This window comes from Platichthys flesus, chromosome 16 (assembly GCF_949316205.1).
Source record: "Platichthys flesus chromosome 16, fPlaFle2.1, whole genome shotgun sequence".
NCBI lineage: Eukaryota > Metazoa > Chordata > Actinopteri > Pleuronectiformes > Pleuronectidae > Platichthys > Platichthys flesus.
In genome coordinates, this window is record NC_084960.1 from 19,158,633 (window position 1) to 19,219,580 (window position 60,948).

The 60,948-nt window shown below is 41.3% G+C and overlaps 1 protein-coding gene across 1 annotated transcript; it reads right to left on the minus strand.

Moving 5' to 3' along the window:
- Positions 1–13,273: 13,273 nt before the first annotated feature.
- igf2bp1 (insulin-like growth factor 2 mRNA binding protein 1) lies at positions 13,274–60,662 on the minus strand. The gene is made up of 15 exons (XM_062407130.1): positions 60,321–60,662; positions 59,085–59,145; positions 26,194–26,242; positions 23,159–23,210; positions 21,253–21,316; positions 19,907–20,200; positions 19,107–19,241; positions 18,402–18,524; positions 17,821–17,956; positions 17,310–17,432; positions 16,952–17,068; positions 16,762–16,836; positions 16,058–16,189; positions 15,789–15,902; positions 13,274–15,227 (listed from the first exon to the last, which is right to left on the minus strand). The coding sequence occupies exons 1-15, from the start codon at positions 60,493–60,495 to the stop codon at positions 15,078–15,080; spliced, it is 1,800 nt and encodes a 599-aa protein (XP_062263114.1). The 5' UTR covers positions 60,496–60,662; the 3' UTR covers positions 13,274–15,077.
- Positions 60,663–60,948: the final 286 nt, after the last annotated feature.

A 60,948-nucleotide genomic window follows, 5' to 3' on the forward strand; every position in this document is an offset into this window, starting at 1 on the left:
GACAACGGCTCCACATCCATTTCAACAGGTGAGACGAGCAGTGCAGGTACATTTACTCAAGCACTGAGGTGTTTGTACTTTACATTGTATGTAACTCTGGAACTGTATTCAACCTTACTAAATATCTTTTTGTTGTATTTCGTCAAACATTGATCTCTTATTAAGATGTTTCGCTATTTGTTAATATTTTCTCTTTTGCAAATTTTAAGTTAATGCTTTGTTTCTACTTAAATATATTGTTGTGTTATGTCCTATGCACCAACCACATCAAATCAATTTCCTATATGTGAAAATACATCTAATACAATCTAATCAATGCAAAGCTTTGTGGAACATTGAGCCAGTGCTTTCCAACTTTTTGGGTCGAGACCCCTTGAGGAGAACCAGTGTCGAGTTGGGGTCTCTTCTTGTGTTGCAGATGTCTTTGGGGTCAATATAGTAGCTGTGTCACATCTCGTCTACCGTGTGGATTAAACTGTTAAAGGCTCAAAATAAAATCATCCAATAATTCACCAAAGAAAAGAAACCAGAGAAAAATCAAAGACAGGAAATCAGAACTTTTTACACTTTTCTACCATCTCACATTCCCTTCCCTAATATTTGGACCCACTGGACTTAACCACTGACGTGTATATAAACCAGTTCAAACTAGCTCCACCTCAGCCAGTTACAATAGTAAAATGCTGCTCAAGCATTGATCCAATTTCATATAGCAAACAGGTTTTACTGCAGAACTACTGACAGACTATTGTTTGCTAAAATACATCTTGTGACACTTCTGTATTTTTTGGTTGTGTTTGACTCTGAATGCTAAACTAAAGGTTCGGAGATGCTGAAACTACATATTAACCAAGTTCTAGGTAACGAAGCAAATACAATGTGGCTAATTTTTGACCAAAGCAATGTGATTTTCAGGAGTAGTTTGTGTTCAGACATGGACCCAATAGCATTAATCTCCTAACATTCACCGGAGGGGCTGTATGTGAGACCGGAAATGTCAGAGTGACAGGTTCTGGACTTTCTCTGGAGCATCTCCTGCAAGTTCCCTCGTAACAACTCCAGGGAACGTCTGAATGAGCCGATGTGAATCCATGTGCTAACACATTCAATTTATCTGCATGGTTTCAGATTCCTTGGGCCCTGATTCCTGAACCTTGAATCTAATAATGACAATAATAATTCTAAATTGTATTTATAGAGCGCTTATCCTGATACTTACAACATTAAAAGTTCAGCATTAATAGTAGCACAATATAAACATAGAGCACATATCAAACATTCACATTAAAAGCAATTCTATTAAGGAGAGTTTTGATCAGAGTTTTGAACATGGTAAGGTCAGTGCAGTCCCAGATGTGTGTGGGAGGAGGTGTTCCAGAGGGAGGGGGCGGCTACGGAGAAAGACTCTGTCGCCCCAGGTCCGGTGCTTAGTCCTGAGTGGATGGGAGAGAAGATTGGTGTCGGAGGAGCAGTGCAGACGGGATGGAGTGTGGTGAGGCGGGGGGGGGGCAGGATTATAGAGGGCTTTGTGGGTGAGGAGAAGGACTTTGTATTCGATGCGTTATGGGACAGGAAGCCAGTGGAGGTTCTAGTCTTGTAACTTATTAGCTATGTTGCACCATTAACTTTTATCTAACTTGTTCTGTCAAGATAATAAACTTCTCTATAATGGAAACATTCCGTTGTGGCGATTGCGTGTTTTTGTTTACGGCACATCGACAACAGCGTCGGTTCTTATCACCACAAACTCTCCCTCACATCTTCATTAGTGTCTCCTACAATGTGTGACAGTGCTCTTTCTTCCTGGGGTATTTGCTTTGTTTTGTGTTTTTTTTTTTTGCCTCTGTCATGTGTTTGTGGAGGTTGATCGAGAAAGACACATGGAAGAGACTGAACCGAGAGGAGCTGCCGATATTTTCAGTTTCTAGTTCTGAATTTCTATTGCTGGATTTGTCCGATAATAAACATGTCTAAACCTGGGTGGTGTGAGTCTGGCTGTTGTTGGGAGACCCCAAATGCAACATCGTCTGCCACAGTGGCGCCCAACCCGGGACTCAACACGTTGGGCCAGAGCAGCTCACCTGCAGTTGGAGATGGCGCTGGTTGGTACGTGGCTATTTCCCAGGAGCTGGCAGTGGAGAGCAGACAGCAGCTGGAGGCTCCTCAGAGGCAGGAGGGGAGGTGCTGGAGCGTCTCTTGGCCTGTTCAGGGCCCGTTCCTGCTCCTGCCTCTCGGACGGCGGTGAAGCCGGCAGCACCCGCTCCTGGTTCCACATCAGCCAGCAAACATTGGCTTGACAAGGACTTTACAAACACACTTGTGCATACACACACTCGCCGATCCATTAGTCTGATCTGCTATACATGTCTCTTTCTCAGCACACGTGCGTATAAACTGTGGTGAGACGGACACAAATTGAGCGTGCTTGCATCTATGGACTACTGAATCACACTGACACAATAAAAGTGTCATGGGTGGATAGGATGGTGCTAAGGAATCCACACACACACAAAAACAACGCTACTAAGAAAAGAAAATTAATTAAATCCTCTTCAAGCCAGTTTCACTCACCCTACCTAGATGTTTTTTATATTTTATTAATTCTAACTCTTTTAATGCTTTTTCCCTGCTCTCCTCAGCCCTCTGTGGATCCACATTCATCCATCATGACGGACTCCTCTTCGAGCTGGTGGAACTTTCTGAGGAGACAAAAGCCCAAGGGTCAATACGAAATCCCTGCAGAGGTTCTTTCCAATGCCACCACTGGCCAGCAGGGGGCAGCAACTGCAGCCGCTACCCAGGCAGAGGTCACTGTGAACGACTCTCAGCTGGACAACCGACTGGAACGAATCATAGATAAAACGACAGGCAGCAGGGGGCGCCACGTTAAGGTGTCGCACTCTGGAAGGTTCAAGGAGAAGAAGAAAGTGCGAGCCACGCTGGCAGAGAAGCCAGAGATGTTTACACAAGGTGAACCTGCCAGGAATGAGAATAAGATGGCAAGGAAGTGACATGACACACAAGTGACACAACGACTTTAAAGAGGAGCTATTGTTATGCTCACCTCAGGTTCCTCATTTTAATTTGGGTTATTACTTGAGAAGGTTTACTGCTCTACATTACTCTAATGTTCAGGAGATGCACAGCTTTCCTCATGTTGTCCTTTGCGGTTATTGCTCTTTTTAGCCTCTGTCTGAAACACTTTGATTTTAGCTGCTGTTTCTTTAATGCCCCCCCCCATAAAGCCAAGTCTGCTCTGATTGGCCAGTTGGCCCACTCTATTGTGATGTAGGCCTCTCCATACTGCAGACTAACATATTGTTGGACATATAGTAAATATATGTCCAACCATAGAACAGAGCTTTTCTCACAATCGAAAATTGTGTTTTCAATATTAAGGTTTCGCTGCCTTGACATAATACAATTGCCATGAACATCAGAGTGAAGAGGCGAGCCCCATTTTTCTGTGTGAATAATGAATTGTTGTTAAACTTCTCAGAAACCATAGAATAAAAAATGTACGCCTTCTTCTGTAGTGGAGTTGACAAATGCTTAAAGAGGCTAGTCTTGGTCAGGTATTGCTGATGATACCATAACCGCAGTTTACTCACCAGATTTCTTAGCAGAAACATTGTGGTTTCAGCATTAACGTCTTCTCTTCACTTCTATCACTATTTTGCTTCTACTTTCCGATAGCGTCCAGTCTTCCCAGAGAGCATATTACAACCGCTCGTCTTGTAAACACAACAATGTCTGAAGGTCTTGATAAACGATCATCACCGTCACTCACTCAAAAAGTTCAGCAGCACAGAAATCGAACATACACCACTCAATGCACTTTACAGTACAGTTCAGATTCTGATTCTGTCATTCACATTATGCATCTATGAGCAGCACTTTCTCAAATACAGTACATACACAGCTAATTTGGGGCTCAGTATCTTGCCCTAGGACACTTCGGCCTGCAGAATGTGTGGGACTAGGGTTGAACCGCCAGACTTCTGGTTATTGCAACGCCCGCTCTATCCCCTGAGCCACAACTCAGCGGACAACAGTAGTTGCAGAGTTTGATCCCACAACCTTCCCTGTAAAATCATAAACTCCTAGTGGCTGTATTGTTTAATTGATGGTTTGTTTAACTAATGGACCAGTATCCCAGCAAGAAGCACTGGATCATTCTGACTGCTCCATGCAGCTGTTAAGAATGGACACTGGGACTGGACCTCTGAAGCTCCTGGAAGACTGCAACTGTAGAGTCCTGTTAAACTCAGTCAGGAACCTAAAAAAGAGGAATGAAATGTGGATGTAACATTTGTAAAGCAAATTACATAAGCAGGAGGTAGGAGATGACTTCTGACTCTTGATTTGATTTTAATAATGAGGTATATGTGTTTATTTTGTTATAACATAGACACCAATTGTATTGGTTGATGGCTAATGTCTGGGTAAATGTGCAATAATGTTTATTGTAAGTGCATAAATTTGTGAAAAAATATCAAAGAAAAGTCATGTTGTTGTGTGTCATTACTGGACCAGCCTCTACTAACACTAGCAGTTCTAGACTTATTCCTAGAACCACAAACCATTCCTCATTCACTCTTTCACAGGTTTGCTTCATTTTTGACCAGCTACATATGTCAACAACCAGCCCTGTCTCCATGTCACCATATCATTAAGCTTCTAGAGCTGTATATGTTTTCTGTATAAAAAACAGACTTTGATTGAACAGTAGCTCTCCTGCTAGTGAAACTGGATTAAAGTGGGGAAATCATTAAGCACAACATCAAGAGCCCTAATGTGGAATAAGGAGTGAATGTACTATATTTATTCTTAAATAGTTATTACTTTTATTAGTTTTATGTTTATGTCATGTAGGAAATCCTGTATCCAGTCATCTCCGTCATATTACCACAGCAAACGGGAAGCAATAACAAAGTGTATATATAGAAGGTCTTTGCTGCCATGACTCACAGTTTGTATCTACAGGTCTGAAGTTTCTTTTTTGAAGAAGTTTCTCTTATGAAATTAGTTTGGATAATAAATCATTGATAACCTCTTTGAAACTGAGCGATGTCTGCCGGCCCTATCATGATGTAACAAGTGTCAGTTCACTGCTCCGGCTGACGACTTGAGTGGTTTGCAACACATTCATACAACTATTCAAGAATCTTGCCCCGGGGAACACTTGGGCATGTGGAATGTGGGAGTCAGGGATCAAACCGCCAACCTCCTGGTTAGTGTACAACCCGTTCTGCCTCCCTATCTACAGTATCACCATGCCCCCAACACTTTGCAGCAAGTGACCCACACACTGCAACCCTGGACTGTAACTACGTCACAGCAGTCAACGTGCATCACACAGTGTTGCCCAGCAGAGGGCGACCTTGGTCCATCACTACACCTCATCCCCAACAAGTCAAATAATAATATCTTTAACAATATAGTACATATCAAAGCAAAGTTAAAAAGTGCATCCTTTATATAAAGACAAGAATTGATACTTAAAAATAAATAAATTGTCATAAAGAATAAAAACACCAACATTTATACAAGACCACCAAATTCAACAACAATACTAGGATTAGGTAAAATCAGGGAATACAATACGATAAAAGTGTGCACCACTTTCTGTTTGGTCTCCGGGTTCAATGAATACAAAAATGTAGATGCTCATTTTGTTTCATTTTATGTTATGTTGAAAACCATATAAATATGTTAATGTTTATATACCATATAAACCATATATATACACACCTGGGCACTTTATTAGGTACACCTTGCTAGGACCGGGTGGACCCCCTTTTGCCCTCAGAACTGCCTTAATTCTTTGTAGCAGGAGATGGTCCAGTACGAATTGGTACTAAGGGGCCCAAAGTTTGCCAAGAAAAAATCCCCCACAACATTTCACGACCAGCAGCCTGCACCGTTGATACAAGGCTGGATGGATCCATGCTTTCATGTTGTTTACGCCAAATTCTGACCCTACCATCTGAATGTCACAGCTGAAATCGAGAATCATCAGACCAGGCAACATTTCTCCAATCTTCTATTGTCCTATTTGGGTGAGCCTGTGTGAATTATGGCCTCAGTTTCCTGTTCTTAGCTGACAGGAGTGGCACCCGGTCTTCTGCTGCTGAGGCCATCTGCTTCAAGGTGTGACGTGTTGTGCGTTCAGAGATTGGTATGTTACATACCTTGGTTGTAACGAGTGGTTATTTGAGTTACTGTTGCCTTTCTATCATCTCAAAACCACTCTGCCCATTCTCCTCTGACCTCTGACATCAACCAGGCATTTTCGTCCGCACAACTGACGTTGCATACAACTGATATTTTCTCTTTTTCAGACCAATCTCTGTAAACCCAGATGGTTGCGTGTGAAAATCCCAATAGTTTTTGGCAACCATGCCACGTTCAAAGTCACTTTAATCCCCTTTCTTCCCCATTCTGATGCTCGGTTTAAACTTCAGCAAGTCGTCTTCACCACGTCTGGATGCCTAAATACATTGCGTTTCTGCCATGTGATTGGCTGATTAGCTATTTGTGTTAACAAGAAATTGAACAGGCGTGCCTAATAAAGTGGCCGGTGAGTATATATATATATATATATATAGTGTTAATGTTTTTGTAAATCAATTGCTGTGTGAGAAAATACATGTATGATTTTATTATCCAAAAGTGCAGTAATAATAAAACACTGCAACACAATGTTGGTGAACATCTATCACTGTAATGATCAATCACCTCATCTATGCAGAGGTGCTGTGGTCACTTAAAACCACTGGGGGGGGCTTCCTCACCACATACAGTCTATGACAGAAACCTCTCCACATTTCCAGCATACCTCAGCATAACAATGATACTGATAAATAAATGGTGACATCTAGTGGTCAGAGACAAATACACACATCATTTCTACTACTCCTGCTACCACTACTAAAAAAATGTATAATCATAGTAATGCCATCTCAAATCAGTCTTTTCTGATGTCACAGTTCATTCACCAGTCATTGTTTTTCATCAATCATTGTAAGGTCTCGACCTCACTATGTAAAGTGCCTGGAGATCATGTCTGTCATGATATGGCACTTTACAAAAACAATTGAATTGAATTTAAATTCGATAATTTCAGATTCTGCCCTGCAAACTATGACTGTGGCCGTGTTACGTTGATGGCAGGTATATGCTACATTACACTTTTCAACATTATTATTGCATACACAAACTTATAAACACATTTCAGTGCCACAATAACACCAAAGAATCCTCAAAACAGAATAATGATTGCTTTTTTCCCCAAACAGAGATCTTCTTAAAGACCAAGTAGTCCCTGTAAGTGGAGAAAAGTGATACTTCAAGCAGTTTATTGTCTTCAACTCGTTTCACCGATGTCTTTAATCTTGCAATCACTCATGAATTCATCCATCCAGGAGAGGCGGTGGACTAGTGGCAGAAAGTTGGACTATGGGCAGAAAATCCGACGGTGGTCTCTGGTTCGCCTCCACGAAGTGACAACAACAAAAAAAACATACCTTGATGGACAATACCTGGATCTGTTCCCCACTGTCTAAGTGCCTACCCCACCCCACTGTCTAAGTGCCCCTGAGCAAGGCACCTTGCTCCCCGGGCGCTGTGCATGGATGCCCACTGCTCTGTTTGTCCTCCTGTGTTCACCAGATGGGTCAAAGGCAGAGGACAAATTTCCCCCCATTTACATGTCGTGTGTTCGGGACCAATAAATGTATCTTCTTCTTCTATCCTAAATGCACTTTATCACTTGAGGGTCGTGGAGCCAATCCCAGCTAAGATTGGTCATGAGGCCGGATACACGGCTGGACTGGTCTCCAGTGTATCTCAGAGCCAACATAGACGTGTGGAGAACATGCGATCCACACAGACAGACCTTTGTCAGGAGAGAGAGTTGTCTGGGCAGAAAGGACGTGAATAATTACCAAGCCCTAGTCCATGTTGAAGAGTAAAGTCACTGGATCAAACTTGAAAATTCCCCCATTCAACCGGGAGAACTGGAGGAGTGTGTTGAAGAAAGTGAGTCAAACTATCAGCTAAGAAGACGTCTCATTGACAGCCACAGAAAGTGTGACAGTTTGAAAAGGATCCCAATATATTGATCAGCGTTAAAAGAAGCAACTGTAGAGTCACAGTTATCATTTGGCACTTTCCGTGCACCTTCATTGTCTGTATGTCTCCATAAACTGATGCATCTGCAGCAGGTTTGAATTCATTAGTACCGGACATTAAGGATTTAAAGAGAACAGAAATAAATAAGAGAAATAATAGTCATATTTATTGTAGAGTAAAACCTTTTTCTTCAAACCGCAGATTATTTTTTAATTAGAAACATTCAAGTTTGATGTTTGATAAACATGTTTCTCTATAGCTTGTTTTAAACTGTTTAAAATATATCTTGTATGGTTTTTTTATTGATTTAATGCTTTGACAATCTATCAATTTGGACAGAACCACACAAAGAAAGGACATGAGGCAAAGGGTCCGTTTTCTCATCTTTTAATAACACATTCATATCTATGCTCTGTTTTGTTTACAAGGAGTTTAAAACAGGTGTTGATGAGGACTAAAGGAATCAGGCAGGCAGAAGGTGAAAGTCCATATACAGTGAAGACCGAGGGTGCCGCCTGGTGGAAGGAGGGAGACTCAGCGCCTCTAACATTGCACCTGAAGTCACTGGAACATGCAGGAGCCTCCGCACGGCTGCACGTTGGAGCTCATGGAGATTTAGATTTTCAGTTTTCGAGGCACAGGCCAGATGATCCGATTCAAAGTGTCAGACTCCAGCTCTGTGCAGCGTAGGGAGAGCAGACATGTCTCAGGGGGGGGGCCTCCCTCCTTCCACCTGCAGGGGCGGCACAGTCAGCTGAAAACAACTGGTCCTTTTGCTTTTTTGAAACAACTCATCAGAAGTGAAAATAGATCATCGATCAGTGTAGCAGGTCCTCGCAGGGCGCCCTTACTGTAGGCTTTTCACAGAAAGAAAGAAAACGCTAAATGCACCCAAACATAATGGATACAATCTGCTGTCATTAAAAGAGAGAGAAATTAGAAATAAAACATGAAGGATAATTTGAGATTTATTTTTTAAGTGTAAGTATAATGAAATAAAGAAAAGAAAAAGTAAATTGGATGAAGAAATCTCATTTAGGTTGGATTTTTAAGAAGATCATTTCTAACAGATGGTAAGCTTTTGCCCCCCCCCCCCTGTCACTTTTTATTCCATTTCATAATATTCTCCAAAAACAACTAAGAATGAAAAAAGAAAAACAAAATCATCTTTGGAAGAAGTAAAAGATTTTTCCTTTAATAGACTATCCACTACAGTATATGGAGATGCCGCTACCCAGTTATTCATTTACCTATACTTCTTTCGAGCAACAGTTTTTTTTATTTAATTTTTGTCCTTTTTCAAAAAAAAAAAGTTTTACCATTTACCTATTTTTTTTCCTAAGAGGTAGATCAACAAAACAATTACATGGTTACAGGTGTCGTGCCCCTTGATGCAGAAGGTGAAATCACAGGGAGGGACGGAGCTGTAGGAGGATTGTGGGTAATTTTAGTAGTCGGCAGCAGGTATAAAAAACTGTGGTGTTAAGTTGTGATGCAAAGTGAGGTTACTGACTAGAATCAGCTTTTAACAGCAGATTTGTGAAATAGAAACTGTTAATAGCTCGTCATGATTGGCCCACACTTGGACCAATTGGTTTACTTAAATCCTACTCGACACGTGAAAAAAGTCCTCGTCCCAGCTGCCCTCGCCACCCTGCAACACTATGTGTCCATATTGGGGTTTTTGTCTTTTTTTTTTTAATTTGTCGTATTATTTTTTTTTTTGTCATTTTATTAAATTAACTCTTTTTTTTTTACAGTCCCATCTCCTAGCAGGAGAAGTAAAATGTCAAATACCGAAAAATAAATTAAAGAGTGGAAAAAGAAAAAGAACGTAACAAAGACTGTTCGTCCGACTGACTGTTTGCTCTTGTCTCGTAAATAAAGAAAATCAAAGAAAACAATCTTCTAGTTGAGTTTGCTTATGTTCTGAGGTAGCGTTCCTAGTTATGTGTCAAGAGGTTGTTTTTTTTGTCTCGTCTCAGTATTGTGTCCCTCTGCCGGGACAGATCTGTCCCGACTCTGAGCCCTTGTCTGCAGAGGAACGGGGGCGATACGTGTCACGGGGATGTTTGCGTTGTTTTACGGCAAACTGCTCCTCACGAGATTTTGAAAACGGTCGTCTGTCAGGGCTGAGCTACATGCTGCGAAGTCTCTCAAGCAAAGCTGCGCTCTGCTGCCACAACCAAGAAACAAGCAAGTTGGTTAACCCTGAAGTGTGAATAATCAAGACCCCAGTCTTTCTATTAGGAGACATTGCCAGGTTGATTTTTGCCCATATACAGCATTGACTATACACTGGTGCTGATCATGTTCTAAAGCATGCCATAGTATTAAAGATTTTAGATGGTCAATGGAAAATAATACAGACTCCACTCTTCTTACACAAGATCTCTTAGTATTAGGCAGTTTCTTATTTTATTTATTTTTCATTTTTTAAATGGTGTGGCACCTCGTACTGCCAAACTGTCCACTGGAACTTAATAATATATCATTCAACTTGCATTTTTTTTAAAAGGACAGGACACTTTTGGGCCCAGAAATGATACAGATGGGATTTCCTCACAGCGGGGAGGAAAATGGGAGGAAATCTGAGGAGGATCTGCGATTTCTGTCCCTGTCAGGATGCAGGTTAAGATTAATGTGGCTGCTCTCAGTGCTACAAGTTGTGTGGGTGTCTGTGTTTAGTTTCTCTTACTGTCCCAACAACCCTTAATTGTTTTCTCTTCTGTCTCTACTATACATACAAAAACAAGATGAGAGGATTTCAGTTCCAAGATGAGATGCCACCATTTGAATGTAGTATATTTCCTTCTGAAAAACAACTGAAGTCATCTTAAGACCTTAAGTTCAAGTGTTGCAACTTATTTACTTGGAAGAATGTCTCTGTACTGCATTTTGGACCGAGCCCCTTCCTGTGTGTTTGGCACAGTTACTGTCGTGTAGTGAACTACATGTTAGAAGTCCGTCGTATTTAGTAACTGCCTTTTGTTAATAGATTTGTGCATTCGAAAATAAAATGAAAAAACATAACGAAATTCAACTATTTGAAATTTCATTAAAACAAAATTAAGTCTGAACGATAGTGAAGAAGAAAAACGGTGGTTTAAAAAAAGAAATCAAAAAGGTCTTGAACAGAAGTGAGCAAAACGAACACGGTGGAGACCAGCGCGAGAGAGGGCGAGGGACCCTGGTGTTCCTGCACGCTCCAAAAATGAAATGATTTTTTTTTCTTTAATAAAAGTAAATAGCATCTCAATATTCTCCCTAGAGAACAGAAGAGAGGAAAAGACGAAACAGGGAAAGACAGTGGTGGCGTTCAGTTGTGGCGAGAATCGGAGGGAAAGGTGCACCCTTCTACCGGCCTGACACACCCCACCACCACTCCCCCTATCCCCACTTTTCCTCCCCCCTCAACTCTCCACCTTCTTCTTTACCGAACTGCAACAGGTGTTGCAGGAGGTTTTCAGTCATTTTCATAGATTTGACGTAGTCGACATGTTTTAATCAATTAGTGCAACAATACGTCCCCAGATGTCACGTCCAAATAAAGCTTGCTGTATTGTCAAAACAAAAACAAAAAAATTATTAAAAAAAACACATGTATCCTAACCAATCCAAATGGTTGCGGGCTGAATAAAGAATCCTAACTGTCTTGGTGGTCATGAACAGAGCTCTATGGTTTGGAAAGAAGTGGGAACCTGACACAGGACAAACATGTTGAGCTGTGCAGTTCTCACCTCTGGACAAAAATGGAAGCATAGACACAATGGAGTAGACTTGGCCCTGTTTGATGGTGAACTGTCTGGGTAGCCGATGAGGGGTAGCGGTGTATGTTGCAGAGCGTTTCCATGAGTTTTCTGGCAGTGTCCTTCAGTGACTTGGCTTAGCAAAAACTTTCCTCTATCAGCGGCTTTTCCCATTATGATTTTTATGATTTTTTTCTCCAAAAATACAAAAAAGTATTGTGATTTTAATATCTTTATGTACAGGTTTCCGTCTATTACTCAGCTGAGTTACTGTTGTGTTCAAACTGTCTTGCTTTTCTTTGTTGCTCCCATTTTTAAGAGGTTCTTGGATTTCCCCGTCCTCATTCCGGTGGAACTCAGACGGACGGGCCATAGGTTCTTGTCCTACTTTTTTCTGCTTTTTTTTTTTGATTAGTTTTTTTTTCTATAAGTTTCACCCAATCACATCCCTTGACAAAAATGAACATTTAAAACCAATGAACACAAACACGCGCGCACACACGCACCATACACACGTGTAGCCAACAGGGAGCATCTGAGGTGTCGTGGTCAGTGCACAGGTAATAAATATTCACATTCAGAGAAGTCAGAGCTAGTTCCGGTGTGTGTGAGTAGGTGTGTGGGTGGAATGTCTCCATGTGCAGTTACACTGTAGATGGACCATCCACTGCTTATCTGACAAGTTCCCAACCTCCCACTGAGAAAGGTAAAGAAAGACTAGGTGAAATCTGTCTGAAAGCTCACTTGTCCTCTTTCAGGGTGACTTACCCCTTGTTGTTGTTGTTTTAAAGCCTTGTCATAATGTTTGGCGCTTCATGATGATGTCATCACAATAAGGCAGGAGAAGAGGGTCCCTCAGGCTGGGCTGGGAGCCACGGGACTCGCAGTGACTTAATGCGACCTGAGGATGAGGTTGTCTAAACGTCATTCTGCACGATACAAATTTGTAACAGCACCCCCCCCCCCCAACCAAAGATGACAAGAGCCCCCAGTGTGCACTTTAGGACCCCCCTCTCAAGTTAATACCACTCCCCATTGGCCAACTTTCTGTTTCAGACAACAGCTGCTCCAATCACACTTCAGGAAGACAGAGAGCATGTTTTCTCACCTAAAAAAGGCAAAATGGCACTCAACCCATTTCCTCTCTGCATTTTGTCTCCCCTCACCTTTCAATAAAAAAGAAAACACTGCCTCTTCATCATCCTGAACTCATTCAATCAGCATCACAACAAAAAAAAACAGAAAAAATAACCAAAGCAACAAGACAATACCTAAAAAAAAATATTTCTTCCTTAAAAAAATAAAAATATTCAGGACTTTCAGCTCTTCTTTTTTTTTCTTCTTATATAAAACACCAGCAAGCAAAAAAAAAGTTAGGAATACTGAGGTAAATTTACCCTGAGGTAGGTTTAATTCTTTTTCATTTCTTCTCTAATCTGTTTTAATCTTGGCGAGAGCGTCCAGGCATAGACCCCGCCCCTCATTATCATACGCAGGCAGGGTCTGGAGGCTCCGCCCACAGGCCGTCGGCAGACTGGGAGAGAGAACAAGGAAGCCGCTCCCCTTCGGTCAGATTTTACCTTCTCTGAGCTCAAGGCAAGGAGCTTTGGAAGACTTCGCCTCTTTTGTGGGCTCTGGCGCTTAGGTCAGTCTCAGAGTTGCTTTGCTACCACAGGCCGCACATGAGAGGCCATGTTGGTCAGAAACAAAGTCGACTTTAAATATGTGGTCATCTTAAGAACCCCAGCTCTTCTGGGGATACCATCCTGTCTAAGACTGGCCTTGAGCGTCCAGCGCTAGAGTACGACAATGAGCAGAAAGTCTCAGACACATCTTGTCTGTCTGTCATTGCAGGACTTTTTCATACAGGTGTGGCGAAACCTCACACCGGACTCCCTGCCTTCAATACATTCACCCGAGGGGCCGGGCTAACTCACATAGCATATATATACAATATATATAAAATATGCCATTTAAGGTGCGGGCCGCTAGCCAGCTAGCATAGCTGCTGGCTGTTTTTATAAAGTTGTTTTTAATGGTTTCATATGTGTGAGCTAAGCCACTGCAATAGAACTGCAGGACCAGCTGCGACCTCAGCTCCCCTTACTGTCTCTTGCTGCGCCTTCCGCCACACAGCTAAATGTGGAGGAGGGGGATCAGTGCCTGCCCAGCCCCAGCCTTGGTGTAGGCTACATGATGCTACATTTCATAGACAAGGGACTGAGAAATAAACTGAGGACCCCTTTTAAAGAAAGGCAAGACGGCCAGACGCAGCATTTCTTTACATTTACTTGAAAGATTATATATTTACAACCTTATATTTTCTTCCTTCTTTTTTATTTTCTAATCTCTCCGCTATTCAGAAAGGTCTTTAAAGAGCAGTGTTAACATCTGCGGCCCCTCTTCCAAACTCTCATTGGCTCAGGGGTTAGGTGTGGGTGGGGCTAGCCCCCGGCCTGTGGCCTATCCCTCTGAGCCGCTGCAGCAGTTTCCAAGCTCCCTCTCCCGGCTCCGCCTCACTGCATATTATCAATAATAGCTCTGAATAAAACATTTCTATACATATATCTCTATGTTTAAAAAAAAAAAAAATCACCCTTAAAATATAGGACTGACTGCAAATGGTTGGAGAGGTCTGTATGGGGCGACAGAGGGGCAAATGGGTCCCTGCTAGTGTGTCCCAGGAGAGCATTGATTTGTTGAGCCAAGTGGACAGGTGTAAAACATAGCAGCAGGGCTCCACCTGACATGGTGAATAAGGTTGCACATGTTGTTTAAACCTATCTGATCCATGATCAGTGGAGCTGGCTGTAGTCCTACCAAGACACACTAGGAGGACACCACCCGTGCCTCTTTCCATCCCTCCTTTCCTTTATCCATCCATCTTCAATCAGTGTCTTTTCTGGCCTGGCATCTGGTCTCTGTTGTCAAGTTTCTTTTTAATATTAATCCTCTTTTTTATTCATTTCATCTTTTGATTTTATGCATCCCTCTTCTCTAAAACACCTATCATTCTCTCTGGGTATCGGGCGTACTCCCTCCCTCTTAATATCTCTCCCTGTCTATCGCTGGGTCCGTGTGTCGCTCTCCTGTATCCGTCTGTCCGTCTTATCCGTCCGTCCGTGCATGTGTCTGTCTGTCTGTCAGTCAGGCAGGGGTGTCCCACAGTGTTTGAGGAGGATGTGGGGACCCTCACTTCCTGCGCGGCTGGTGGTCTGGAGTCAGCCCCTGTGTAGGACTGCCCATCTCTGTGAAGCCCTGTGGATTAGGGCCGGAGCCCATCCCGCCTTTCTGTGGCTGTTTGACCTGGGTCAGAATGTCCCGGATCTTCCTCTGAGCCAACTGGAGGACAGGTGAGAGAGTACAGTGTAAAAATATGACTTATGTAAAGAAGCAAACAACAGACAGACGAAGTGAGGTGGCTATAGAACTCTATGAATGTGACTGATTACACCCACATCCCTCTGTGGGTAATAAGCCACTGTTTTAACAGGTTCACCGGATTAATTCTATCATGTGATAGAGCCTTAGGGGTTTGTTTTCAGCTTTTTCAGATGTTTTCATGCAAGTCTCTGCTGGAGAAAATTGTGAGTTTTAGAAAGGTTGTAATGTTATGGTACTTGGTATATTTAGTTACCAAGAGGAAGCATGTAGATCAGGACAGGAATGGGGCCCGAAATCTGCATTGCTAGTAAACCACAAGACAAGGTGTAGTAGTAGTAAGCTAGTAGTAGCAAGTGAATAGTCAGCTACCAAACAAGGATTAAGTGTTGAAGCAGCTATTTGGATCCGGCAGTTACTTTTGCAAGGATTGATTGTTTTCTGTCCTTTGGCAAATTTAATAGCATGTAACCATAAGTGGATGCTATCACAAAAGTTAGAAAAAGAGAGTGGAGGGAGCACCTGGCTGGCGTAGAAATGTCCATTGATCTTTACGAGGACCTGGTCATTCTCGTCTGGCGTCTGTTCCCTGGGGACGACCACCTCAGCTGCTGTCAGGTTCTGCAGCTCATTCACCTGGAGACACACAGTTTGGTTACTTCAGGAGGTGGAGTGTAGTTGGTTGAATCGTGATGATGAAGCTCATTTCCAAAGCAATAAATGTAGGGCTTAATGGACTGAAGTGCTGCTTTGGCAACCAAAGCGTGCTTCGCAAGAAGAGGGTCACTAACCGTCTTTCCCCCTTTTCCGATGACCCTTCCGGCTGCAGCTGCGGCCATCTTGATGTGAGTCTCCAGTTTGACCTCCTCCTTCGGCCCAAAGAAGTTCTCCTCCTTCAGTTTGCCGTAGAGTCTGCCCTGGGCCTATTTGAGGGAAATGGAGAGATTCAGGCTACAGACAAACTATTCGATTTTTTCAAAGACATTTACAAACTAAAGCAATCTATGTTTTGGCTGCTTATCAGTTAGAAAAATTGTTAATATGGGCACAAATCAAACATTTTCGTCCTGTGGTACAGAAAATCCACGGCATGGCTTTGTTTGGACTTTAGCTTTGATGAACTTTGAGCAGTGTTTAGCAGAGAATAGGACTGTGCCCTCAAGCCTTCATCGCACGGTCTGTCACACATAGGGAAATGTCACAGTAGCAAACCGTTGCCTACCATTCACTTCAACTCTGTGTGCAAAACATTGACCTGGCCCTGAATTGCTTCCCAGGAGTTTTTGAACTGAAGCAGGGTCTGGAGCGTTTCCAAACTTCTTAGATTTAGTGTCTCTAAAACCACAGAGTAGTGTAGGCGCAAGGCATATCCGTAGCGGAGTTGATGTGTTTTCAGAAGAAAATGTCATTGTGTGGTTGCAGCAGCCACATTCCATTTCATTATCTGGGAAGAGCAGTGATTAACAGCAATCAGCAGATGTCTAGTTAGTGTTACCTTAAACTGAGCCTCAGGGGGTCCGGTGATAATAACCATCCTCTCTTTGGATTCTGAATTTTCAGCTGGAGCAATCTGGGAGATGAGAGGAGAGGAGAGTAAATGTGGAGGTTGCATGTTCTCCTGTCATGGTGTACTTTTCCCTAGTCAACTGGCAGCAGGTCTTTAAACCTTGTGGTCCGTTACAAACCTTGATGGAGGCCCCAGCGAAGCGGCTCAACTGTTTGATGTGCTGACCCTTCTTTCCAATGATGGCCCCCACTGCCTGTGCTGGGATGTATACGTGGACCGTCTCCTGCTCTGGAGACTGAGGACACATGAAGAAAGAATTTCATTACACAACCTGAACATCTACTTGAGATTCAATTATTAAGAAAACGCAAATCATTTGTGCTGAATGAGAAATGGAAATAAAATCCTCAATCATACAAACAAAGACAACCAAGCATGTGATCAGGTGTGACGTTATCACTACATTTCTGCTGGACGCCCTCTGGTGGTTAACATTGATATTTGTCTCAGAGAATTTACACAGCAAGCATTCTTACCCCAAAGCAGCTGTAGGGGGAACCAGATCCAGAGTTTCCAGGCGGAGGAGGGGGCATGTTGGCGGAAGAGGGGAAGAGGCCCAGAGCGCCCAGGTTGAGTCCAGGGATCAGGTGAGTCTGTTGCTGTGGAGAGATCAGCAGGTTTACAGGTGAGTGCATGTGCCATGTATAAAAATGAACAGAAAATAATGGGGAAATAACATGAAATTTAAAAGATAAACCTTAAGGCTTGCTTGAAAGAGTCCTCCTTTAAGCATCTGTTTGTGTATCATGTGTAAACAGCAATTCAATGGACAAACACAGTGTGACACACTCTCAGGTTATGTAACTGTCTGTCCTGCCAGTTTTCAAATCATGACAATGGAGCAATGGTTTTACACTGGAAAACCTCCAGAGCTTCTTCAGTAGGGTGTTCCCTCTGCATGCTGGGAGATTTAAAGTGTGTGTGTGTGTGTGTGTGTGTGTGTGTGTGTGTGTGTGTGTGTGTGTGTGTGTGTGTGTGTGCACTCACATTCATAGCAGCGACGTCATTCTCATAGGCCTCTCTGACCTTCTTCATGATCTCCCCCTCAGCGTTACAGGAGGCGTCAGGATCGCCTATAACTGTAATGGTTCTCTCCATGTTGTACAGGGTCAGGTCCTGCAGCCTGAACAAATACCGGGGGGGGGGGTTACTATTGACACATACAGGTGATCACTTTTGTCTGAGTTGAATTCAGCTCCCTAACTGACCAGCTGCAGCCCAACATGTCGCGCCTTGGGAGGGGACATGTGTGTGCACTGGGACGCTTTAAAAGCATTTCCATAAAATATGTCCGGGCATTCAAATTGTTGACGAGTGTCACTAATGAAGTTTATGCAGTAGACATTCTATTCTCTTCTCAGACCCTGAACATGCACTTTTTTTGCGTTCCTCACTACTCCAGGTCCATGTGATTTACCCCTGTGACAAATATCTGTTGTAAGACAATATAAAAATGATAATCATAGAGAAAGTATTGTAAAATGTGCACATCTTATGTGTGTGTAGAAGTAGTAGTTAGCGTGTGTGTAGTGTGTGTATTATGTAGTATGTGTGTGTGTGTATCTTACGGGGAGATGGTGATCTTGGTGTCAGTGTCCTGCTCGACTTTCTTCAGGTTGCGTCCCTCCTTGCCGATGAGACGTCCGACAAAATTGTTGTGAGCAAGAATCTTCAGAGGAACCTCGTCAGCGCTGAAAATACGAGCATTTCAATATTGAGTAAAAGACTACACAGACAAAAACAATAATAATGAAAAAGGATTGGATGGGCAATGTATACCCAGTGAGCATGTGATAAAACACAATCAATCAATGCTATGTTTTTTTTTAATTGTTCTAATACCATTCCATCATGACATCATTTATATACCATATGATTGAAAATGTCACAGTTCTGTTATGTGCATTACAGCGAATACGTTGTGATAAGGACATCATTGATACCATATGATTATAATTTGTTTGTTAAATCCATATATTGATGTGTCTATGTCATGTCTATAAGCCTACAGGAAGGAGTAACCTTGAAAAATGCATTTTTGAACTACATCAGACATAATTGTTTGACTTCCTCAGGATTCATCATATGATGGAAAATACATTTCTGATCAATAGAAGCTTCAGATTGTCTCTATTGTTTACAGGGCTATCTTTTGTCTTTTTCAGACCATATTTTTGTTCACCTTGAAAATGATACACACAGACTGACACAAAACTGTGCCCATTATCAGGTCATGCTGTATCACATTATTGACAAGATTGTGGGAAACCTACGTCTTGGTGTCTTTGGCCTCCTGGTGCATGATGTCCAGGATCATGCGGCAGGCGGAGGAGCAGCCCTCGGGGGTGGAGTGGATGCTGATTGGTTTCTCAGCAGCACCGGCGTTCTCTTTACGGTGCACGTCAATCCTGCATCGACGGGAGAGATTACGGACAGTTTGTAAAAACAGGCATCGCCAGACTTTCGATGATATTCAAAATGTTTGAAGGACACAGCTAATGCGAGGTCTACATGACAATACATGACAGTGCATGTGCAATCAGTACATATGTGGTTGCAGCCGTGGGTACTCTGACATGTGGCGTGCACTGCAGCTTCCTGGAGCTGTAATCATTCTGCCTTTCTGAAGCAACATGTTACACTAAACATATAACTTTCAACACTGTGGTTAAAACGGCCTCACATGCTGAAAGATCACTAGTTATGCCATTTGCCTGAAGGCAACAGCACACAGCAAAAAGGAGGATTTCAAGATCATATAACATAACTTTTTATTTGCAACACAATTTAAGTTCAATTCATTGTAAACAAACCCTAAATAAATATTTTAGCATAAATATAACCGTAGTATATATGAATACCAATCATAGTTATTTGCATGTACATTTTTACAAATTAAAATGTTCTATATATAGGACACTTCATGAATGACTCAGATCCTACTCCGAGGCAGACGTGTGTTTAAGTGAACAAGAGTTTTATGAATCTACAATATCTATTTTTGAAGACATGTGACTCCATTACAACACACTGTGGAATCTCACACACAAGTAGATATTAAGACTGCACTCACTTGCTCTGTGTCTGTTTGGTGATGTTGCGAATGGTAGCGCCCTCCTTGCCAATGATGGCCCCAACATACTGGGTGGGCACCAGCAACCTCAGAGGGATGTCAGCATGCGGAGGTTTATTGGGCATCCCGGAGCTCGGGGACCCACCACGGGGCCCGCCACGAGACCCATAGCCAGGGCGCCGGCCGTTGTCGGGTCCCCGCTGTCCTCCTTCCAGCTCGGAATTCTCATCGGGGATGTAAGAGACACGCAGGGTGTTGTTCTCAAACTGGTATCCATTCAGCTTCTGGATGGCTCTGGGTGGGGGTGGGGGGGGGGGGGGGGGGGGGGGGGGGGGGGGGGGGGGGTGTCAAACACAGGAGTTTATTTGTGATCACTTCTTACCATAGCTATGAAAACAGTTAATGATAATCAACTTGGTATGCTTAAAGTGGAAGTGAAATGAGAGGGATATACACTCTATTTGCTATAAGATAAAAGACTGACACCCAATACTTTTTTCCTTACTATAACTAAAACAGAGTGGAATGGAAGAATAGCATCTGTGCTTTCCTTAAATTATCTACTTTATGCTAAAAAAATTTGACATACACCATAAAATTGGCTGAAAAAATATAATGCATTGTTTTTAAACTATCCAACAGTTGTGGTCAAACATTATGGAACTCTCTCCCAATCATTCTGCAGTATCGGTTGAGGCCTTAAAAAAAAGAACAGAAAACCCATTTATTCTCACCCCGTCCATTGTTGTGTTTGGATCCGTGTGATTTTAGTTTTTTTTACTGCATATATTTATTGTGTATCATTGCTTTGTATTCTTATTTTATTTATGTAAAGCACCATGCGATTCCATTAAAAAACGACTAACTTATTTGGTTGCAACTAGTTGTTGTGTTTAATCGAGTGATAGAATAAAACTGTGTGGTTTAGATTGGGCATTAAATTATCTGATGGCATTTTAAAAAAAACGTTGAAAACACAAATTAAGAATTCAGAACTTTATCTTCTAAAGGATATTTTTTCTTGGGACTTTTACTCAAATGTTGAAATGTTTCTTCCACCACTGTAAGTACATGACGTTACTCATTTCACACTGTAGTCACTTAAATGACCACTAGATGTCAGAGGTGGAGCATAGAACATACAAGTTGCTGTTACTGCAGCTGGTAGTGTGAAGTGACATTGATGAATGACCCTTCTAGTTGACTGTGTTTTTCATGAAGTATCTTGACACAGAGTTAATAGGTTAAACAGAAAGCTCTATATTCAGTTTCTGATACATAAAGGCAGAGATTGAGTGAATAGGAATGAGTGGCAACAGGATGTTAGAGAGGGATGAGGAACTTACTGCCTGGCGTGCTCCCGGGATGCGTATGTGACATTTACCACCGCAGTTTCACTGTCTGTGTTCACTAAGAGAAAGGCAGATGAGAGACAAACACACATTGGTTTTATACGGGTTGCTCCAAATTTGTCATCTATTCTTTACCAGTCATTATTAATTATGAATTAGAGATTCATAATAATAATATACAGCAGCAGCAGCCCTGTGTTGTGATTGCAGTCGTTTGTTTTTTTCTCCAACCAGTAGAATCAAGTGTTGTCCCCAGCTGAATCGATGTAGCATCCACTCCTCCAGTGTGAGGAGGGATCATTCACTGTTTGTAGGCCAAATGGGATCTGTGGTCCCACTAACTGTTAACGGTTCTGCACCAGTGTCTCCTCTGAGCTGGCTTATCCCCAAAGCACTTCCACAGGTAGGCATCAGGGAGGCTTCCTGATCAAATCATCAAACCATCTTGAGTGGCTGCTGTTGTTTTTTCATTAAGCTAATTATGCCACTCATCCGTTCTGCCTATGAGTTGGGAATCGATCAGGGTTTACCATCAGTTCCAGTCACTTAAATTTAAATGTGTCATAAAGGAGAAAAGGAACAGGAGAGAGGAAGCTTCCAGAGAATGATACGTTAACTGACAGCAACGTTAATATGGCTCTGTTGTGTGTCAGCTGATCTGTGACATAATAAAGAGATATGATCCCTGCAGGATTACAAAATAGTAGGTGAGGAGATCTTATGGAAAGACAGCACCAGCGTCACGCCTTATTTTTTTTAAGAATTATTTTTGGCATTTTTATGCTTTATTGATAGTGCAGAGAGAGACAGAGTTGAAAATGGGGCAGAGAGGGGAGTGACATGCAGAAACGACCGCGGGCTGGAATCGAACCCGGGTCCGCTGCTGGCCTAGGCCCATGGGGGGGACGCCCTACCAACTGAGCTAAGGGCGCCCCTGAGTCACGCCTTATTGATGTATATATCAAACAATAAATCCAGAATTAAAAATGAATGAATTGATTAAAACTTTCTCATCACCAAAAATACTTGATTTCTTTATATTATTTGGGACTGAAATTATTATTTGTTTGTCAACTGGCTAATTGATTTTTATTCAGCAATTTTGATGATCAAATACTCTTTCAAACAAAAGCATAAAACTCTTCCTAGTTCCAGCATCTAAATTATGACAATTTGCATAATTTCTATGGATTAAGTGATAACAAATCTAAAAGCTGGTTGGACAAAATAAACTTGATGATATCACTGTTGGCTTCTTAAATGAAAATCAGTAGATTGACTGATAATGAAAAAATCCTTTGTTGCAGGCCAGCTCTTTTTTAGTTATCATTACAAGTTCATCCTGGTCCTTCAGGGGAAAGGTGTCCAAACAGTTGCACAGTCACAGTCCCATAACATAAGCATAAGACAATTAGATATTTAAACTGGTGTCCCAGAAAACCTTAAACAAATTATAGATTTAATTTAGGACATTTATAGTTGTAATTGATATTAATCAAAAAATTAAAACTGCCTCTCTATATTTATTTTTAAAACATTGTCATTCCTTTTGATCCACCACTAGAAAAAAATCTATAGCCTTAATATACTTAAGCAGCAGTCGTCCAGCATCATGTGTTATTCCATTAAAATGTTTAGACTGCAATCTTTTTAGAAATTATAGTCAAGTTAAAATAGAGAGTCATTGTGTGTGAGAGGCCTAATGACACTTTGCATGAGTCTGAGTAATTTACTTTGAGATTGAACATTGCAGTAACAACTCTGCCGCCACCTGGGGGCAGCAAGTGCCACATACAGCTACAGTTTTCCATGATATTCTCATGTTATAATTCTTGAAGTCATTTTTGACTCGTTGGCTCTATGTAAGATCATATGAGTTTGTATTTCAGTGAAACGTTACCTTGTTCACAGTTCTCTACAGTTCCACACTGGGCCAACAGACCATCCAGCACCTGAGGGAAGAGAAGGAGGCAAGGGAGAGAAAGGAGACAAGTCAGTTCATGTGGAAAAGGCAAGACAGAGAGTGCAGAATAAACAATGATTAATGAGTCTCCGCAGAAAAAGGGAATCGCAAAAACTATGAACAGAAAAAGCTCCAGAGCACAGCGAGAAACAAGGAAAGACACTGAAACTATCGACACAGTTTAGTTCATCTTCTATGGGCAACACAAAGCAACTGAAGACATGCAAATCGTTTTGTCTTTTCGCTAATGAACAATATCCACGTGCAACTGACGATATGATTCTAACTCAGAGGTTATTGATTCAGAGGCAGTGATGTTCTTAAATGATCCAGCGTGGAAAGATGACTGACTTATGTCAAATGCCAACAAAACAAATACTTTTGTCGATTAAAGCTGTGATTCTAAAACGTCTTTAAATGATGAAGCCAAAATACAGGGATTTTCTTTCGGGTTCTGTTTTCGCCCCTGAGATATTTACACAATGTGTTTAATCTACTGCAGCGATGCACTACAAAAGCTGAAGCTTCCACAAAACACATTTCTATTTTATTCCGTGTTGCTCCCTCTTGCCTCCATTACTTAACCTTAAATGCTTTTATTGTGAAGGGAATAATTGCCTCTCTCCTCGAAGTCAACACTGACTATATTTAATTATTTATTTTCAGTTGGTCTGGCACATTTATGTGCTAATTGAAACGTTTCAGTGGTTTGGGGGGGGAGATGTCGCCCTCGGGTGGACACAGTTGGCAGGATCGCAGCAGCAGAGTTATGGAGCGGGGGACACCAATCTCTTGCATTCAGTGTTGTTTCATGAAATCAATTGATTAAATTAATTGATTCACTTCACTTCTGAGTGAGAGAACATCACAGTATATTTAAAAATGCTTTTTTTGTTTTGTTTTGGTGCTTCAGCTCTGTGGAGGAGCCACTGCTCCAGAATAGTATTGCATTGATGCAATTTAGTAAACTGAAGCTGTCACATAGTCACACTTTTTTTCTATTTCTACATCCAATACATGTGTAAAACTACTCTTGTGGTAATAGTTAGCAAAACACACCTTACTGGTCAGATTTTAAATCATTTATTAAAGACCACACAACCAAGTGGATGGAATTGTTTTCTCTACAGTGTGGAACAGCTCATCTCAACATGAGAGCTAACAAAGACATCAACATAGACAGCGGTGACACCATGACGCTAGACAATATAAGGACAAAATATCACATACAATAACATTATAGTTCAGAGTTTTTAAACCATGTTTATCATGGTGAGAGTTCAGAGTCCTTATGCATGTGGGGAACTAACAGTTTTCGAAATGGGAGGATTTGGTGATAAGGATCTGTGGCGCCTCTCAGAGTGTAACAGTTGAAACAGGTGCAGAGCCAGTTGGGAAGGTCAGGTCGGATTTTTGTGATGCAGGGATTCGACAGACAGGAGGGAGGGGGGGGGGGATATCTTTGATTATTTGTCCACTTTGTTTTTTTGTGTTGTTTTTTATAAACGAGTGACTGTTGAGGCTGCTGTACAAAACTATGGTGAACCGAGTATGTAGCTGTGCAGAACTAGACGAGGAGGTTACATTTGACTTTGAATTTGTTGTTTCTTTTGTCGTAAACACGGCCCTGTTTGACATGATAGGTTTATAGCAGACAGATAGTGGACAGCAGCCGCCTGTAGCAGAGAGCACTGGCTATCTGGGAGGAGATACCTAACATACAATCCAGAGTTTTTGTCCTGTCATTGATGCTGTTGTAACACTTCATGCTGCCAGAACCCTGGAGCACACAACTGCTGGTCACCTCGAGGACTCATTTGTTGTCTTTTAACAATCCAGAGAGCTACAGGTCGAAGCTGCTCAGCTCTGTTCACGTCAGCAGAACAAACTTGTGGCAGCTGCTGAGATCTTAGAGAGAAAACCTATTTCCAAAGGTTTCTGTGTTCAGAATGCTTGTGTTGTTGAAACCTTCTGATGAAGTCATGAAGCTTGTCGGCAATCACCATTATTGTGTTTCACTCTACTCTCGCCTTATGTTCCCTGTCCCTCTCCGCTGCCACTATCAAAGAAAGGCTTTACGACTTTACTTTTAAAAGTTGTCATTAACAAGAAGACAAGAGCATTTATTATGTTTTTTGATGGGAACATCTGCCTATATTTGTGCACAGTCAGTTTAGAAGCACGATGCAGCAGGAGCAGCAGCTGGACACATGTTTCAAGCGCAATCAAACAGAGCATTTTGGGGGGAAAAGATTTTGTCTATGCAGGACAACCAGGAGTTGTTTTTTTAGACATGAACTAAACCATTGGGACCAGACTTTCTCTAACTCTGGAGCGTCCAGGTGAGAAGGAGCAGCAGGCGGAGGCATGACATAACGTAGAAAACTCTGCAGTGAAGATCATGTTTTTGTTTACAGCACATCAACACCGTGACTGCCCTTTATCAAGTGTCTTCTGGCACTATTTATCATCCTGACATTATGCTGGCAGGAGAAACTCCAGAGAAAATCTGTAGCCTCTCACGCAGACTTTAGCATTCTCAGGTACAGCCTCCGATGGAGAATGTCAGGAGATTATCCGGAGTTCTGTGCGTTTCTGAAAGCAGCTAGTGACACTAGTGATACAATTATGATACAATTATAGTGATACAATAGTGATACAATTATGGGGCAGAACTGTGGTATATTTGTTTTTAAAAAACAAATATTCCATTTGAATCCACTGTTTTTAAAAAACAGCCCAAAATAAGGGTAAATACCATTTCATGGGTAAAATGTATTCACAAATCACCCGTTGAAAAAGCTCTTGCAAAAAGAAACCGACTGAGCGTCCTCGTTGGACTCCAGGCATGCAGTTCATTACAGAACAACATCTTTCACAACATGTTGTTGTATCTGGTAGTAATGGGAGCTGGGTGTGAAGAGATGTAAATGTAAATGATCCCAGCAAAAATAAAGGATTTATTAACTTACCTCCCACTGTAGATGCGGTGGAATGTTTCTGATCTGCAGTTTTCTAGTCCTGTGGAAACAAAACACACTGTATGAGCAAGTTTGAACAATTCTGCAAATTGCATAAAAATCAGGATGTGAAGAAGGAAGAGACACACCAAACAACATCAGTGCGTGTGTGTTTGTGTGCACGCCGATGACAGGTGTAACACTGCCCCGGCTGTTATACTGAGGGTGTTGCGGGGATAAGAGAGTGAAAGGAAGAGGAGGCCCCTGAATGAAAGCAGAACGTGTCTTGAGAGACAAGCAGACAAAACAGACAGAAAGCGGCAGACAAGCCTTTTTGAAGTAACTTCCACTGATACACACCCTATACACGGGCACTGTATGAAACGGGTAATGGACTGTACATAGCTCTTCTCTAGCACTTTAAACTACAAGCGCATTCACACATATCAGTGCTTCTATATGCTGCTCTTCTCACACTGTCAGCACAGACACCAGGGCAATTAAGGTTCCTGAGGACTGGACGATCTGGAGATCCAACCACCAGCCTGCTTGATGTGGATGATCCACTCTAACCCCTGAGCCACAGCCACCTTGAGAGGCCAAATATTTAGGCCCCACCTCTTCTTACAGATGCAGCAGCTGAGAAGAGAGTTGTGTGTCTTCTATGTGTGGAGATATCTCTTGTCTCATCACAACACATCACCCATTTGGTCCCTCTGATCTCTCTACACCATCTTTATCACTGCCTCTTTGAACCAAGATAGGAATGATGTGCAATATGATTATGTATACATGTAGCTCATGTGACAAGAGAAACGTGGCTATCCTCTCATCTTGTGATTTATTGTTTACTTGGTTTTGCCACAAATCCGAATCTCTTTTCACAGCAATATTGTTAGTGGCCCTGTGTTTGTCCACTTGGCACGGATGCAGCCAGGAAATGTGCACGATGGCAACACAAACAAACACAAAGGAGAGTGAAAATGACACACAACAGGAGAAGGACTGTGCTCGTACCTAAGAGACCAGCTGCATGGGTCGCATGGAAACAAGTGAATTTCCTACATGGATGTGGACAGGACAGGATGTCTACATCCACCAACCCAGTCCAACTGCCACAGTCTGCCATGATGGGGATTCAGCTCCACTCGTTCTGAGTAAAAAACACTGAATCCACAGCCAGTGGTGAGACAGTGTCATGCTCAGCCAAATTCACACAGTGGGCAGGAAGGGTACTCTGCTAAATAAAAAGAAGTCTCTCCAGTAAATATATTTTAATCCGTTTTTGAGAGTGAGGTTGTGCAAAGAGATTGGCCCTCATAGTCGTCACGTGTGCGTGTGCTTGTCTCATTCTTGACCGATCATTGTTGCACATATACACATCCTCTGAAATAACCCCCCTCTCATCTTCAATACATAAGGAACACACATTGTTGATTGTGCTGAAGAGTCTGAGTGGAAATAATTATTTCAGATAAATCTGTGCACAGGGGAAAACAATGTTCATAATAAAAAAATGCTTGTTCTCTATATAGCTTTACAGAAAGTGGATCCATACAGGAAACCCAAACAACGTGTCTTTTGCCTCCGACAAGGAGCATATGTGTTCACCCCTGTCCGTTTGTTGGCCTGTGTGTTTCTAAGAAAGAGTATATACTAAAGGCCGGATTACCACATACCTGGTGGAAGGATGTGGTATGGGTCAGAAGAGAACAAATGGATTAGGGGCAGAGGACATTTCTGTAACATTACAAGATTGAGATTTCCACTGATAAGAATTCATGGATCTTGATTATTTTATGGGACTGGTTTTAGTTAATGAATAATTTGGTGCAGCTCTAAAGGCACTGATGGGCCTTGGTGGAGGTATGCACTCTACTGAGTGTTAATCTAGGGGTTTCTGCCCAACTCAAACACTTAATCCAGAAAATGGTCTTGTTGCTTCGTGCTGCACTTTTGACCCTCGGCCTCCTTGTGTTGAAGAGCTGTGGGATATTTGGATGTGGGCCTCACTGGAAAAAATTCTTGATAACTTAAATGTAGTAATAGAAAAGAGTGCTGTGTCCTACATTCACCGCTCCTTATCAACGCCCCACCCACGTGAGAATCAGTGGCCCTAAACCCCAACAACAACAACCAACCCCCCAACTAAACCCCTCCCAAACCCCCCAGGAGGCTCCAGCACAGATCAAATGGTCTTTTGTGCATTGAGAATACCTGACCAGCCCCCCATAATAAAAAAATGGAAAAGCCCTTCGATCCTCAATCAATGCTCAGTTAATCACAAACTCCACCCCTAAAACCTGTTATACATATAAAAACAGCCCTGTCCCCTACATCTCCATATAGCATCCACCATACAATACAACAAACCACCAATAATGACCAACAACACAAACACAACAAAAGTTCTTACTTATCACCACATCACCCCCGGTTATCCCCTTTGCTCCATTCCAAACCATCACCCCCCCCCCCCCACACACACACACACACACACACACAAACATCCCCACCCCCATCAAGCCAACGGACGAACTTGCTTGACCCCTGTCATCCCTGCCTGCCAACCCACGGACTACCCCATTGGCTGAAACCATGGCAACAGGTTAGGAATGGGTGGAGAAAGAAGGTGGATGGGCGGGTGGATGGATGACAAACGAAATGCTTCACATTGGCTCGTACTCATCAGTTACCTCATGTCATTTGAAACATCTTTGACTCGTACCCAAGGCACCCCGATTGTGTTATCAATCAGTGCGTCACAGCACCATTAGCATAAGGCAAATTAAAAGTTCATGAAGCCTCCTTGAAACAGTTGCCATCCATAACTTGTAATGAATTATTTGTTGTTAATAGTACATATACCTGAAAAGCAACAGCACAGTTCAATAGATTTGGAAGTGAGTAACAATTGTCAAAAGCGACAATATAAGGTTTGACTGAGACCCTCATCCCTGACTCACTGTTGACATGCAAAGATGGAAACACTTTGTCAGTGAAGCTTGTAGATGTCTGGAAAAAAACACTGCGCTGTCAAGGTTCCCTCAGCTGTGAAGCCACGCTCAGCTCCCGTCTCCAGCAGAACAAAGAAGCAAAGAGAAAGAGGAGGAGAAAGAAAAAAAAGAGGCCATGAGAATGAAAAAAGTGTGGTACTCGAGGAGGAGGTGGAGGAGAGTAGCGAGAGAAGAGGAAGACATTGCTTCTGGGGGGGGTCAAGGGTCAGGGGTCAGAGCTCTTCAGACCAGACAGAGGTGGCCCCCTAGAACCACAATGAGCTGTGTCTGTGGGTATGAGGGTGTTGTGCTGCCCTTTCATAGACACAAAACACAACATGGACCTGAATAACTAGGAGCCAGTGGAATAGATGCAGACCCAATCAACATGACCTTTTAAGAATAAATTCAAATCAATGTCGCTTTCCTTTCAATTCTTGGAACAAAGAATAAGGCATGAACCTCTCCACCTAACCATGTTCAATGTCAGGCCAGCAAAATGAACAGGTTACAACTCGTTTTCAGAAAGATGTACAGAGTGTTCCACGTTCATTGTTGCATGCAAAGGCACAGACAGGATGAGCTGCCTGCTTCTGGAGGAGGTGCCCCACAATTCATGCAACAAGTGCAACAAGTAGCTGTAACTGACAGACTGTCGAAGAACTTCACTCTACCAGTATTGACTTTTTGACCTCGTTCTCTAATAAACGAGTGCATTCACGCTGCTCTGGTGACAGATGCTTCACCTGATTTATCTACTGATATTCCGCCTCTTAGATGACACTGGCTAAGATTATGAGTTTATTCTCATAATATTATTTTTCTTTCTTTAAGTGGCCCTAATGCTCTATTGTCATATTGACATGTGACTTTGTAAGATATCACATCCAAAACACCAGTTAGGCAGACAAAATCTAAAATTGAAAAATGCCTGTGTTCTTCAGACAGTTCAAATGAGATTTTCAAATTTGCGGTGACTACAGTTATGGAAACAAATAGTTAAACTTTCATTAACTATACAACAAACTTTTTCAGCCTTGTCACAGTGAAGTCTTGTGATAATCCAAAAATCCCTTTGAAAGACATTTTTTAAAACCACAACATTAATTTAACTTGTGTTTTTGGTCCCCACATCTGAAGAGTCAAGGCAAGTTGCAGAGAACCTGGAGGCCTCACATAAACACAAGTTGCCAGTTGGATGTCGAACACACACTCCATGAAACGTGGAGTGTGCGAACGCTTGGCACCATAATCCACAAATGAACAAATCTCTGCTTTATTGATCGTGTGGCCCAAGGAATGGACAGTAAAACCCTGGCACCTGTTTGTTGTGGTTTACTGGCTTTCCTATAAACTTATAGATGCATCCACTTGCTGTTGTGCAGCTTAGTGAGTAAACCACTAACAGGATGTGTGTTTGTGTCGTAATCAGTAGTGCTTCTTGAGTTGATAAAAAGCAACAATTTGCAGAGATCCTCCGCACTTCCCCCTGGGGATGTGTATGTGTGAACCCAAATGTCCAGGTTTCTGTGGACCTTCTCTGCCTGGCCTCCTATAGCATTTAGTCCGTAGAAAGTCTGTATAGTGGGCGGCTGTGGCTGAGGGGTAGAGTGGTCGTCCTCCAACCTGAAGGTCGGCAGTTCGATCCCCAGTCTGACCCATCTGCATGCCGAAGTGGCCTTGGGCAAGATACTGAACCCCGAATGGCCCCCCATAGAATAACTAAGTTCTCCGAATAGATGCACTGTATGAATGTGTGGGTGAATGTAGAACTGTACTGTTAAGAGCTTTGAGTGGTCATCAAGACTAGAAAAGCACTATATAAATACAATGCCATTTATCATAGTAGCCGAAAGAACACAGCAGCAGATCAGACGAATGAGGTGAATCCAGCCGAGGAGGACGCTCTGGTCCAATTTAAGAAATACCTCCTCAGGCAATGATGACAGCTCTCCCTCTTCGTCACATTTCAAAGTGGAGGCATGTTTACTGTCCAGGAGCGATATCCAGGATCAACAGGAAATTGTGGAGCTGGTGAGCGAAGCAAGGGACCAGATTCATGGTGTGACCTTACTGAAGCCAGTTATCACAAGAAACTTCCTCAATTACCAGCACAAAACAACTGGGGCGTTGTCTAGAAGCTTGTTTTGCAGGACCGACCTTTTCTTGACACACTCCGGTGTTTGTACAAATTTAACAGACAAGAGGCATCATGTTAATCACTGAGCTCTGGAGGTGCATCCTTTGGACTGAGCCAAGCTAATAGTTTCCCCATGTTTTCAGTGTTTATTCTAAGCTAAGCTAACCAGCCACTGATTGAAACCTTATTTTTAACAGACAGCTTTGGAGTGGTACCGTTGTCTTCTTTTCTTATTCTCAGCAGGAAATGAACTGTGAACGACTTTTCCTCCAAAAGAAACATAACATGTTGAAGGATGCAGTTAAAGATAATCATGAGACAGGAGTTTTGTTTTCTACAGCAAGGCTAATTAAACACATTCAGAGATTGTGGTGGCCAGTATATCCAATACCTGTAAACCATCATGAAAACAGCTATGTGCACAGTTGACTCTCAGACGTCCTCTAGCAAAACGCAAATGCTAGCTGAAAGCTTAAGGAGAACAGAAGTGCAGGGGGTTAATATTTTATAAGAGCTATGTGGCCAGCAGAAAATCTCAGATGAATTTTTTATTTCTAATGGCGAGAGACAACCAAACAGCATCATTCAGCATCTATATTGACCGCCTTAGCCGCCAAATATCCTGTCGTCTAACCCCATCTGCCCATCCTACTGATATCGTTTCGCCCTCAGACTCTTATGATAAACACCAATATCATCGCTGTTTCGTTTACTAATGATATGAGCTAAACACTGAGTCCATGAATACAGAGAGGTGTCGAGGCCATGTAGAAAAAGGTCAGCGTCAAGTGAAAGCTTCTGTTTTATTCTACTACAGGTGGTACAAGTCAAACCAAAAACAAATCTCATCAACATCTCTGCTCTATCATACAGTAAAGCCTCTTTCTAATTCAACCTGCATTCAATGACCTTGGACACAGCAGTGATACACTACAACTGATACACTAAGATAACTAACAAGCTTCTAGTTAGTACTCTCTCTATTCCATGTACTTGTTGCGCCACCTCCTGATTACTAATAGTATTAAAAACAAATCACAGATTAACTTGTATTTTAATTTTCTTGAACTGTGCAACATTTCCTTGGAAACAAAAAATGATGGCATTAGTCTTTGTTACCAAAGAAATAAAAATGCATTTTCAGAATTTGAATAGCACTCAGATTGCACATTACCAGGCCCAACAGTCTCCTTATGAAACCACATTTTAATTTACATTATTATTATTATTTGAATCTGCACCAAACCTCACACACTTATAAAAATCAGACCCCTAAAAGTGTTGCTTTTTGCATTTTCTAAGCTATTTAAGAAAAATGTTGCGAAAAAACCCTCATAGTGTAATGTTTGAGAAGTGGAAAAGACCTTCTTGGATCGTCCCCCTGATTTGGATCTGCACCTAAATGTAATAGAATCTTCCTAGTGTTGTGCCCTAGCACCACAAATTGTGTCTCATTTCTTTCACACCTCCTGCTCTCTTTCTACCGCCTGTTCCATTTCCTTTTCTGCCCTCCCTTCTTCCATTCATCTCCAGTCCCTCTCCTGGGGGGAGATGTATGCACAAAAACCATGCATACGCCATGTTCTGCAGATGAACTGGTATTTATAAAAGAGTCATGTACAGGGAGAATGTCCACACCTCACGCCATCTTCAGATGAGGCACACAGAAAGCCAGCTGAGGGTTATATGATGAAGAGCTCAAGGGTAAAATAAAACCTAACCTTGTGGTTAAACAATGTATGTTTAACATATTATCTTGATTGTGGTGTCAAATTTGATACTTATTCAACAAATACATTTTAAATCAGACTAATTTATGAGATTAATCTAAATAGGTATTTATGAGTAGATAACGTGATCATGCTATCACTTCCTCATCAGCGATCCTTTAATCTCATCAATTGAATATTTCTTGAGGGGAAAATAATTCAGAAGAGGAGGTATGATGAAGTGTAAGGAAGAAGAGGAGGAAGTGTAAGGACGGAGGAGGGAATGGTACCGGAAGAGAGGGATTCCACACAGGTTAGCCAAAGCTCAGTGCATCAGTCAAGGGAAGGAGAGTGTGGCAGCTGCTAGCTGTAAATATGTGGAAATGCACAAGTGTGAAACAGAAGTGTGAAGCAAAAGAGCAAGTGTGTTTTCACACTCCCTTTACGCACAGGAAGGATAACTACTCTACTGCGTTTCATAATAAACCAAAATCCATAATAAAGATCGAACTGGAAACTTATTTTATTAGAAGAATTATGATGATGTTGCCACATTGAAGCAACAAAATTTGAAATGAATCAAGTTTCAAAAGTTGTTACAAGCGTGAAATTGTCATTGAAATAAAACTCTGCAATAAGTATGTTGTTTAATAAAACAGAGCACTCTCTAATTGTGTCAACTGCTGAGAAGTGACTGAAATGTGTAATTTATGAGCTCAGTGTGGAACATCCTTAGTGACCTGTCTCAGCTTCTTTCCCCATGATGGTTTTCTGTCTTTTCTCTTTTGACGGCTACATTTCCTTGTTTATATCTTATGCAATATATATATATATATATATATTATTATATATATATATATATTATTATTATTATGGGTGCCTAGTGGCAGTGCATCGCATGGCACAATGCTACAACCCTCACCTCAAATCTTAAATCAGAATTTCACTCTAAGAATAACTACTTCTGAGGGGGGGTTCAGTAGTTGGGATACTGTAATAAGGGTTTATTCAGCCAACAAGAATACTTTTTCCTGCTAATGTCAAATTGAGATACCTTCCAAAAAAGGATGCCCCTGATCTCAACTCTACCATTGGCGAGTGACCTGACCACACAGATTAGAATCTACACAGGCACTCAAGTTTAAAATGTTCACATTTCCTTCCCATGAAGTAATATTTAATTTATTATACCTAATAGAAAAGGGCAAAATAAAAGGAAATGCTGCACATTATTCAAGGTGGCATAAATAGTGGAGCAAAACACTACATTTTCTATTTACTAAAACATATATTTACTTTTAACTCACATTTTCTTCTACTGATCCTTTTCATTATTATTCAACAATAATTCAGTAATAGTCGTCATTGTGGCTGCTCTCCTCACAATCCTATCAGAACGCACAGTAGAATATAGGAGAAATATTAATACAAATCCACATTATGTGATACTGATACTGACACCTCTTTAGCGACACACACATGTAGAATAGTATTGAACAGAAAACATGTGCGGTAGAATTTCTCTATGTGATCTTACTATTGCACAGCCTGAAGAGGAAGCGGTGCAAGGGAAGTTACAATTTAACGCAGGGTGGGCGACATGTTCGAGAGAGAGGGAGGCCTCAGCCCTGGAATTCATTTAGGGAAAAGAGAGGAGGGGGTTGCAACAGTATGGGTCAAAGTTCAGGCTCCGTTCTCCACTCTGACCCCGCCTGCAGCTGGTGCGACAGACCTCCATTTTGGAGAGGCGAGGGTCTCCATTTTGAGAAGGGTTTTTTTTCCCCCCTTTTTATTTTACAATTAAAGGCAACAGGGCTATTTTTTTCCAGATGCAGAATCAAAAAATGGGACTCAAATCGATTGGTTTTATCAGTTTCTTGTTTTAATGTTACCGTCTCATCTTCAAATACCAGAAATTAAGGTTTGGACTAGAAAAATTGAGATTTATGAATTTTGTGTTTACTAATAAAATCATCAAATTGATGTAATGGAATTCATTGCCAAAAAAAAGGTGTAATAATGTCTCTGGGCATTAATCACGAAAACAACAGTTCACACAAATGTCTATCTTAAATTTAAACAGATTGACTTGAAGGTTATTTTCTGTGTACCAAACTTCTAGTAATCTGTTGATTAGAATGTACTGATCCAGAGTCCAAAAGATTTTCCAATACAGATTACTGACAATTCTGGACTAAAAGGACATGGCAGTAGGAAAACTACATAATTGAATGAATTACTGTGTCCAAAGTTATCATTTCTTGTATTCAAGCACATCTCTTACACTAGCGTGATCTTGGGCTAGTGGAGACGGGCTAGCTGGTTCTTCTGCCACCTTTGGAGGATGTGTGGAGGAAATCACATCCCTAAGTATGACTTACTCCTTTTGGTTTCACAGGGATGTCAAAGGTCATCAACAATCCATTGACATTTACGATTGTTTTACTAGAATCACACAATTTGAGTTTTTATAGGTTTTTCTTATACTTTTCATTAAATATAACATTGTGACTATTACTAGATAACACATTTGTTTAAACAAGACCAGGTAGAAAGCAAGGCATTTTTCGAATTTGTATTTATATAACAGTATAAATTGAAAGCCTCAAAATTAAGAAAGAAATAGAAATAGGAATAAAATTACAAATAGATTAGGAATTACTTAGAAACTGCTTTATTCAACTAGTTTTAAAAAGTATTCTCAAGAGTTGTGAAATCAAGCAATTTGAGTCTTACTTTTGCTAATAAGTAAATTTGTTCTTGTTTTCCCACATAAAATTGTAGAGAAATATTTCAATTGTGTCAATGATCTGCTCATTGACACACCTGTGGATAAATCTTCGGCCTTTTATGGATAAGTTTATCATTGATGAAGATTGATGCTGTTGATCCTCAAATAGTGATCTTTTATTGCATGTCATAAATGTGAGGAAAATACTCACATTGATTCAGGTTCTAACAAAGACCAGACAGTAAGGAGAAGAATTGATAGCACTGGGCACTGAAAGGTGACTGAAATACGTGAGGCTTAAAGAGAAACCATCAAATCCCGGCCTGTGCCCTTGGTGGGAAAGCCCTCCACTGCTGAGGAGATGCTCCACACCTCAGCTCCCCCTCAGCCGCCTCCCCCTCCCCCTCCCCCTCTATTAGCCATTTTGTGCTGCCTATATCGCTGCTTCATGTTATGGACGCGCTACAAGCGAGGGAGGGGGATGTGTGTGTACGAGTGGGGGCCGCATGCCCACAGGAAGGCAGTGTAATGAATCTATGGTTCTCATTTATAAACGGAACTCTGAGCCTGATGACGCATAGGCTTTAAGTTGATGACCTTTTTCTCAACATTTCAGCAAAAGCTCACCCTTTGAATGAAGCTGAAAGGTTGCCCTGTGTGGATCTGACATGAGCCTTCACTTTACAGTTATATCAGTTGCTAAGATTTGAAGTGACCACATTGAAACAAAAATATGAGACAAAGTGTGGGTTGGTGTGTAACCTTAACAGAGAGAATGTTTCTCATTTATTTTGCCTGAAATAGTTTGAACCTATTCGTGATTCCTATTTTCTTTACAAGAAACCATCAACTGATAAACCTCACCAGAGGAGGCTGCTTGGAGAACACAACTTGCATCTCAGATTTCCCACAGGCTTCTTTTCCATATGTGCTTTCTTTTCTGCCGCCATACTATTTCCACAGGTGTGTGGACAGCAGCCACATTCCCTGGTTCAATAAAAACAACACCTTCCTCCCTCTTCTTCTCCCCCACCCTCTCACACACAAACACACACACAAATCCATGGCTACACGTGAGAGCCAATGCGCGGCCATCTTGACCAGGCAACGCCCATTTACTACAATGAGCGTGCGGTCACATGACAACGGAGAATTCACCAGAAGAACTGGGTGAGCACATGCAGCGTACATGGGAGGAGGAGGCGATCGAACCACATGCGCCATTACGTGAACATGGGATCCTGCAGGCGCTGGGAGGCACAAGACACCATCAGGCAAAAACCCTGGTTTATCTCAAAGCTGTCGTCACACAGTGGACAGACCTGGATCATATACAGATCTATAGATTCATTTATATGCAATAATAAATCGAATGATGATAAATAGCACATGATTTAACGGTATCAACATAGAGACACACCTCCCTTCGTGCGCGCTCACATGCATGCGCGCGCCACCTTCCCTCTGAGGTTCTCACCAGCGTCACGTACATCAACAGCATGTGTGTGGATGCTGTCGTTTCTATGGCAACGTCTATAAATCATTTCAATTAATTTTGTCCAATTATCTCGAGACGGAGACACCTCATCCTCGCGAACGCGCGCACCCTCCGCTTCTTTCTTTTTTTTCACTCGTAAGGAGGAGGAGGGAGGACGAGCACGCGCGCGTCCCTCCATTCATGAAGTGCGTAAAAACTACTCGGGAGTTACTACAGGCGGGGGAGGGGGAGGGGGATTATCCATACTATAGAATGTGTGCCATGAGCCGCTCACGCCTCCGACGCACCGAGGGTGGGGGGGGTCGGTGCCATGGCGGCCACAAGAAGCTGTTCCCGTCCCGGTGCTTCCAGCTCACAGGCACCGGGGCTTCTGCTCGCGACGCACAGGTGAAGGTTGAGGAATTAAGTTAAGTAGGCCGCCTGGAGGTTTCTATATGAACACGGATCAGGTCTGACATCGAAAACAACGAGTCAAAGAACCGAACCCGACGCTTCTCTGACAGGAGGAGACATTTGTTTCCAATTTACCGAGGCACAAAACTGAAGCAGTGAGGCGTTATACCAACAGATCCGTGCCACGTAATGCTCCGTTCTCAAAGTCAAACGACTAAACGATGAAACGTCTCTCCATATTTCTCTACACTGTTAGTATTCTTTTGTTAAGGAGTATAAACATGATCAAGCAGAAGGACTAAAGATGAGCACGTCGCTGCAGTATATAAACCTGGTGCAGTCACCTTCTCCATCAGAGACCGAAGCCCTTTCCTTCTTTTAACCTTTAAAGTCGTTTGACACAAATTCAATCGACTTTTTTCATAAAAGCAGCGAGATCAACAATGCTGGCGTTAAAAAGTCAAACAGCACTTCACACATGAAGGCCACTCCCTGCTCACACAATGGCTCAATGTTCACTTCGAAGTCCACGCTGACGTGTGAACCGTATCATTCACTAATTTTCCATAAAGAGACTAATTTAGTTATTTTTATATTACAAGAAAATTGGACACTCAAATGTTTCTGAAATCCCAAAACAGCTTTTTGCAAATAACCTGACATATGGTTTGTAGTCCTATTATAGCTTATTTCTGGCCTTACATTATTTGATATGAAAAAAATATATACTTATTAATTTTTCCAATCTTGCAGTAGTAACTATTTTCTTCCCTTTTTTTTTTAAAATAGTTTAGAGAACTGGTAAAGGTCAATCCAAGGCTTGACCAAGAGCCTGAATGAAAATGTCACTTAAATAAAAATATAAGTAAATAAGAAAAAAGGGAAATTGGTGAATCTTGGTGTAGTTATAACAGATTTCTAAAATGTGATTGATTTTTATATGCGTCAGCACACCTACAATTATTTTTAAACATGATTCAAAGCATTTAAATAACCAGTCTTGCCATTTTTAAAACTGAAAAGACAGTAAAAGCATTTCAAATGCATGGTGAAGAATTTGCAAAGGACTCAAATGAAACTAACTAGAAAAAGTTAGTAACTAGAAAAACTTTGGTAGTCATAAACTACCAAAGTTTTAGTTTATGATATATTGTGTATTTTATATTGTGTATTTTAACAAGGTTAGCCTTTAAAGCTTTTTTCCAAATGAAGGCCTAAGTGACATGAATGGAATGTTAAGACATAAAAAGTAGTAAGTAAAGCGGAAAATGAAACATTCTAATATGTTCAGATTTATTTCCACAAACAAATGAATAATAATGAAATTTTAACTGATTAACTATTTAGCTTTTCAGTGTTTAAACATCAGTCACAATCCAGTTTACTGATTTGGATATAATACACTGGCTGATTGTTTATAGTAGATCAAAAATGAATTAATACGATTTTTGTTAAACTGAGTCTTAAAAGTTTAATCAGACGCATCCTGTTTGATTTTAAGTGCTACAGGGAACTGAGGAAAGGGTGAAAAACAATCTATTTTTAATTTGTTTCGTGATGGAGTCACAAGTGAAATGCTGAGGAGGTTTCTGCTGCAGCTGAATTTCAGCAAACACACAGGACATAGTAGAATAGGAGCACAGAATGATTCATAATGAGGTTTGAAATCATCAATGTCCGTTGACGGATGCAGGCCCCAGTCATTTCAACCTTCATGTACAGTTTACTTCTACTGAGGGAGTTACCTTTCTACCATGAAAGTCGCTATACCTCCACATACTGCAATGATTCGACTGGTATCAAGCTCACGAAAAACTATTCGGTCAAAAATACTAATTTAATGTGACAATTTAATAAATATTAACAATGAATCATCTTTGTTAACTATTTTGTAACCATAAGAGCATTTGTAAAAACTAACTCACATCTTATACTTTCTTTAGTTGTTTCGTGTTGGTTGAAAAATATATTTTACTCTGTCAGTGTGTTGTCAGTATTTCAGTGAATGGGATGGAAAACCTCACTTGATTATTGATCAAATAGATTATACAATAAAAACAAAGACTGCTGCCATTTGACTCTTAATGGCAACACAGAAAAGCTGATTGCATAAAATTATGTATAACATGTTCATAATTGTGATTAGTATTTTCTGGAGGCTTTTCTACTTGGACTGATTGAATGTAAGCGACCAGGGGCCCAGCCTCTGTTTGCGCCCCTTTTCAAAAACAAAATGGGGGAGAGAGGAGGAAGACAGGAGGGAAGGAGGGGGTTCCTGCTTTGTCTAAGTGATGCGTGTGTGTTTGTGTGTGCGTGTGTGCATGTGCTTGTGTAAGTGATGTCAGGCTTCACTTTGTTTTGAATCAGCATGGAACAGGGCGGGACCAACGGCAGCCTATAGACAAGCCGAAAGGAAGGGAGCTGTCTCTATACCACAAGCGCATGCATGTACGCACACACACATGCACACACACCAGCCTCGCCTCCATGGATTTAATTTCCTTGTTTGCAGCTTTGAACAGCAGAGGGCCGACTGAGTCACCCTGATCCTCTGGTTGGCTCTTCTCTTATAAATCCTGCAAACGATGACACTATAATATAACTGAGGAAATGCTGATCTAATGGGGGAATGTATCCTGAAATGAATTCTTCATCCCATTTACCTGAACGGGCCAGTGGAAAACTGTTGAAATACATAAGAATATCAGCCTAAATACTACTATTAATACCGTATAATGCGAAGAGTAATATTAAAATAACAATAATGCATCAGGGAATATTAGAACATAGTAATAGTTTAACTAGGATAAAGTTCAGATTTTGACAGCCACACATTGTGGAAATCATACCACGGGGCAGGGCCCGCCCCAAACCTTTTTTGGGGCCCTAAGCTCCCCCTCCTCAGTGTCCCTGTACATACGGTGAATTATGTCATCATTTGTATGGTCACATATGTCGAAAGGAAAGTACTGCACGCAGATGCAGTGAAAGTGTGTGTGTATGGTTGAATGGCAAAAACTACCGTAAAGCACTTTGAAAGGTCATCAAGACTAAGGAAGCGCAATAGAAATACCGACCATTTATATCTAATGTTTCTTTACCAACCACAACCCTGATATAGCTTAATTAAAATGTTCTTTGTTCACCCCACGGTTCATATGTGTGACTTACCTGCTTAAGTTAAAGTTTGCCATTGGCCCTTTTCTTCCTTTTTCCCTTATTAGTATATGAAGAAAGAATTAAATTAAAGATCTCCTACATACAAGTTAAAATCTTGAACATGCTCTGGAAATAATAATTTACATGAGGGCCTTTTTGTGGAAACAAAATAACAAACCCTTCAAATGAACCTGCCACTCTTGCTTTATTAAAATATTTGAATATCTAAAACCTCCTTAGGAAACAATGGCTCACTGTATTATCTTTAATTTATTTTTATACGTAGAATTAAGCGCTACATTTATTGAGGTCAGTGGAGGTGGGTGGGGTGGACTGTGACTGTCACACCTGATTTCTTGGTTTGCATCCTTTCTGTGGATACATTCAGGCAACAAAGCACTTTATTTAAAGTAAGTTAAGATGGTGCGGTTGGTTCAACAGGGTTGTGAAGGTCTAAAGAGAATTATTGTAAAAAATGTATATATCATCTGTGAACATTTTACTTGAGTTTCACTTTCATCATATCTGTGACTATAATTTAAAATGACTATTAGTTATACAAATAATGTAAACAGAAAACCTATCCTAGCTATTGACTTCTGTGTTTGAGCTTTGAATCACTTGTCTGGGTTGTTACTAGACCTAACTTGGCTTAAAATGTAGGAACATGTAGTAACAAAACCATGCTCGTTTATCCGTGTGTCAAACTGATATCAAGGTGAGTAGAGACATTTTCCCACCTCAGCAGATAAATGTGAAAACAAACTCTCTCCACAGTGAAGCTCCAATCACTACAGACAACACCTCAAAGCAAAATGCATTTCTGACCGATACAGAAATTAAAATATAGCATATATATGGCATTTTATATACAAGCCTAATTTTTAACTCGCATGTCACAGATAACTGTTGCCTCTGTATAAGCTCAACAGACTTATTTATGACAGTGATTCATCGCAAAGGTTTTTTTTTTAACTTAGGTTGTTGAGAAAAACGTTTACAAATCATTCTTAATTAAAATGATTAAATCAAAAATATTAAAATATGTAAACAATAAATTCACTTTGCAGAACCTCCATCAAAACTATACAGTAAAGTAAAGCCCATTCAAAAAACAAATCCTAAGAAAAACTATTAAATAACCAAAAATTTAAAAAATGATCATTTAGAAGTAGGACTTTTGCATAAATAGCATTCAAAACAGGCTCTTTTCAGTGGGGCTAAGACAATGAGAGGATTGAGCTTGTTTCTTCTGAAAAACTGTCCCCAGATATCTACTGTAGCTCTGCTTTCTTTTTCAGAGTCTGCTGGCTGTTTCCCTGCCAGTTCGCGGACAGAGATTTACTCACACATACACAGAGAAACCAGATTCCCTAAATCTTTCAATTACAGCCTGAAAATAAGGCTGTATTATTCATTTCTGCTCAGACACAGATGATTTTGTCTTTAGAACCTCAGCATTCCAAAGATACAGTTGTGGCAGTCATCGAAATAATGAATTCTACTGTTAGAACCTGCCGTTCCATTTTCATCTTATCTAAGTACGTCCATTAAACCGTCACAGTATTTTCTCCAAGGCTGCCACCCAACAGAGCAATGTACCGCTAGTGTGACACACACACACTCTTTCCTCCAGACCACGTGAGCGAGTACAGTGGATGGGATACGGCACACCCACCGTTTGCACACACCCACTTCGAGTGGGGGGAGGTGAGCACACATTACTGCACTGGGGGAGGGGACTCCTCTCTTTTTGCCTTGCTCTCGCCCCCTTCTCCTTCTTGGCTCTCTATCCTCTGGCTGCCTCCCTCTGCAGCTCATACATGCCTGCATATGTGCCTCAGTGTGCGTGTGTATGTGTGTGCGTGTGCAGTAGCACATGCCAGTGTGTCAGACATGTGACCAACAGGCAGAGCCTCCATTTTAACTCTTTGAGAATCCGAGTTGCATGAAGAGAAGGGGTAAGGAGAGAATAATGGGGGCAGAGTTGACAAGTGAATGGTCAGCTGAGCTGTTTTTCTTCTTATCTTGTGTTTACATGATTCACCAATAAAGCAACTATTTAAATCATGAAATAAATATGACTGCTCAATTTTAACATTTTGAATAATCGGCTTTGAGCTTCCTCTGTGACCAAATCCACACTAAGGGCTCCAACAAGGAACACACACATGCAAGTCTTATTGGGGGTGTGGGCACTGTCCCCATCCAATCGTGCACTGAAATGTTTGTGTACATTGAAAATATATCCTTCCCTGCCACTAGCTGCAATTACAAAACATTGTATGCATATGGGTGTAGCCCACTCAAATGCCCCCAGAGCCTTCGAACACTGTCAGGATGGTGCAACAATTGTTGTTACCCTCTAAAAACAAACAAACCTGATTTGCATGGTGTTTGGCCATTTGTGCAGAGGACTGAAATCAGGAAGTGATCGAACTTCTCTGTTAAAGTCGGACTGGGAAACGTTTGGGTCACAGCAGCCACCGTAGATTGTTGAAAAAGTAATGTGCAGTTAAGGTTAAAGCTCCACACTCATACATATTCCTTTTTAAACACATGACTTGTGCTACATTGACCTCTAAAAGCCACATGACTCCAGAGACGTTTGGAAACGTTACTGGTCCTGTTTTAGTTTGAAAACTGCAGCGTGGTTTTTCCGTCTGGACCGACAGGAACTGAGACTTATGTAAAAAATGACATGCTGAGGCCCACATTCTCTTCCTGATTGGCTCATATCAGTCAGGTCTCGGATACCAGCCGTAGCGAACGAACCCCATTGTGCGGACATTTTGCAGAGGAGAACAGCCTTATTGTCAGTAACAGTTCCATCTCAGGCCCTGTTCTTACTTTACACTACCGCTGTAACTAGCTTCTAATAAAAATCTGTAACTAAAAACATTTTCGGACATTAAATTCCGGAGAATGTCCGTAGAATTTCTCTGGAGTTGGCCTGCACATTAACAATGCAGCAGGAGATGTTCCTCTGACACAGACATCTCCGGGACGCAAAAAAATGTCCTCTATATAGATCACAAGGCCTTGTTTACATTACATTAACACTGGCGTCAGCCCTTATCACCAAAGCTTTCTTATCATCTTTGAGTGTGTAAGTAAATTCCCCCACTCAATAGTGGGGAATTCTTTAGAGAATGTACTGCTGTGCTCTAACATGGCGTCATTCGGACATTCTTCTGGGTTTTGTCCAGGTCATTTGCATTCTCATGTACAGCCCCTCCAGAGAATGTCTAGAGATTATCCGGAGTTAAGAGAATGTCTGAAAGAAACCAAATGCAGAGAACACAATCTGCTTCCCGTTTACACCATCCTGCACATGAACAGTATATGGGAATGGTCACGTGATGTGTTAGCAAAGATTAGTTATGATACAGAAATAAAACGGTGGAGAGATATTTATAAAAAAGAATGTAAAGTGCTGACGGAGCCAGAGTGGAGAATTCAAAGTGAATCCAACTCCTTTTGTCAATAATAGCAATAGGCCTGGTATGTTTGACGTCCAAAAACAGAGCTGCTCAAAATTCTCCAGAGTGGACAGGAAAGACTAAGGCCTTAAATAATACACGTAAAGCGAGACATCATGTGGAGCACTCAGCCTGGGGAGGACAGCTGACTTCGTTACACAGTTGTTTCATGTCTTCTGTGGCTCCAAGTTTCAAAAGAAAAAGAAATAAGCCTGATGTCTTCTCACCTTGATCTTGAACATTTTTTAACTCTTAAGGCCGTTTTCAGACATGAGTCCGGAGAATTGGGCCCGAACTTTTCCCAGACTTTACTTTTCACAGATGCACAAGACGGCGGGAGGTTTTCTGAACAGACGCATTATTCAGGCATAGACGTGGAACGGCCGGGTGTAGAAGGCAGAGACTGGAAGTGACATATTTATTGCGCTGCAGAGATCACGTGATCTTGTTTCCAGACCCCGACACCATCATCGGCTCTTATCACCGCAAACTCTCTTGACATCTCCTTCATTTAATTTATGATATCTTCATAATGTTCATGTTTACCTGAACCAGTAGCATTGTAACAGAAAATAATAGATGCAGTATGTAAATGAAAAATGTTAACTACTCAATCAACTCGCCAGGATGCAAGTGTTTTGAATTGCCTTTTCGTTTCCTCTAAATTCTATGCTCACCTATTGTGTCATTGTGTACAGCATTATCTTATCTCATGATCTAATCAGGAATAAACACGGGTAAAAATAAGAGTAAACTCTTTTTTTCTCAGGCTTTAGAAACTAAATCAAACTTTGTTGCTGAATCCATCTTTACTTAAACATCTAAATCAAATTAAGGGTTACAGATATTGCTCCCCTCTTCGTATATCCAAAGGTGATAAACCTGGCGATGTGCGGGCTATCGGCAATGGAGGCATGACAGACAGACAGACAGACAGACCTACTGGAGGAGACGAACTCAACAAGTCATCTGAAATTACTGGCCTTTGTGCTGGAGCCAAAAGTGCTACAGCATTACTCCATTTTGGATTGAAAAATAACTCATTCTAGATCTAAATATAGAGGAGCCAGTCTGTAAAAGCATTCATCACTTAAATTTTTTTATCTCACATGAACACACACTGAGAGCCACTGTGTCTTAATCAAGAACACAAGCATGAGGACAGGGACCCAAACCCTCCAATGAATGCACTATCTCACCGATGAGCTTTGAGAAAAACACTGTTTTGTCGAAAGCTGGGACAGATGATATAATTTTCTATAGGTTATAAGAATGAAAATGACTTAATTCATAATAGAGAAAAAATCCATTTGAAATAAATGCATAAAATTGAGATCTAAAAGCTTCAGTGTGCTCCAAAAGCCGACTCAAACCTTTCCAGACTCATATTTAAAAGTAATTCAAGTGTATTTTTTTATGCACATAAAATCCTGCCGTGGGATCCGAACAAAGCAGTCATTTGCAGTACTTTAGCCAGCAGGCAGGATATCACCAGAACATGTGACAGTGAAAAAAACGGTGGGGAACATGAGAAACTGAATATCTTCGATAAATAAAACTGAATAGATGTCTTTATGTCGCACAGGAGCTCTGTAATCACAATAATCATTCAGAATGGTTTTTTTCAGGCTTCAAAGCAGCAGAATGGAGTTTATTTCACAGGCTGACGGCTTCTCTAGAACGGGCAGGAGGGAGACGCCTGTTGACTATAGATTAAATGTTTCTCTTCATGTCCGCTTCTTTTGGAGTATCAGTAATGTTATAGACATGTGAAAGTTTCTTAATCCCACTCGTTGCCTGTTTGCAAGGTAACACAACATGGTTGAGATAATCATAACCAAGTTTGTACTTCCAACCAAAGACAGCGACAACAAGTACCACAACGTTTTAATCATCAATAAAATCTCTGCTTCTCACCTATAGGTGCCTTCACAGATCACTCTACGCTGCAGCAATAGTAAAAAGGGATTAAGGTAAACAGAGCCTGTCCTTGGCTGCAAAATAAATTCCCCCAAAACTACTCACCTCTCCTCTGCATGCTCTTAAGAGAAGAAAAACAAAAATTAAAGGGGCACAAATTTTACACACAAGTTCTACTAAAAGATGCTGTGGAATCAGAAATCGGGAATAGGATGCAGCATTTTTCAATCAGCCCAGATGCCTCCACACTGACACATTAGACACTAAATGTGGCCTCTGCTACTGGTTATATCTTCCAACATTTAACACTTGCTTTCTGATCTACAGGTAATACAGGATCCATTTTATTCTGAGACAACAATCAAATGAGATATGTAAAACTGTATTTCAGTCTTATAGACTATGGCTCTTCACAATAATTTTGTTATGGTGGATTATCAGACAGTGGATTTTTTTGTCATACTTCAAATTATACTTTTCCCTTTAAAACAGTTTGATTTAATTGGGTGGTTGCATTTTTTGGAGAGCATTTTATTTGTTCTTGTTATCAACAGTTGCAAAAGGTCCAACCCATCGTCTTTGGGAAATTACGGGGATCAAAGCGACAATAATAGTATAACAATACCTTATTGTTTAGCACTTATCTAAAAAAGGGCTGCGTAGTGCTTCACTAAATCCATGGCAAAAATGTACTAACTCAAATAAAATGTATTCAATTCAGTTCAATTTAAGTACTGGATCATAACATAATAATGACCTAAGACCTAAACATTTCTAGAGAAACCCAAAAGCAGTTTGACTGAACTAACATAGAAGTTCAGTCAAACGGGCAGACTGGCTGACAGCTCAGACACACACAACCAGGAAGAAGGCAGCACAAGAAGTTCTATATGCAAAAGAGCGACTATTGAAACTCAAACTCTCAACCAATCAAAGCCCAGTGTGAACATGCCTCCCGGTCAAGGCAAAGCTGGGTACCCTATAGGCTCCTCAACCTCCACTTTCTTTCTCATTACTGCTGTAAAAAATTTCAAGAATTTAAGAACCCCCAACCCCTCTTGCACACACACACACACACACACACACACACACACACACACACACACACACACACACACACACACACACACACACACACACACACACACACACACACACACACACACACACACACACACACACACACACACACACACACACACACACACACACACACACACACACACACACACACACACACTTCAATCTGATGGTGCTCAGATGGGGGAAGAGTTAAAGGAAAAGAAAAACTGAGGAAATAATTAAAGACAAAAAGCAAAGGGAGGAAAAGTGTTAGCGAGGGTAAAACAAACAATAGGCTGTCCAACAGTTTATAAGAGGCCCACTGCTCTCCGAGGCTGAGGGGGAAAGCCAGCAATCATTTCAGTTTAGCTTTGCTTCCATTGACAGAAAGAAAACGCTTCCGTTTCTGAGACGAACAGGTAAACAAAACTGGGGCTGTGGGATAAAAACAAAGACCTAATAACTCCCACTCTTTCTACGTCAGAGAACACACACTTGGGAAGGTATTCTTAGACTGCATCTTTAAATGTTTTTTCACTTGTGTTAATTGTTTTTAATGATAAAAAAAACTACAAGATGAAACACAATAACGGTAAAATACAAAATACTTCAAACTAGAATGAAGTTAAGTGTTAATAAACACTTGAACTTTTTTTTTGAAATGTTTGTGTATGTTGTGTATCACCTTATATGTTGTATAAGGTGATACATTGTTCTGTAATCAAGTGCATTAGTTTTCTGTAGTTAAAAATAATGAAATTACCAGCTCGTTTCTGTTGTAATAACAAAAAATTATAATAAATATCTCCCCTGGGTTTGTACCCAATGCCGATTTCTCCCCCTTTTTCTTTGCTTAAACTATTTGTCTGATATAATGAATCGGTTGTGATCCTCGAAAAGCTTGAATATGTATCGTATATAATAGTACTAATAAGAAAGGATGCTTCATTTGTCTAACCTTTAGGTTCTTTGTTTGCTTTGTGAATCTTGTTATTCACACTTTAAATACCGTTGTATTTCACTACCTGTGTGTTATTACAAATGTAATTTATACTGTTCCTAAATCATGTTAGGTTATGTTCAGCCTATTCCAAAGATCTTTGGTTTGGACACAGCAATCCAGTGAGTGTGACAGCTATGTATTACAATTTCACACAGAAATAATCTACATTAGGATCCATGTAGTGCTAAATAGTAAAATGGAATTGATAAAGTACAGAGGAAACCATCTATGCGCAGTTATCTATGGCCTAAATGCATGGCACACAAGCAGCTGACTTACACAAGAATCTTTCATTTTTTAAAACCTCAAAATGTCCACAGGTGGGAACAGTGAGGGATCATTTCCTTGTCATATCCCTGTCTCATCCCAGGTTGTCACCTAAAATATAATCATGCACAAAAATGTGACCATTCTGTAAGCGGGAAGCCAGTGAGTGATCAATCCCTTGTTGATACATTAGTTCAAAACTGAACCACAACATAAGAACAAATTAAAAAAGCTAATGAAAACAAAACAAAAATTCACATGACGCAGATAGAAAAAATGGTTCTGACTTTCTCCGGAGGTTTCTTTTCACAAATGAAAAACGCAGTAGGAGATTCTTCAAATAAGAGGCGTAAACAACAACACACAAATCTCCAAAGCATTCAGGTGAGGGGTGGTGCAGAAGGCAGAGGCAGGACGGTTACGTTTTTGTGTACAGCACATCCGACACCGTTTGTGTCTTCTATGTGTATGACACCACTTTTTCATCTCAAAATATTGGTTTTCCTTTTTCTTCGTTTCATTTTTCTGTCTGCCGAGTGTTAGAAACATCATCAGAATTCTCTCTCATGGCAAATTCCGCAGAGGATCTCCTGCTGTGCTCTCACACTGGCCCCCCCTGGAGAATGACCGTAAGGAAATATGGAGTTCAGTGCAAAAATGTCTGCATGCAGCTTAATAAAATCGCCACAGAGTGTACGAATGTATTTTAATGATGCACACTGGTTTCAAATCTGAAAATACCTTTATTTGGTATTGTCTATATAAAAAGAGTATCATTCTGCGAGAGCTGCACTTCTGAGTCACACCAAAACACAGTTTTGATTGATGAATTTATGACTGAGGCAGGACGAACGAATGTGGTGTTTTTTAATGTTAAGTTATTCGGTATCCTCCTTCGATGAATTGAAGGTCTTTTGCTTTACTGTTTTACAGTGTTACAATACAGCATCAAGACATTTTGGTTCTCCTTTTACAAAGGGATTTTTGTCAATTAATTCTATATCTGTAGGCGCTACACAAAAAGAGTTTCCCTAACTGAACTTTCTCAGCTAATTACTCAATTAAAGAAAACGACAGTCTCGTTATACAGAAAGTAGAACAAGAATCAGCAGTTAAGTGTAATTAACAACAGCGATCATGGAGCTCATGTTGCAGCCATAAATAATGACATAGGAACTCCACTGACTCCGCATTTTCAAAGGAAAGGGTACGTATAGTATAACATGGCTCAAATATATTTCAATGAAATGGCAAATATGTAGAAGAGATTTTAAAATATCACAAATATAATACAAATATATATTGAACGATAAAAAAGCATTTGTCTTTTAAGATGGCAGGAAAACAGAAGTTGTTGGACGAAACAACTGTACATAGTAATAGAATAATTTTGAAAATGTTCCTTTAGTAATGCTGATTTTTTTTTACATTAAATCAACAAATAATATTTAAGAGGAGCTTATTGTCCATGAAAACCCTGAATTACTCTGGTGTTCTGTTTTAAGTTGAATGACTTTGTCTAAAAAATCCTTCAAAAGGAAACAAAACACTATTTAATGAATACTTACTAAATAGTACATGTTCTTGTCTGGGATTTATGTATATTGTTGTCCTCCCTGGTTTTGAGCATTTTTCCATTGAAACTACAGATACAGTCGATTCTTATTTACACCATGTCTCTGTACAACACAAGTATTAAAGAGAATCATATGACTACTGCTGGCATACAACCACTGAGTGGTACTGGAACACATGTTGATGCCTTAAAAAAAAGAAGAGAGAGAGATGAAGATGATCAAAAAACAGGGTGGACTGAAGAAGAACATCTAAGGGCTGGATCTATTTTACAGGTATGGAAAAGGTTTACTGTACACCAAATACACAAACACACATACACAGGATGACATGGCTGAAGATGACCACCAGGGAAGAGCTCCAATGAGTTTTTTACACTCATGTACATGCATACAATCTCTACAGCACACATACACACAGATATGCACAAGAGGCCCCAGCAGACCCCGACCCCTGGGCCCCAACCACCCCCCACCCAAAACAACCCTCCCTTCCCCCCTTTTCCTTTCTTTATGTTTTTTTTTCCTTGAAAGCTGGTCATTGCTTGCGATTGCTGCGCAGGTGCAGATTGCAAGTGCCCAAATGTGTGCATTATGTGTGTGTGTGTGTATGCATGCATGCGTGTGTTTGTGTATAGAAATATATATTTGCCTAATTTATTTTTGTGAGAAATAGCAGAAGAGACAGCCAGAGTGAGAGAGGACAAATAAAAGAGCGAGAGACACAGAGGGAGAGTGAGAGGGGGGGGGGACAGATGGTTAGAACCAGAGAGAAGAAACAATCAGAAAGATGGGGCGGAGCAGAAGGAGAGAGGTGGGGGGAAGTGGGTGTTTCCTTCTTAAAGCGCCAGGACTCATTTACCCCTTCACCTACATAAGGCCTAGTTGTACCTTAGAGAGATAAGATAAGACCTTTGTCATTACAAGGTTATTTTTCCTCATTATGATCACTGCTTACGCAAACCACCAGTGTTTCATTTACAGATTATTGTAAAAAATAAATTAAAATGTAAAGGTTTAGTCAGCTTATTCTGAACATACTGTGTGCGCATGTCCACGGCCGTTCACCATTCACTATAATCTATCCTTCATTGGTTAAAGGCTAATTCCAGTGACTTAGTAAAGTGAAAACCCACAGGATCCTACATTGCCCACAATGCAACATGATAGCACCGTTTTAGCCGGCTCCCCTTCCGGGTAAACGGCCAGGTCACTCTAACATCACGCCTCCTTTTGTAACCAAGGAGGTCTGTTTTGTATTGTCTGAGCCCAAGCTGATTACTGCATTGACGTTGCCATGACTTCATCAGTGTAATTGATCTTAAACAGGGTCAGGACTGGATATGTCACAGCAGCAAAACAGGCGTCTTTTTTCATAAAAAAAATGCATTTTTACGTTAAATTAGATTGCTTCAACCGTAGCCAGAGGGAGATAAAAGTCAGAGGAAGAGCAACATCAGCTTCAGTTACATATCGATCACACACACACACACGCACACGCACACACGCACACGCACGCACGCTTTGGGGCCCTATAAGCAATTAAATATACACGTGAAATGAAATCTTCAAAATCATCTAGTGTGACAACAATCGATAAGGAAGACGCCATCTAAAGGTTCAGAAGTTGATTTCAACACAACAAATGGATATAAAAGTGGAGGTGACATATTAAAATGCTTTTCTTAATGAAACAATAACATAAATTAAAGATACACCATTATGGTTGATATCTAATTAGTTATTTACGTACATAGGTGTAATAAGCAGATTGCAGAGGGAACACTAGCATTCTTGTAAATAGGTTGGTAGCATTGAATAATTATCATTATTATGATTATTCACATGATTAGACCATAGGTTGTATTTTAATTGATGGTCAAGCTGGGTCATACACATTAAATTCTTCTATTTGTAACAAAGCATATGTTTTTTGACGAGTGGCCCAGAGTGAAATGTAAAAATGATTTCCTTTTTGGATCAGTACATCATTACAAGTACGTCAAAGCTTCACATTCCAACGTTTTTTCAATCAACTGATTCACCAATATGAAATGGTAAAGACATTCCTGACTTCTCACAGGCCAATTAGATTTTACGCAGAACCTGATGTTTTCGCTCTAAGGCAATGACGATTCACCAGTTAGCAGAGCAGTTTCCTTCTTTTTCTTCTAGTTCATCAGTGCAGGTCTTAGGATCGTGTTTCAGTTTCAAAATCCAGCAGGGATTCCCTTTTTAACTTTATTAGGAAAGTAATAAATGTTCCAGATTACAACTCCAGATAGATCCTTTATTCCATTTTTGTTCCGCTGTAGAAAGGCAGTTTGGCTCAAGTCAAATCTAAAACACATGCATCTATGTGTGCAGTCACTCTCATTGGACCCCTTCATGTGTCTGTCTGCCTTTAATTCTGCTGCCTGCTCTGGTCTCGCTCGCGAAAACGATGGAATGGTGCAGAGAAAATGGCAACACGCCAAGGGAGGGAGGGAGGGAAGGGGGGCTGAAAGAAAAAAAAAACAAGAGAGAGCAAGAGAGAAAACGAACATACTGTACCATAGAGAGGGGGAGAAGAAAGCAAAAAAAAAAAAAAACACAGTGAAGGCATGAACAGAGAGAGAGGAGGATAAAGTCAGTCCATGCCTGTGAGGGAGGGAGGAAGGAGGGAGGGAGGACCTGTCTTTTTTTAAGCTGCTTGCAGGTGCTGCTGCCAGACGATTGGTCGCACCCCCCTCACTGCCTCCGCCCACCGTCCCCTCCTCCTCTTCCTTCTCTCCAGCCATGAGAGGAGAGGAAAGCAGCCCATGGCGTGCTTCACCGAGCCCCTCTTTCTTTCTGTGTGTGCTGCTGTGTGAAAGCTCCAACAACACACGCACAGACACGCACAGTTCCCCACATATACGGTATATTTTGAGAGCCTTTAAAGTTGCAAGAGTTTACTCAGTCTACTCAGAGGATAGAAAAGATGATATTTAAATATCCTGTAAACAAAATACTAACATAATTCTCTACGATTTATAAAGTAAAAGAGTGAATGGAAAGACTAATACAACCTGCCTGTTACCCAGTTTCCTTAAGTGAACAGCACATCCGGTTTGAACACAAACTCAGACAAAAAGGAAAATCTGATTTTCTGTATTTCTAAAGACGGGAACTTCCTGTCCAGCTAGTGACGCGAGGGACTGAACCAGACACAGTATGAGCACTCAAAATGTATAAATGTGAAACCACGCAGGTCTGAGAACATCTCGGGATATCACCTTTCCTTTTTCAATCTCAACAACCGTTTCCAATAAGAGCCATTGAGGCCACCAAGCGAGGTGAGGTATGACTCACATGCATCAGCGGGATTTCAGCAGATTCTATAGGATTCTGAGCCATTCTAACCTGGGGTTAGAGCATCCACCCTGCTCAAGTGTCCTTGAGCAAAACACCAAATCCCCACCAGCTCATTAACAACAGTTGCATTAAGGCTGCAGGTGATCAAGGACATCTTAACTAATTTTAAGAAAGCAGATTCACTGTGGAAGTGCACTGCTTTTTTACACAAACACACACGCAATTCCTGCAACACTGATATTTTGTTTTTATTAAGTAGACTCATTGTGCATTGCCACGGACATTTACAATGTGTGGGAGGTATAAAAGAAGCTGTGCAACCCAACACACAATGTTTATTTGTATTTGTATATATCACAAAATAATTATTTTCACATAAAGAGGATGGTGCAGCCAAAGGTTTTGTTCCATTTTATATGTTAAATTCTTCTTCTATTTACACTAATTACATATGAACTTTGTAGCAATTGTATTTTATGTGTATATATATATATAAATCAAACAAAAAGGTTCATTTCTTTTTCAAGCACAAATTTGAAAGTAAAGGGAAATTGCAAGCCAAAACTGAGTCTGAATAAACGTTTTTTACGTGTTAAAGATCCAGGTGGTGGAAACAGAGCAGGTTAAGTGTGAGGAGGCCGACATGAAGCCAAAGTCTGTGTAAGTGATACAAAATGACAAAGATAAAGACAGAGAACAGCTGGCAATTACACCTCATTGGGTCAAACTGTGTCATTTAAAAGAGAAGAGGGGAGGTGGTCCACCGAAGGACTGAGCTGGTTTCACTTATCTAAAGTAGAAATTATAGAAAGGTGTTTTGTGCAGGCTTTCAGGTGGTCCTTAACTTCAACTCCTCATTTCCTCTGCTTCCCTCTGCCAAGTGTCACAAGGCTTTATCACACACTGCACAACTATTCCTAATCACCATTTGTGTCCATTAATGACAAATAGTAAATACATGAGTTTAAGTGAGACATTTTTCCATCACAAAAAGATTAGGTGCAGGGAACGTGTCTAAATGATCCACTGAAGCAGACTGGGAGAAACAGTTGAAATCTATGGAAAGTGAGCTGGTTTAGAGTTCACTTTTTTCTTTGTTCAGAAAGACAACTTCAGAATTTGGGTGTGGCCTGGGTCGTAACAACACTTTATTCGATTATTGTAAAACAATGACTCATTTATCGAGAATCTGCCCCTTATTGTGATGGTGCAGAGGAACTACTGATATATAAGATATACAACAACATTATGAGACATAACATTTTTGTAGAAGCTACGTTAAAAAAAGTGAGAATATTAAGACTGGTTTTCACTATAATCTATGAGAGTAAAGTGTTTTTTCAAAGTGATTTCCCTGTCTGTGGCAGGAAGAGGCAGAAATCCTGGTCTTATTATTCATTCCCGACATTTTATCAAACCACGCTCATTCTGAACCATCAAGACGGATTCTTCTTGTATGTTCCACATTCAAAGCTCCAGAGGAGCAACAAACAGGCTGGTTCTCGAGCTTCAGGCACCACGCTACACTAAAATTTTCTACTGATTACACAGAAGCTTAGGATATCATTCTTCCTGAATATTACAAAGCAAAATAAAGATGTCTGCAATTGAATATCACAAATTAAAATGATACACTTTATATAACAGAGACCCAATTTAAAGATTTATTTAATAATGTCAACATGCATGTGACATGAATGTGAGTTTATCAGACAAGTGGGCTGGAAGATGGCGAAAGGACAAAAGAAATGACTCACAAAACCAAAGTGTTGTTATTGTGGGTCATGAGGATCTTTGGTTAACTGATGGAGGCAAGGGGGGGGTGTATGGTACTTCACAGGAAAATAACCGTCTTTCATCCATACATCATAAGGGAGGATTTGGGCACAAGAGTGGGATGAGAGGGACAGGATCTGATTCTGCCTTTTGTTTTTACAACACACACACACACACACACACACACAGTGCCTGGCAATACATGGAGATGTAAACCATATTATTTTCCTAAATTACAAATGTGTTTTTAGGTCAAGGTTGTAAAAAAAAGATTAAAAACAACCGCATGTTTAGATTTCTTGAAAGAAAATATTTAAAAATGTTTGTGTGTGTGTGTGTGCATTTCCTTCAAACTACAGTCGATTTCGATTTATTACTTTCTTAGAATTGACTTGTTGAATACAGTGAAGCTCTCTGGCTCACCTCATGATCAACTGTCTGTCCACACCAAAAGTCAAAGCTACCTAAGAAAATTGGACAACACTATCTCTGGTTCCAACAAAGTCTGGCATGTTGCATAATTACAGCACAAAGCAACAGAGAAAAGGAGATGGTGTCTACTGAGATGGTGTTGAATGAATTAAACACTTTTTGCAGCTAATTATTGTATAATATAAAACAAACACTGCAGTTGATTCCATGCATTCAGGCTGCAGGTTCAAAAAAATAAATTTCTCCAAGTTCCCCAAAAAGAATGATTTGACTCAAAGTTTGACCTGGCTTTGTTTTATACTTTAAAGTCTCTGTAGAAATAATACAAACAAATAAATATATACTTTACCTTGTTAAGTATAGTTTTCTTTAAATTAAATGTTTCATTACATTTTTTAGATGCTTTAGTAAGTTCAGCAACTCTAAGCTAATTATAACTGTACGATAAAAGGAAAATAAATTGTAATTATAGATAAATTAATAAATCCTTTTTGATGTTTGCTTCTTTCAGACTGGACCAATTCGATTTCAACACAAGCATTTTATTAATCAAAAACTGAAAATACTCAGATGATATTAGGTTTGAGTTGTTTAGCTTTACACACACAAGCAATCCCTCACTACAGACGTCGTGTACATTTTGGTCTCTGCAGACAGGATGGCTTGTTCTCTCTCAATGAGAACACCCCCACTCACACACTCGTATATACACAATTCACCCCCTAGCCCGTCCCCCCACTCCTGCTCTCCCTTGGGACTCTTCCCCTCGTCCTGCTCCCTCTCTCGCTGACCTCCCACAAACCTCTCCAGCATGACACACATTTCAGTCGGCCTATTGACGAATATTATGACCGTCTCCGAAATTTAAAACCCTTCCATCTCCATCTTACAGCAGGCCCCTGTGATACACCCACCCACCCATAGCATACACACCTAGGGGTCTAGATCGAGTGGGTGGGGGTGGCATGGACAGCGCCCCCTGTAGCCTATAAGGGGCTCAACACTGACTGATACAGAACGGAGAAAATTACTTCCCCTTGCCCCCTCCCCCCAGACCCTTAAAAAAAAAGGGTTTAGTTCCCTCTGAACAGCGGCCCCTCCCACACAACACACACCTCCACTGGGATTCTACGACATAGTAAGCTGCACAAACCACCCACTACTCGCAGAAGCAACTAAAACAAACTGTCAGAATTGGACACGACTGCAGTCAGATTTAAAGGTAAAGGTCAAAATGATATGAAACTGAAACCACTTGTTCAGTAGTTAGTGGAAAATTAGTTACTATTAATTATAATCTTGCCTATTTAGTCTAAATTTACACCTTGTGAAGTCAATACATTTGTTGGCTGAAATTAACATTCAGAATTAGACTGCTGTTGCGTCATAGAGGGGATATTTTAAACCTAAACACAAGTTATTCAGTACATTTGTGAAGACTCAAACATTATGTCCACATGTAAGGGTCCAGCAGTTGAGCAGATGTTTGACATAAATATTTAAAGAATCATTTTGGGGGCATCTTTTTTCTCACGTTAGCTGAAAACATTGACGGCCATTTTAAAAATGGGGCTTCAAAAATGTGTTTTCCATCAAATTAATCCAGTTCTTCTGCCTTCATTTTTTCCAACTGTTATCCTTTTATCATGAACAACTACTGGACTCTGCTGTTTTACTACAGGGCAGGCTGGACACTGAGGAGACCCAGTACTATGCAGTACAGTGAAAGAAAAAAACAGCAGCCTGTGCAGAGTTTCTGCTTCATTCAGAGCTTCGCCATTTTACCCTCACTGGCTGACGTGCAGTGACTCCCCTTTGCGTGGAGGCAACACGTGTTGTGGAGCCACTGAAGGCCTTGGCTCGCCCATGTTGGCCCCTCATCTCACAAATCACCTTTATCATTATGGCTCTTCAAGGTTATCACACAGGAGGTCTGGGACACTGTGCACGACACACAGCACCATCAGAATAATTTACTGACCCGCTGAGAGATTATAAGATATTACAGCCTGCTGCCATGTTGGTTCCCTAAGCATGACGAGTGACCTGGTTCTGCAGTTTGACATAAACAGTGAGATTCAGCCTCCCTGCATAATGTCAGTCAGCTGATTAGCTCAATTAAATGTATATGTAAGGGGCCATATCCTAACCGACATTATCTCAAGGCGCTTAAAATAGTTAGGTCCAGACATTGAAAATATAGAGAAGTCCAACAGATCCCACACACTGCTGACATTTGTTTGCGCCACAGCCATGTTGCAACATTTATGGAGAAGAGCAAGCCTCCAAAACCAGCTCCATTTCAAATATTTGGCCACATTCACTAAAAAACGCCTTAAATGCTGATACACAAATAATGTTGAATTTCATTTGTAGCAAACAAGTTACCACAAGGCTGAAATCTATGAATACACACATAAGCACACATGTGGCCCAACAGCAGAACATGGGGAGCTGAGCTCACGGCTCATCTCATATCTGTGCCAAAGGTTACAGGCATGAAATATGGTCTATAGGCCGATTCCATGATACGGTTTAATGCAGGTCAAGTCTGGCTGTTAAAACCAAGCAGCTGATCAGCAGTGGACCTGTCAGTTTATCCCTGTAACTTTATAAAAATAAATAAAACAGCTGTAATGTGTCTATTAAAAAGCTTTACAGTCAGTATGTTTAATGGTCAAATATTTACACTATTCTATATTTAAAAAGAGAAAAAATAAATGTTAGAATTAAAAATATGAGTTTTTATGAGAAATTAGTGGGATTTAACTCGAGATTTATGGGAAGTGTAACCAGCATTTTGAAATAATGTAATCTCCTTAAAATCACATTAAACTCTGCATTTAGGGTGGAAATATATTTGTGCCATGCCTAACAATGCGTGAATCCGTCATAACGGTCTGGATCGGTTTTTATAACGACTTTTGCAACCTAAACACGTAAATGAAAGAATTTGGATTTATGGTTTAAATGCGCATTGATATGGCTGCACATGTCAAAACTCCGATTTTGTTTAAAGTTACGATGAAGCTGCTTCATGACCCGCAGATTTTTCACATGTGGATTCCCCTGTGTGTTTTTGAAACCCCGTTCACGAGCAGTGGAGGAGAGGGTTGGACCTGGGGCATGCTGCTGTCACTGCTCAGTTTTACAGCAATGGCCGACAAACTTGAAGCTCTACACAACCACGCCAACAAAACAACAACCCGAAACTAGTGGCGGACGCAACTTTTGCACAGTGGCTGCTGCGGACAGCGCGTGGGGGGCACGTCTCACTGGCCCCACACTTAGAGCAAAGTAGTGAGAGAAAGCGTGACAGTCAGTGAGAGTCCATGAAAGAAAAAGGCCCTGGAAGAGGTGATGCAACACATGAAAGGGGGTTAAGAGAGGAGGGGGGGAAGGGGGGAGTGTGCACTGTTTAGTACCTTTGCTTCTTGGGGACGGAGTGCTCGACCTCGATGCGCTTCCCCTGGAGTTCCACTTTACCTGGAAGAGAAGGACGAGTTCACCATCAGCTGGGGCTACATGCTAACGGTCATGTGTGTGTGTGATTGTGTGTGAGTGGTGGTGGGGGGGAGGGGGGGGTATTTAGGGTATGTGGGGCTAAAAGCAAATGGCACCTTGCAGCTAACTTTACTTTTCGAGCTGCGGCTGAGCCAAGCGCCGAGGAGTCGCTAAACCACGTGAAGGGGTCAAGGGTAGGGGTGGGAGGTTCAAATGGCCCACAACACGACCTGGAAGTCCCGGGGAGAGCGAGTGGTCGTCCCCCTGTGGTCCACTATCAGTCACTGGAGCCCCCGCACGAGATCCAATGCAGGAGCCACCTCTCCACTGATATTAATTTTAGCCTACAGCTGGCGGGTGGGTGTTTTACAAGATCTCCACCGCGGCCCAGGGAGGGCGGCTGCTCGTGTTCGTGAGGCTTCATGTGGAGTACAAGAAGCTGCCTGGCATGGCGACCTTGCCTCCTCCCGTTACTTACAGCCTACGTGTTAGATCACGAGAAAAAAGCCACGAAGCTCAGGCGTGAAGACGGGTGCTGACGACCCCGCCGCTGCCCCTCGTCGATCGGGCTCACATTGATGTTGTGTCCGGGGCCTGGTTGGATAAGTAGGCTACACAGGGGGGGTGAAGGTGTATTTTCTATCTTTGTCACAGTCGAGTTAAAGGGGGAGGGAGAGGCGGCGAGGCTTCATTCTACACCACAGGAGCCAGCGCGAGGCGTGCGACACATCAGAATGTCACTCACGTGCACGTTTAGCAGAAGAAACAGCCGGAATTAGCAGAACTGCCATTGGAAATTAACACCTCTACTGATTAGAAGGATCAGTGTTGCAAAGTGCAGCAGAATGCTCAGCCTCCTCCGTGTAGCTTTACGTTTACACTACTCCTGTCCCTCCCCCTTGCAAAAGTTGAATGGCTCCCCTGGGGATGTTGCTCTCCGCACACCACAATTCACTCAGTCGATAAAAATCATTGCGATCATTATTCTGCATGTTCGTGAAGAAGCCAGGAGTTGGACGGGGGGCAAAACAGGGGCACGCCGCTCAAGGAGGGCACGAAACACGGGCTGAACACCGCTCCCAGTGCAGAATGAATGAAACTAACGGTGGAGAGAGTAGTGGGGTGTCGTCTTTTGTCACTGGTCCACCTGAACTCACCGGAAAACGTCTCGATCGCCTTCATGGCCCATTGGTCGTCCGGACAGTCCACAAACGCGTAGCCGGTTTTCATGAGGAACTGTCCGGAGTATTCGATCTTGTGCTCATCGAAGGTTTTCCCCAAGTCCTCGGCGGTCACGCTGTCGCTTAGATTCCCAATGTAGAGCTTGTGCATGGTGGAAACTGTTTGTGTCCCAAGTCCAACCAAAAAAAAAGAAAAGTCAGAAAAAGACAAACCCGGGGATAACTCAAATTGAAGCCAGCAGCGGAAGAAGAAAAAGTTCTCCTGATTTAGCAAATAGCGCAACAAGACGGTGTCACACTTGCCACACTGAAAGTGGATATCACGCTGGGTCGCTTAACGAAAAAAGAAAGACCAAATAAATGCAACCAAAACAAGAGAGGGGGGGGGGTGTTAATTCTCGACCGCAAACTACAAATGAAATTTGAAAAGTGTAAAAAAAAAAAACAGATTGGTTTTGGAATCGAGCTATAAATCCAGGAGAGGACGTGGAGCAGGAGAAGAAGTGAAATCCTTTGACTTGCAGCCCCAGCAGACGAATAACAGCAGCAGCCTGTAGGCTCCGGACCGCACTGTGGAGGAGGTGGGTTGGATGATGGTCTACGG

What these genes read in the sequence shown, in the direction of transcription:
- igf2bp1 (XM_062407130.1), bottom strand. Translation starts at nt 60,495, where the DNA reads ATGCACAAGCTCTACATTGGGAATCTAAGCGACAGCGTGACCGCCGAG. An exon ending in GGCGATCGAGACGTTTTCCG is followed by an intron (nt 59,146 to 60,320) that starts GTGAGTTCAGGT and finishes CTTCTCTTCCAG; the next exon opens with GTAAAGTGGAACTCCAGGGG. An exon ending in GAGGCCAAAGACACCAAGAC is followed by an intron (nt 18,525 to 19,106) that starts GTAGGTTTCCCA and finishes TCGTATTTTCAG; the next exon opens with CGCTGACGAGGTTCCTCTGA.